This window comes from Amblyomma maculatum, chromosome 2, assembly GCF_055883805.1.
Source record: "Amblyomma maculatum isolate TAMU_Amacu chromosome 2, ASM5588380v1, whole genome shotgun sequence".
In the NCBI taxonomy this organism is placed as follows: domain Eukaryota; kingdom Metazoa; phylum Arthropoda; class Arachnida; order Ixodida; family Ixodidae; genus Amblyomma; species Amblyomma maculatum.
In genome coordinates, this window is record NC_139345.1 from 109,261,049 (window position 1) to 109,332,345 (window position 71,297).

The 71,297-nt window shown below is 46.3% G+C and overlaps 1 pseudogene; it reads left to right on the forward strand.

The window, feature by feature from the left end:
- Positions 1 to 32,251: 32,251 nt before the first annotated feature.
- LOC146199541 (cuticle protein 10.9-like) lies at positions 32,252 to 53,939 on the forward strand (annotated as a pseudogene).
- Positions 53,940 to 71,297: the final 17,358 nt, after the last annotated feature.

A 71,297-nucleotide genomic window follows, 5' to 3' on the forward strand; every position in this document is an offset into this window, starting at 1 on the left:
CTCTTACTTAAACATTTTGAATTATATGCTCGCCATCATCAAATTTGCATTGATGATTCTGTGAACAAGGCCAGAGGAGCTCGCGCTGCGGCTTCTCGCATTCCTTCTTTTATGTACTCTTCGCTGAAGCGGTGTCCTTCGCAGCACCCTACAGTGTTGCCATTGAGGTGTGTGTATGCAAGCTAGGATCTTGTATGACCCTTCCTGCTGTCATCATGACGGATTCCAAACTGAATTTTAAAATTTATATTGCACCAGTTCCCTACGAATGCGTTGTTTCTTAGGTCTCTCAGCCTGATGAAAAATTGCAATATAGAGGCTTTTCTAGGCTTTTATAGTGGGTGCTTTTGCACATAGATGTCATGGGCAACGAGGTGGAGGACAGCCTCGCCCTTACATCAAATCCCTCAGGGTGCCAAGATACTGTTCAGATACCATTCTCAGCCATTTCAGTGCCCTGTGGAGGTCGTCTAATAAGCCACGTATAATAGAAGAACGAAAAACATCTAAAGGAGTCAGTTTATTACACTTAACACGGGCTTTGCTAGTACCACCGCACAGACTTATAAGCCGGGTCTCCCACCGTATCCGCTATGTTCCTCCTGCGGTGTACGCGATGATATAGAACGTTCTCTTGCTTAATGTCCAGTATACAATGCGGAAAGTTGTGCAATGTTCGCTTCGCTCAAGAAAGCAGGAGCGACACGAACGTCATTTCTAGGCATTTTCACATACGAGCAAGCCAGTCGTGTAGAAAGGACGCTTCAAGCCTTCTAATGTCTCTTTCCGATTTGACGATTGACATCTGTGGGTGATTGTGTGCATGGCAAAGATGAGCCAGGTCAAAAATATGTGTCTGATTTATAAACTTTATTATTATTTTAGTTCCATACGGGTGGATAAATTGGTGTCAGAATTCATAACGCTAGTCCACAAGTAGCTTGCAAAAAACTCAGCCTCAACAGTTTTTTAGCTGGCATCGACAGGTCTCTTCTGTGTAACCAGCAGTCATTTTGCAATTGACTTCGGAAATATTGACTGAGTTTCATAATTTCAGCAACGTCGCATCATAAAGAGCAAAAGGCAGCGAACTTCAGAATCACGAAGCATGTCCACAAAACAAAAGGGCAAAAAGTGCATTCGCACTCCTTATATCCGGCTATTGGGTAACGAACTGGCAAATAACTAATATTCGAGATATATACATGTTTCAAATTTCCGCTTACTGCTAAACTCGATCTCAAGTTTTTGTAGCTTCACCAAAGGCACGAAATACGATTGAAAGTACACGCATGCCTATGTCTGTTTGTCTCTGCGTAACTTTATGCTGGTTCAGACTTTCCGCCTCTGAAGGTGTTTTGATGAGTGGTAGGGAGCAATTAGGTGAAAAAAGCTTTTTTTTTTTAAATGCAAGTATCAGTATTTTTGCTTAATAACCTTAATGATTTGAATTATCTGAGCATACTAACGATATTACAAATTAACTTTCACGATGCACGGTACATGCTTCCTGTGCACACTGTGATTCAAAGAAAAAACAGAACAAACGGGTTTCAAGTCGTAAGTCAAATTCTTCCTCCTTGCTTTCTTTTTTTTTTTATAAAGCGATCGTGCCTCAGGCAAGAAGAATTCTGCTCGGCACCCTGGGACAAAGTCTCGTTTTTGTGCCTTTGTTTTGCCGCCCTGCGAAGATAATCCTCTTTGCACAAACACAGCGCTGCTTATGTATTCCCGCGCCACGCCTGCATAGTGACAAGCTGTTCGAAGTGTTACAGCTGTGCGTGTCAAGTGTGCGATTATCTCCGTGCGCTTAAGCTGTCGTTTACCGAAACAAAAGCTTTCCCGGTGGCACGTGGTCCAAAATCAACGTTGTCACAAATGCAGCACCTAACACAGCCTCGCAAACTTAGGGAGATTTTGCTTATGACATTATTTTTGAGGAACTTCCTTACCCAATTAATGTTAGCCATTTTCTTCCCGTGATGGAAGTTTCCGGGTCTCAGGGTGCACGGATGCGTGCCCTGTCGACGTTGTTTTCCGGCATGAGTGAAATATGTTTTTTTTTCTCTTTATTGTTTCTCTTCACCAGATGTTGGATCAATGTATATGGACTTTCAAAATTAGCAGCTGGTTAGTCCTTTTACTACCATACTCTTCCCGACAGAAAAAGCAACGTTGAAATTTTGATATCTGATGTGCGTCGATCATAGCAAGCCATTCAAGTGCACTTATGAGAACGTAACGTTGCGTTCTCTTTGCAAGTTTCCCGGTATTCGGGAAGAGGTTTTCACGCAGACGCCATCTATACAAGAATAATAATGAAAAAAACATTATTTATTATTTTTATTACACCTAACTTATTACACGATGCAATAACTTTTCTGCCTATTCCCAAGGATGGAGGTGGTAGGGTGTAGAATGACAGTATTCGGAGCCATAGAGCCGCAGAGCCTCTTCCACGATATCTGCAGTGAACTGTCCACTGCGATCAGTGATGATCACTCGGGGCGCGCCGTGGCTAAGGACGGTTTGGTGTAATAAAAAATTCGACACGTCGGCTGCTTTGGCAGAAAAAAGTGGAAATGTTTCCACATACCGGGTCAATAGTCAATAGATACGATAATTCAGCGACGGTCGATAGACGATTTGGGCAAAGGACCAATCAGATCGATCCCAATTTCCTCTAAAGGTGGTCCAGGGGGCTTGGCAGGTTGAAGAAGGCCAGCCGGTGGCGTGGTGCTTCGCTTCAGACGTTAGCAACAGACACAACTTGCTACATAGCGCTTCGTTGTCGTGTACAACCTTGGCCAATAAAATCGTTGTCGGACCCTCGCGAGAGTGCTGGCAAAACCAAGATGACCTGAAGTGATGTCGTCATGCATCGCATGTAGAGCGGCATTGCGAAGAACAGCCGGGACAACAAGCAGCAGACGGGCACCACCAGTCGAGCAGCTCTTTTTGAGGAATGGACCATTTCGAATAACAAAAGGTGGAGATACTGACTTGCGCGCCTTATCAAACAGAGTACGTTCATGGTGTTGACATCGCTCTTGCCGGAGCTTTACGTGTTCTGGTATTGTTTTGGTTACACGCGCCAGGCAGTCATCTAGATATCTTACCCGACTGCCGTGTATGCAAGAGGAAATCCGAACAAACACTCAGCGTCGGCGTAGCGGCAACCATTCTTATTGGACACAGAAAAGTCGTATTCCTGTAGACGTTCATGACCAGCGAGCTAGTCGACCGGAGAGGTTGCGCAGGTCAACAAGGCAACATAGAGAGTGATGGTCAGTAATTACGTTAATGTGGCTGCCGTACATATAGGGGCGGAACTTAGTAACAGCAAAGGGAACGGCGAGATGTTCTCTTTCTGTCATTGTGTAGATGCGCACTAATTTACTAATTTCGTTGAAATGAGTCTTACGTATGAGATGACATGGTGGCCGCCGTTCTGGAGCTGGATCAGAACCGCGCCGAAGCCCACGCCGCTCTCATCGGTGTGAACCTCGGTGGTAGCAGCCGGATCGAAATGGCCTAAAACGGGACCAGATGTGAGCAGAAACTTCAGCTGTCAGAACGATTACTCACATTCCGTGGACCCAAAAAAACTTAGCGTCTTTTCGCAGGAGGAAAGTGAGCGAATGAGCAATTTGGGCGAATCCGTGAATGAAAAGGCAGAAATATGAACCTAGCCCAAGAACGCTTTTCAAATTTTTACGTTTTGAAGTTTTGCGAAGTCTAACACAGCAGCAATGTTTTGGGGGTCGGGCCGAATACCTTCCTGATCCACTAAAATTCCATGGACCAAGATCTGCCGTTTACTAAAATGACACTTTTTAGAGTTCAAAAGTAGTCCGACGTTTTGAATACAGTCCCGACTGTGCAATGCACCAGCGACATTCGAACCATTTATGGACACAGTTCTGCGTGGTTTAAAATGGAAGGTATGCACGTGCTACATAGATGACGGCATCATCAATGGAAGGACATTTAAGGAGCATAATCATCGGCGTAGTCTTGTACAGTCCTAAGGGCATCACGTTAAATTCACAAGTGCCATCAGATGTCACAAAGACTGTCTTTTCTCGTTCCGATGGATGCATCGGTACCTGCCAATAGCCAAACCGCAGGTCTACTGACGAGTAATAAGAAGCGGATTGAAGACAATCTAAGGTATCGTCGATATGTGGAAGAGGGTAAACGTCCTTCGTTGTAAATGCGTTTAACCGACGATAGTCAACACAAAATCTCCACGAGTTGTCCTTCTTCATCCCCAAGATGACGGGAGCAGGCCAAGGACTGGAGGGCTCCCGTATAACTCCTTTATTCATGATGTCCTGGACCTGTTCGTTAATTTCTGGGCGCTCGACTGGCGACACTCGGTAGGGCTTTCGTCTGATAGGTATCGCATAATTAGTGTTGACGTTATGTGACATACGTGAATGTGGAGGAACAGAAAAATCGTCTTCTTGAGTAAAGTCAAACACAAGAGGCGTAAGGTTCCAGAAGTTCACATAACTCTTTCTGGTCGGATCACGAACGGGATTAGTGTATCATCAGGGCTATATTCGTGCTGTAGTCAGGATCCACCCGCTGGTGCGGATGAGGAGACACAGACCAAATAGTAAGAACCTCGTAGCCCTCAAATGTAGCCAACTTGAGGCCGGATGGCAAACAAGCCGGTTCTGATGACATGTTCACTGTCCACAAGTGGGCACAACGATCTGCGACCTCTAAGACAGCATGGGGCACTAGTGAATGTTTCTTCGCGGCATTTTTCATGTCAGCTTCAACAAACACAGAGTGGGTGCCAACTCGCTCGGCAGAGCTGTGAATCGGCCCAGACATGGCAGCCATAGAAGGCAACACTATATCTTTGAAGACATAAAAAATGCGCAGTTACTAGTGTTAGGTGTGTCATCTACAAAAGCACGCATAAAATGTGCGGCGCAGAGAGATGTCTCCTGCTGCGCAATTGACCGTTGCACCACAATCGCGCAGAAAATACTGAGAATAATGCCATGTGTGGCTCGTGCTCAAACTGCAAATTCAACTCGAAACTTTTTCGCAGCAATGACGACTGGCACTTCAGTCCCGAGCGAACATTACTGTCGGCCCAAGGCGGTTTTGAAAACTGAGACTCATTACGAAAATTGTGGCACCAGTATCCACTAAAGTAAACGTATTTACACCATATACAGAAATATGCGCTTGTTCTTCAACATCACAGCAGTCAGAGGCAGATGCAGCAGGCCGCAGACTGTTCCTCGACCTCATTTCCACCGTCCGCAACTGCTAATTTCCCGACGGTGGCGTAGACGAGCGTCGACGTGGGGCCGGGGAACGTTCTCGGCGCGGGGGCGGTGGAGTGAAGCTGCGGTCAGACGCGAGAGAGTTACCGCGAAAGGCGTCTGGGCGAGGCAGCGGTAGGTAAGCTTGAGAGTATCCAATGTTGTCGTGGGTCCAGAAACCTGCCCAAGGGCGGGTCCAAGAACGTGACGCCTGCTGACAAAGCCGCGCGATGTGCCCGCGGCGGCCGCAGTTGTAACAAACGGGTGGCTCACGAACAGCGTAGGCGCTGCGCCGCGAGGCGTTGCGTAATTGGCTTAAAAATGTCTTCATTTATTTGCGAGACAAAGTGATATACAGTAGGCAGTTCTATAAGTAGCCCGTTTACTGCAGTGCTGCTCAACCCCCAAGCTTCGTCTGCTGTTGCGCCGATGCGAAATTCTATGATATATATATATATATATATATATATATATATATATATATATATATATATATATATATATATATATATATATATATATATATATATATATATATATATATATATATATATATATATATATATGCAAAGTGATCAGTTGTAAAAAAAAAAACGTTTTCAGGAGGACAAAAATAATAGAATAAGCAGGGACAGAAGAACCTTGTTAATCTGAGCTCATATTAAATACAAGGTGTTCTGACCACTGAATGCTTTGGAAATCGAATTAAGACGGATATGCAAAGAAGCAGACGAAAATAAAACAGCTCGAAGCAGAGGCGTCGTATATGCATCGTCGTAAGAGCTATACATGCTTACAAATCCTGGACGCGATATTTGCGTTACCTTCTCCTCTTCCTCCTTCGCATGGCAGTGGTTTCGCTTAAGGTTTTCGTCACTCTTGATAAATTGTGACTCGAAAACGGCTCAACTCTGCAAATAAACGAGTGGAGGGGGGGGGGGGGGGGGAAGGCGCTATCCTTCTAGCGCTCTTGTCTAGTCGCCACGCAACGCCCCCTCACAGCTTTGTGTTTATCCTCTGATTTGTTATTGTTTTAGATTCCGTGGCTAGCTGTTCGCTCCTTCCCTGACTGTGAGTGTGGGCCGATAAACATATCCATCATCGCGGGCGGCCCATGACGGTGCTGGCTGTTAAGCGAGCAGTAGTTGCGGAATAAAGCGTCGAAGGGGCGGACTGATGTGCTAGAGTGCGGAGGAGGCGTCGACGATTGCGGCCCATCCATCTTAATCCTAATTCAGATTCGGTGCAGGAACGCACACATGGAGACGTGGTTTCACTCCTTCCCGCCTCTGTGCAATTAGAGAACAAAGGCACAAGAATCTCGCGTGGAGTTTGTAGTGGGAGCGGCCAGGAGTGTGGAAATAACCGCCGGAGGAACGCTTGTATCCATGCCACCCCAGCAACGTGGACAACAACCGTTTTGCGTTGGAGAATGTTCAAGCTTGGTCCTTGTCTTTCCGTTGTGGATGCAAGAAAAGGATTAAATTTTCAAATACCGGAATGCATACAGGCAGCAGATAGTTTTATACTTTTCCACAGGAACAAGAGCGGGTGAGTTATATTTGTTTTGTTTTTGTTTGAAAACCAATCATATTTTGATGCTCGGAAAGCTTTTTCCGCTCTTCCAAAAAAAAACATGGTTGCCTGTTTGCAAAGTTTGGAGATGATTTTAGGGTATCCTAGACATCACGGGCTATGTCTGAGGATTAGGGAAAGATGGAATGAATGGTAAAAGGAAGAAATCACGCTCACGCTAAAAACAATTGTTTGCAAAAGTCGCACAACACGTTTTCGTTGATTTTTAATTTCCTTGCACACAGGTTATCAAAACTTGCTATTTCGGTCTGCAGATAAAATAAAATGTAAGACTTTTAGATTCGCTTTACGAATAACAGAGCTGCAAAAAAAAGAACATCTCTTTTCCTGCTTTTAAACATACACATGGACATGATGAACCACGCAGCAGAATAGGGACAACGGATAGGAAAGGCGAGCGTGCGCACGCACGCACGCAACTATCTCTTGGATGCATTCAGAATATCTTGTTTGGTGAGCTGTTTTACTACTTGGCCTACTGTTGAGATTTACACGCGAACACTTTATTTTAGCTTTGTTGGGAGCCGTATGAGTAATACGAACGCCGTGTTTCTTACCAATCTTCATCATGTTGTGGATAAAGCCGTGGATATAGGGCACCAAAGATCTTTTCTTCCTCTGTATCAGATGTCCATTCCTTATGCTTTGTCGCCTATTCTGCTTCAACAAGGTTTCAGCTATGTTGCATATACCATCGACAGGAGTTGGACAGGTAAGCCAATGTTTCCGGTCTGCTATGCTTGTTTACAATTAAGCCGCACAATGCTCCCTTCGAGAGAGAGAGATAGAGAGAGAGCGAATGAGAGAGAGAGTAGAATATTTTATTTACGCCAGCGGATGAAGAAGATCTTGCCCTCCGCCTTTTGGGATGGATGACGGGGATGGATGGCTTCAGACGCAGGCCGGCAGACGTTGGTGGCCGGCGGCGTCCCAGGCCAGCTGGATGGCGGCTAGCTGGAGCCCAGGGTCCGAGCAGTGCATTGTGATTTCGCAGAGCTGCGGCATAAAATTTAGGCCCCTCCCAGGAGAAAAGGAGCAGTTCCAGATGAGTTGCTCGCGGGTCCTTCTCGAGGCCCAGTTTATACAGAATTCGGATCTTTCTCCTGGGAGCATATGACTCACCAGGCGACGGCCTGCCTGCAATTTAGGGTAGGGGCTGGCTCAGCAGTCACCTGCCTACTCAGTCGATAGTGCTGTAGAATTTCGATGTAAGATTTGGCACACTCTACGCTCCCCGCTCCAAGCCTCCCCTCTCTGCTGCCGGCTCAGTCTTAGAGCTGTCGAGATAATATGCCTGCAGGAAACACACTCTTTCCTACCAATTTATAGTAATGCCATCTCATAAAGAAAGCGCAAACGCAGACAAACCGGACAAGAGCGACGAACGCAGCTCTAACTAGAAACTAATTGTTCCTTTTTTCTTAATCAGAAGAAAAATAATAATAAACACATGCAGAAAAAAAGAAAGAAAAATTAGGAGAGGAACAGAAGGGAAGACAGAGAAGGAAGTAATGAAGGAAAGCAAAGGAAAACCAATACAAGATCCTGACAACGACAGGTGAACTCGGTAAAATCAGCAGGGAACTCTGTAAAATCAGCAGTGCAGCAAAAGTAAGAACTAATATTGTAGGAGTACTAACGAAGGGTTCATTTCTCACGGCCGGGTGAGCTATTGCTCAGTTTCGGGTAGTCGCAGCTTTCCCATTAGGATTCGTTTATTGTTACTTATATTTTCAATGCTTAAATGCGCAGCCAGGAAGCTTGAACTGGCAGTTGTTTTAGCGACGTCACAAAAAATAAATCAGGATTCGGCGCGCATACTTCGTATATTTTAACCAGATTATGTATCCCGCAGAGCCCTTAATCAATATAGTTGACATATCTTCATTCAAACGAGTAAGAGAAATCACTCCTCTAGAGTGAAAAAGTAAACAAATATATGAATTTAGACGTTTACGTACAGTCAGAACTATAAAGGTTAGCAAGTGCTGTGAAACGTGTCTTCCAAATATTCTTAATTCATCTAGGCCATTTGGAGTGATTACCATGCTGACGCTGTTGTTTTTTTAGCTTAGTGCCGTGTTTTTTATTTTACAACGCAACTCTCCAAGAGTGCATTTGCACGTTTAATTCTTATTGTAGTACTGTGGCCAGCTACTTGTTTATATGCTTTCACTGCCCCGGTCTCCGCACATCACTGCACCACATGTGTTACTCTCAAGGCAGCAGTAGGTTTTTATTACTTCCATCCGATAGGGTTTACATTGCCTGCCGGACGTAGGTACTGAAAAGCCAAGTAGCTCAAATAAATCTTTGTTTTCTAGTAAAGACTTTCTTGTGCGTCTCGATCTGCTTCAACGAGCTGCTCAGAGAGGCACGAGGAAAACAATAGCGCTGGCCTGCGAGCACGCAGCCTCTTAACTCTTGTGCTCTCGTGCTCGCGGCGGCGAAGATCCCGCGTGCACGCCCCTCGCTCGGCCCAATGCCTCTGCGTGCTCAGCAACCCGGGCGGCAGGCTTTCGTTATTTCCGCTATTCCATCACAAGCCACTGACAGGCGTCGCTGCCGGCGACAGGCGATGTCGCCGAATGGTGGTGGCCTTTTTTCACGAACACAGCAACTGCTTTACTCACTGCAGCCAGATTGGGCGTTCACGATTGCAGGAGGAGGAGGCGAGTAAGTATGTGCGTGCGTGCATAAGCGTTAATAATAATACGGATGACGGGTCGGTCAAACCCGTACGTGATCCGGCGACAGACAGATTTTGAGAGAAAGTGTAGAGAAAGTGTGAGTCATTTTCCGCGCCGAATTCGACGCACTTTAATGCTGCGCCTGTCTGCAATCTGGTTTCGTCTAGACTTGGACACGCGCCCTACAGCTCCATGACACCAACGAGTGCTACTGAAGGACACAGAGACACTGAGGTAAACAATGCTAAGACAAAGACAGTAGAACTATGTCGAATGGATTTTAGTAAGACTCTTTTCTTAAGATCCTTCCTGGGGCCTTATTTCGAACTGCAGTCGCACTGACTGATTGGTCGAACCGAGGAATGAAATGAATGAAAGTGTATTGAATGGAACAAACGTTGACGGGCGGGCGTAGAACGAATAGATCGCAAAAAATATATTCGTTGGCGCTGGCGTCAGCGGAGTTGACGGCACTGACCTTTTGAAGCCTCGCAGCTTGGAAAAATCAGTAACGTGCTCTAGGCTGGTGGTAGTTGGCACGTGACAAAAACCAAGATGTATGCACTTCCCGTCCCGTGTTTGAAGTTAGCAGCTTCTAGAGATCACCACCATGCCTCTGGCATGCGAAATAATGCCAGGTGACAAGGCGGGTGTGCAGGTCGCCGGGCAGAGCCAACCGGGTTCACATTTTGAAGAGTAGCCGAAACAGCATTGGCGGCAGCATCCAGCCGAAGAAATGTCCCAGAGCCTTCTGAAGCGTTTCTACCGGTGCTGCCTCGTTCTCTTCGGCACGCTACTGGGGATAGCTATGCTCGTCGCTACTGAGCTCATCCTGGGCTCCTCCCAAACATTAAATGGAGCGTGATGCGGACGAAGGGAGCAGGGCGGGGACCAGGTGTCAACTGATTTTGATTCTACTCAGCGCGGGACTACGCGCATTCTTGCGTCAACGCGTCACGAGCCGAGTGCGGCGCAGCACTGAAAATGGCGAGAGCTCTGCTACAAGGGTCCCCCCCATCCCCCTCGCATAGGGGAAGAAGAAGAATGACAGTCAAGTAGTAGTAAAATAAGGGAGGGCTCATCTCATTGGTAGCTAAGAGCAATTTAAATCTTTCTGTCAGGAAAAACTGCACGATTGATACGCATCATAAGAACGTAATGTATAAAAAAAAATATCGACCATACATGAATTTGTTGTGATGGACTGAGCAGTGCCAACAGTGGTCGAGGTTGGAGTGTTTCATTTCCATGTACTTTCGCAGTGTCGTATGCATAATGCATCTAGAGTATGCAGTGAATAGGACCGAGCATAGGATAAAGAGCTGGGTAGGGAGAGGGAACCTCGTTCCTACAAAGAAGGCGGTGAAAATTTAACAGATCGAGTGGGCGCCTGGGGAGTGCAAATTTCGCGTTTCTTAGAAAGCGGGGTAAGGGTGAGCACGTCGCGTTCATAAAAACTGAGAGAATAACATGACATTGAATCCACGCCGGATATTCAGGCAAGTCACTATGCCGCACGTTCGGATTGTTAATAAACTAAACAACACTCAGATGTCGTTCGTGCTGTTGACTATGGCGCCACTCGGCAGCAATAATCTGGATTTCAAGAGAAAGTGCCCTCAATTTGACCGAATCATTATTAGTTTTCATGCCCTTTTAATTGATAACGCTCGACTACTGTTCCCAAGGACGCGGGATCGAATCTCTGCCTCGGCGGCAGCTTTTCGATGGAGGCGAAAAGCAAAGCGCCCGTGTACTGTGCGATGTCAGTGCACGTTAAAGAACCCCAAGTGGTCGAAATTTCCTGAGTCCTCCACTACGGCGTCTGTCATAGCCTGAGTTGCTTTGGGACGTTAAACCCCACAAACCAAACCAAACCAAATCAATTGATAACGCTTATGTAGGAATTAAAATTGAGCATTTCGGCTTATAAGAGCCTCTAAAACTCCCTAAGTTTCCTCGCCGCCAAACTTTACCTTCCAATCCTTCGAACAAGGAAACATTTCTTGATTAAAACACTGCCCGCTGCACTTGATGGAAAATTTACGAATCACGAAAATAAATAACTTGATGAATTTGAGCATGACGGTGCTCATGAATTTAGTTAAAGTCGCTAAGCGTTGGGGATAGTTTAAAGTTGCTTGATTTGATATGATTTATGGGGTTTAAACTTTCAAAGAGATGCACGGTATGAGAGATGCCGTATGGGAGGACTCCGGAAATTTTGACGACACGAGGTTCTTTAAGGTGCACTGACATCGCACAGCATGCGGGCGCTTTGCTTGGCGCCTCCATTGAAAAGGTGCCGTCGCCGACCGGATTAGATGCCGCATTATTCAGTACAGCAGTCCTAGCGCCCTAACCCCGAAAGTACTTGGAAATGGGTTCGAAGATCGCTTGTGAATGTCTTCAGTGTATAGAATTCGTTTTGCACATTAGATGCATTTACCGGTAATCTTCGAGACGACAGATATAAGTTCATCAGATAGAGCCAAAAGTTTATTAATAATTTTTCAAAACGATGCTTTTTGAAATCCGCTTCGTGGCTTATCAGTGCATAGTAGTGGCGTCTGGAACTATTTTGCTAAACAGCCTGCGTTTTGGCTATGGTGGCCTCATGATGAGTGCCAGGGAGCCCAGTGCTGCCATTTTTTGCAAGCATGACGTCACGACTACACGTCCTTCGGGGTTCACTCACCTGCTCCACTGCACTCGTTCACGCGGCTAGCCGGGTGCCAGCGTCTCATGAGGTATGAATGCAAGATGCCGAAAACTGTGTTTTTCGAATAAAAAAAAAGCGCAAAGAGCGAATAGAGTACATAAAATGCGCTTGTTTAAATGGGTTATGTGCTCTGGGGGGGGGGGGGGGCGCAAAATCAGAAAAAAGAAAAAAAAAAAAACTGGTCACCGTAAACACAGTAAAGTGAAATTCGTTTAAGAACATTGGAATCACTACATTCAGCATGAAAGTTTATATTGTCACCGTCAAAGAGTCAACACTGCTAAGATAGCATTACTGAGGCTTTCTGGAATACATGCAAGGCAGCAGTGAGCTCGCAAGAGCAGGCGAAGAGTCACTGGCCACCAACGTAAAATAAGGCGAGGCCAAATGTCAAACAGCGCCGACTGGCCGCTTGTCGGCGCCACAAGAAAGCTAGGAATGTGGCAAAACTATAAACTTATCAATAGTAACATTTGAAAACTATTCGTTTCTGTAAATTTTTAAGAGCGCCCGTGTTTTGAGGTAGGTCAGTCTACATTTTCAATAAAACCCGTGTAATTATTCAAGCCAGGTCGCGACATTTGCCAAGAAACTCCTACCTGGCATGACACAGTATACGATTGGTCACTTCACATGACAAGAATCTGAAATTATTGCAGACGGTGGTAACTTTGTGCAATTTCCCAGGTAACCAATCACTTGAAGAGATAGCCTTCTCCCCACACTGTCCGCCCAGTGATTCTTGTGCTTTGCTGGAGAGGACGAAATTGCAACCAAGATAGAGAGGTTTTCAGCATCTCGTGTCACTCCACCTATACTTGTCAAGCGCAGCGTTATACGATACAGCTGTCCGTGTGCTGTGCGATGTCAGCGCACGTTCAAGCGCTGACATCGTGCGATGTCAGCGTTCAAGATCCCCAGGTGATCGAAATTCCTCCGTAGCCCTCCACTACGGCTCGTCTTTCTCTCTTTCCACTTTCACTCCCATCTTCCTCCCTTCCCTTACGGCGCGTTTGCGGTGTCCACAGAAAACAAGCGAGAAAGTTACCGCGCCTTTCCCTTCCTATAAATAAATCAGAATGTTGTTGTTGTTGAAAACTTTTATTGTCCAACAGAGAAGGACCACACCGCCTGGGCCGCTCTGTCTCACCCCCCTGTAAGGGGGCGGGGACTTAGCGGCCCAGCCGCACAGAATGGTCGCATTAGATGCTGGCCGGTTTGGTTTCGCCGGCGGCCTCTGCTGCCAGTTGGACGGCGGTGAGTTGGAGCTCAGGGTCCGAGCTTCGCAATAAGGTTTCCCAGGCTTCCCTACTGCTAACGTTTTGCGCCCTGCCTGGGGAGTAAGCGCACTCCCAAATTATATGGTCAAGGGTTCCTCTCGCCCCACACTTTTTACATTTATCGTCCTCGCAGTCCGGTCGGATATGTTTATTTAGTACTGGGTTTGGGTATACTCCAGTCTGCAGGCGTCTCCACGCCATTGCCTGACCTCTATTTGACGCCGTGTTTGGTGGGGGGAAACGCCTCCGGCATTGCCTGTAGTGTTCTGTAATGTCTTGATACGAGATTAATCGCCCTTCTCTATTATGTTCTGCCTGAGCTGAGCCATCCTGTACAGCTCGGAGGTAGAGATCTCGAGCTGCACTGTGGGCCGCCTCGTTACCGCTGACAGATTCGTGCGCCGGGGTCCAGATGATGTTGATCGTCCTATCAATCACTCCTTGTGTTAAAATTTTGGTGGTGAGGGGGTTTACCCTCCCCCTACTGAAATTTTGGATTGCAGTTTTACTGTCGCTAATAATATATCTAGCTTTGGTCGCTATCGCAGCTTCCTCCGCTATCTCGGTTTCTTTCCCTAGTATGGTAGCCACCGTGATGAGGGCGCCTCCCCCATCTACCGCCGCTATGGTCATGTATCGACTGTGTCTGTTTCCTGCCGCATCTACGTAGGCAACTTCATTTGGGGGTTTGCTCCGATATATTGTTTCTATCGCTTCCGCCCTTTTCTGTCACCTTTCCCTATTTAACTCAGGGTGCATGTTTTTGGGTAGGGGAGGGATTTTTAGGTGCGCCCTGATTTTCCTGTCAATGTCAACCCTTTCCTTTTGCCCCCTGTCTGTGGCTATTCCAAGGTTACTTAGCGTAGCTCTTCCCACTCGCGTCGTGCTCAGTCTTTCAAGTTGCGAGGTTTTAACCGCTTCCGTGATTTCTGAAATCGTATTGTGCAGTCCTAGGGCCAGTAGCTGCTCCGTCGATGTACATGTTGGGAGGCCTAGGGCCTTTTTAACGCATTTTCTGATGAGCGCGTCTATCTTTCTCCTCTCATCTGCCTTTAGGTTCAGATATGGCGTTGCCTAGCCCACTCTGCTAATGATGAAGGCTTGTACCAATCTCAGGAGGTTTTTTCCTTAAGGCCGCCTCAGTTACGTGAGACCCTCCTGATGAGGTTTAATGTCTGGGTCGCGTGGTTTTCTAACTTTTTAATGGTGATCGTGTTCCTTCCGTGTGTTTGTAAGTGGAGTCCCAATATTCGTATTGTCTCTACTTTTGGTATCTCCCTTCGTTCCACGTACACCTGCGGGTCAGAGGGAAGTTTGTTCCTGAGTGCCTTGTCATTATACACGAAGATTTCTGATTTTTCAGGCGAACATTTAAGTCCTCTGTCCGCCGCGTACTTAGAGATGACATCTTCTGCCGCCTGCAGCGTTTCATTGATCTCTGCGTCGCTCCTTCTGTTGATCCAGAGATTGATGTCGTCCGCGTACAGGCTGTAATTTAAGTTGTAATTCCCAGTTTTCCGCAATTCCTTCGGGAGCCCTCTAATGGCCATGTTGAAAAGGGTGGGTGACAGTACCGATCCCTGAGGTGTCCCCCTGTTACCTAGCCTGATCACCCCAGATTGTATTTCCTGGAAAGTTATAACCGCAGTGCGGTCCGTTAAGAAATTTCTGACATAGCGGTAAGTTTTTAGCCCTATTCCTGCCTGCTGGAGCCCTTCCAAGATGGCTTCATGCTTGACGTTGTCGAAGGCCCCTTTTAGGTCCAGTCCCATAATGACTTTCGCATCTTTGGTTCTGGAATTAATTATGTCATGCTGCAGCCGCAGCATGACGTCCTGTCTGTGTGCTCAGATGGACGCGTCCGATCATGCCAACGATTGAACTTTTCCGCCGCCGCACTACCTCCTCGCCTCCTCCTCGCCCCTTGCGCGCCCCTTCGCTGAAGGCCGGCTCTCCGCCTGATTTCCTGAGCGACGATTGGTCTCCCTGCCGTTGCCCTTGGAAACCAACGCGCGTCCGGCGTTTTCCTTGTGTTTTCTTTTTCCATCGCGCCATTTTATCCTATTCTCGGCGAGCGAATATTGCGCGCTGTGCTTTTATTGCAGCGTGCAAGGTCTATGCCGTGCTGTTGCGTGTACAACTGCAGCAAGCGGCCTGAAGATGGTTATGCGGTATTCATGATACCTCAAGGCAAGCGTGACGGTTTGCGTAAGAGTCAATGGATTTACAAGATTAGTCGAAAGAAGTTTATTCCTAGAAAGAACAGGGCTGTTTGCGACGAGATGCGCCTTTCTCACTCCCCGTAATAACGTGTTACCTGACGCTGCGTTTTCTATTCCTGCATGCTCCTCAATATTTTTGCGGCGGCAACATGTTCATTGTATAAAAATAAGGTTGTCCTCTGCAGCATGCTGAATATTCTGCGAGGCTCCAAGGCTCCATCCTTTAACACGCTGTCGACTTCTGTACAGTCAGAAATAGGGCACTATAATCTGCTTTTTGCTGTCAGAGATAACTGGAAAATTACAGTCTCACGATTGCATTTGTCGCGATTATGCTAGGATCCCTGGCCACCTTCACTAAAATCAAAATTCGGGCTTGTAAAGGAGCTAGTCTTTCCAGCTTGTACTTGTAGTGTGCGTCGGTTACTCGGGAGCAATGAATGCTGGCCCTGAAAAACTCTTTGGCAAGTAAACCCGAGGTATTGCGGGTAATCTGCACTAGTTAGGTCGTACGGCATATTTCTTTTTTTTCAATTCTTGAATGTGTCTTGCCATGCTTCGACGCACGCGTGGGTTAAAAAGTATGCGTTCGTTTTATCAGGGATACGGCCAATGTGCAGGAGGTGTTCATATGATCACACACACTTCACTTTAACCATGACTACTAGGCGTTGGCAGGTTACCTTCGCTTTGAAAGCTGGAGCTCTAAAACCGCGATTCCGCGTATTCATTTACTGCGAGAAAAGTTTTCCCATCGATGTCAAATCAGCCGTAATCATTGCAGCAATTTTCTGTATTTACGAAATTTAAACAATCAATAATGATTATAGTTATGATGTAAAAAATAGGGGAACATTTTGCGAGCAACAATTCTTAGCACTGTAACATATTACTCATTTCAATTGTATGCAAGAAGATTTTTTTTTTCACCTTGCCTGAGTGATTAACTCATCGCTCTCTATGTTCTAGCTGCATTTCACTGAAGACCAGTTTGAGTCGCCAATATTACACGAACTCGAAAAAAAAACTGAGGCCCAACGCAGTTCCATCAATTTTCTCTCACCGACCTGTCCTGAAGTAAAGGAAGCCTCCTCGACAGAGACATGAACCTCGCGCTGATAGTCAGTTATTTCAGTGGCTTGCTCTTTTCCCACCTCAATTTATGAGAAAACAAGAAAGTATAAGAATTAAAAGTCAATGTATAGTTGTCTCGTCAGATATGAGATAATAGAGATATGACTGACAACGTAAGTCAATGAAAATTGAAGTATATCAATGGGTCATGGGACGGCATCAGATTAAATAGTGATGGTTAAGAATAGTGATAATTAATGATGGTGGCTGTTACGGATAATAATAGTAAATGATAGTAAGAGGCCCGGATAGTGAGGTGATAGTGTTCGTTGCGGATAGTGACAGTTACGATAGGTCACTGGCATTAGTAGATGTAGTGATAGATAGGATAGCGATAGTTAATGAATTGGCAGTTATATGCTTTCTCATTTCCGCACGTTGAAGACCTATGTGCACCCTGTCATTTTTTATTTGATTGTTGCGTTCAATGAAATCACGCTCTTTTACATAGCGCATGAGACCGCAGCATGCTTGCCCCAGAACTTCAGTGTGTCGGCAATAGGGCCCACCACTTCTCCCAGTGTACCCTGTTGTCTTTTAACCACACGCGAAGTCAGTGAGTGGCCGCGTACTCAAAAAAATATTTAATTCCTACATCAGCATCATATCAAGACTGCCGTGGCAAACCTGTTCCTTACCTCGAAGCGGCAAGGAACAGCTCAAAATTTGGTTTTATACAAAATTAACTAATTAACGCAGATTATCGCGGATCGCTAACTAGCACAGTGCCATTACACTTGGCCTAAGCTTACCAACGGTATACGGTTTGATGTTGCAGCTAAAAGTTAGATTTTAATTGCAATTTACAAAATATCAATTAATTTGGCCCAGTAATTGATCAAAATACATGTACAATTAACCAATAATCAAATCTCATGGTTAATCACGTGACATATACTATGCTTAGAGAGATAGCTTGACAGTAGCGAAATAGACTAAGTCCTGCTTTGACCTTCTCTGATCTTGAAGTTCAAAGCACCAGCCTGGATCGTTTTCCAAAGTTTTACCGCGGTGAAAGATTTCACGCTCTAAAAAAAAACACAAAGTCAGAGGCAGTACTAGATTAGGTGCCCAAAGTAAAACCTTATCATGTGATTTAAAAAGTGTCTGCAGCACAGACCTCGCCCGAAAGCTTTGTTTATCAGTATATCCCCATTCGAACAGTTCAAAGAAGAAACCAATCAATTCATGAACTTTACTTTCGGCATTCTCAATGCTTTTCTCGCAATTTTTCAAAAATTTTGTGCGCTCCTGGAGCACAGACCTGGCCCAAAAGCTCGCGCTTCACTCACTGCTGCGGCCGGCCGGCGGGCGACAAGGAGAAAAAGCGTGTCGTGCGCAACGCTTGCCGCCGCCGCGCGAGGAGAATCGAGGAGGAATGCACGGCGCACCACTTATCGTCTGGGTTAGGCTTAGCTCGCTTCGCCCCAAAAATCCTTGATGATTAGAGAAATCGGACTCACTTGGATGAGAACTTGTTATCCACGTATTCGCGGCGGGTTCCGACATCCGATTCTTCACTCGTTTTCAGTCGATGGGCAGGATTTCTCCCGATAACAGCATATCAAAGCACTGAGCTGTGCGGAGACGCGTCCGATCATGCCGGCACCGCAGCGCCCTCCAAAATCAGAATAAATCAGATACAGCTGCGTCAAACCACGGAACAGCTTAATGCTGAATGCCATGGCTTTGCATGCGTAATCAGTCGGATTTCAACTAAGGTTTATGCGTGCATATCTCAAAATACAAGCGCGTTCTTAAGTTTTACTGAATAGAATAGTCGTTGATGTACGCTTGCTACAAGGTTTCCGTATTAACTTCCATGGTATATGCATTGAGTAGAAATTAAATAATGAAGCTTAGCTAGTTTTCTGCGTTTTCGATGAAAGTTTTCTTACAATTTGTGTACTTTTGAACGCATGAGCAATTTATACATACGACTTTGGCACTGCACTTCGTGCCATCTAGAAAAATCAGGAAACTAATTTTGAACACCCCGCATACTAGATCGGACTAAATGGTGCACCTTCACTACCAGTGCGCCGGGCGAGTCCAATGAGTTCGTCGACCAGTCTTAATGCCATTACCGACGTCCAGCAGTCGGACTTTTTTTTTTTAGAAGACGGTGGAGACCTGGCATTGCGCTTCACAACGTAACTTGCTGAATTGGGTCGGGAGAGCGGAGAGGTGGTACGTACGGCGTGTCAAACGGGGATTGACGAACATGGTATACCTACACATTTTTCGCATTTTACCGCCATCGAAATGGGGTCGCCACTGCCTAAATTCCATGCTATGTTTCTGCGCTCAGGTGGTTACGCTGTCAAGGCAGGTGCGACATTAAGTATGACATAGCTATCATCAAAGTAAGGTGCAGTTAACAGGTGACGAGGATCAGGCTTCGACGACATCACTTAAACAAATAACGCTCTCGTACCAATAGGTTTTAATGCCTATTGGTACGAGAGCGTTATTTGTGTTGGCATTTTTTCTTCTCTAGAAGTCGACTAGAGCTCGAGCAAACAAAGCCGGTTGGATCACTAAATAACTCTTTTTAGCGGCAGTGGCCAGGCCTGCCTCAAATAAGGTTCACATAGGCCACCAGGTGAAATTCTGGAGCTTGAAGTTACGACACCGCAATGATGGTGCAGCGTTTGCGGTAACCGTAGATTACGGGGCAAAGATCACACACAGCCATCGTTAGCCACAAAGATGACCTTCTATTCCAGATAAAGAATATAACTGAAAAAGAGAGCATAAACCGATACAGCTCAGTCCTCTATCTATGATTGGTTAAAGTGAGAAGGAGCGATGAAAGAGGAAGCAAAGTGAAAGGGACTGTACGAAAGGGACTGTATAGGCTATAGACTAATGCCCTGGTTCACGGCGTCTGCAGGCAACGGTTTCCGACTCCTCCCAAGCGACTTGTGGCAGCTTTCTCACCCAGGCACCATCGCGCGCGTGGCTGTGGAAGGCGAAGCCTTCTGTCCTGGATGCTTCTACTTGCCGCGCTTGCCGGTCTCCTGTTGCGTTATCCTATCTCAAGGCGCGGGCTCAGTGGCATTCCGGAAAGCGCGTCTGAAGGGAGGCACCCGATTCCGACGGCTCTATCACCGAGCAGTGCACGCTAGCCTTTACACATGCATTTGGCGCCTCGTTTAGGTTGCCCTCAAATTACTTATTTTCATGAGATCCTTTTCGCAATACACTACTGCTCTTATTTTTGTGTCTGCTGATGCCCCACCGGCTGGGACCCTTCCTGCTTTTCCCGTTGCCTTACTGTTCCGCCAACAACGGTACAACAAACGCCACTAACTCGTGCATCGATCTCCTTTCGAGGTGACTGATTCGTTGCACGATCTTTCCCGCTTTTATTATTGAGGCTTCCTCTCTGTTCGGCGTCCGATAGAGCGGCTAACTGTAGGTGTAATACTACCGCTGACTTCTCGGAGCTAAGGGCTATTGAACTCGATCATGGGCTTCACGATGCTGCCATACGACTCAGGCGTGCGGCTTTCATTTGTATGCATTGCTATAAGTCCGAGCAGTAGAAATGAAGGGCACAAAAGCGCCAAGTACGGATATATAATACAAACGCCGATTTATTAAAAAGTGTTGCCGCAGTTATTGCTATGTTTGAAGATGCCCTGAGGGAACGAAAGGGGTGTATATGCTTTGGTTTTGTAGGGTTTTAGCATCTGAAAGCGAGTGAAACTGTGTAAGAGGATGTAGGCGTGGGTTTCGGATATTTGGACTTCCTGGAGTTCTTTAACTTGCACTGACACCGCACAGCACACGGACGCCACAGATGGAGCTGCTTCCTAAAATAACAAAAGTTCTATAGCGACTCGGAATGGCACTCGCTGATCAATATAGGAGCAGCGAACGCTTTGGTTTGTCGAATCGCTGATCTCAAATGCAGTAATCTGCTGGTCGTTCTAGCGGCCATGCTACATACAGGCTTTCGAACATTCCTCATACTGCTGAAACAAATTTATCATGCCGTGGCGAGAAATTTAGTAATATGGACTGTTTCTATTGCCACTCCGATAGCTACAAATCTTAAACTGAGGTTAGCACACGACATACAGTCCTGGAAACTGTAGGCGGGGTTACACTGTTCGAAGAATCTCAGCTTTGACTGCACCAGCTGAACTCATACCTGCACGCTGCCAGCGTAGTGCAGCAACGAAAAATGTGGAGGGCTCATTGCTCTGGCGACGCATGCCTCAAACGCCTGGACTCTAAACGATGCAACATGGTTGTTGTTAAAGATTTTCAAATCCCTGCCTCTTTTGCACGCTCACCTCAATTTTACCTAGATTGTCTGCTTTGCCGGCAAATAATACTCAGTAATTGGCTTGGAGGTCGCTAGCGCGCGTGTCGCCAGGTGTTACCATAGTTTTGAACGCCACATTTCGATTTTCCTTTTTCGCCGAACTCCTGAATCAACAGAAAGAGTGACGGGGAGGGGTCATGACTAAACGGTAGCTATGTGATGTTTTTTAGATTCTACTCCGACTCGAAGAGAGAGTAATAAATGTACTCGATTTTGCTGTGTTAAAAAATAAAATAAAAACAAACCAGCTGTGGCCACGTGTCATAGCGTACAAGGAAAATGAGCTTCTGTGCCTGCATCGGTGCCAAGTCTAATCCAGTAAAGTAATCAGTGCAATTCTGAGCGAAAAATTCGGAGTGGTTTCCAATTGTTTAGTTTCATGTTCGTCTTGAGGCTCGTTGTAGTTTCTTGTCGACGCTGATATAACTATGCGTAGAATGGGAGCAGATAGCTTATCATGATTAAAATGCTATGTGATTAATTGTTGTCTCTATATTGGATGACAACTGACATCAGTATCTCTGCAGCGGTTCCCACGAGAGTGCACATGCACGAATCGCATCAGCGACTGTATTGTTAACGATTCATTTCGTTTTCATTTCCTTTGAGCATCTGCAATTGGTCACTGCTACCGTTGGCTTGACTCGAGGATGTAGTTGCCATGCAGAGAGAGAAATCAACACTACATGATGCGGCTGCCTTGCATAATGCGCCTATACGACATTGGTCGAGCCACGCCGACGCTTATGAATGACGAAGATCGTTGACACGTTTGACACGTCTGACGTTCTGTACTAACCAAAGTAGGCCTCGCGATTCACACTTCAACCATCATCTGAAACGAGAGTTAGCAGCGCCTTTAAATGCAGCCATGCCATGTGTTGTCGTTATTTTCGCACAACTCGAAGGCTTCTTAGTGCATGTTAGCTGCCAGCTGCCACCTGCCAGAATAATGCGTATGATTTTTCGCTCATAACGCTTCAGCCGGCGCCGGATTTCGTGGGGAACGGGACCTTAAACGCTGCCTCGTTAACATGGCTCCGGCGGTGTCTACGTTTAAGTACAAAAATTGTGGGCGTTTCAAGATGGCTTCAACCTAGTAATATGAGCGAAAGTTGCACATGTGTTAAGCATGGTTATTCGTGATCTGACGCTTTAAATTAGCGGGACGTTGAAGCTTCACCTTGAGAGAAGCCGCGATAGCCCCTGTAACACCGCCTTTTCAATACATAATTCCTTTTTCTTCATATTGTCTCATTAATAATAATAAATGATTCACAGGAAGAGAAAGGAGCAGTATCTGTCACACTTGCTCTGTGGACACCTGAACCGTGCCGTAAGGGAAGGGAGGAAGGTGGAAGTGAAAGTGGAAAGAGAGAAAGAGGAGCCGTAGTGGAAGGCTGCGGAGTAATTTCGACCACCTGGGGATCTTTAACGTGCGCTGACATCGCACAATACACGGACGCCACTTCGTTTCACCCCCACAGAAACGCAGCCGCCGCGGTCGTGTTCGAACCCGGGAACTCCTGTACAGTAGTCGGGCGTCTTACCACTGCACCACCCCGGCGGGGCTACTGCCTCGCACCTTCACTTATTCAGATAAACGACACTACATCACTTCGAAGGTCAAACGGCCGGACAGGTTCATCTTGGCTGATACATAACGTAATGAAGCTTTTTCTTCAAAATAGAAGTTGCACCCATGACACGGGATGGTTGGTAGGTGGTATGACTGAATACTGATTGACAGCTTTGTTGTAGGATGTCACGAGACCACCTGACATGGCTGAACTGGCAGGAGCTACCAACTCGGGTAGCTCTCACGAGAAAAGATTTGCTGCCGCGTCCCTTGGATCCTGAACCAGACACGCAACACTTTGGCTATCCAGGCACCTTTGTGTGGCTTGTTTAAATCAGGCCTTTATATGCCTGTTGAGGGGTCTCACGTAATCTGGTAAGTAGTGCACTCTGGGATAATGAGCCTGTTAGAGAAAATAAAGGTACAAATTGAGCATAAAATGCGTGTAAGTACGTCAATGAAGGTCTCAAGAGATGCTACAGAAGGGAGCCATCAACGCTGTCGCGTCATCTCCTTAAAGGGCAAGCTCAAGTGTCCCCAAAACCTTTACCCTACGCTTGCGTCTTTCAAGCTGCCTCCAATCTGTTGGGGCCAATTTACAGCGGGCAGTTCCTGGCCCTTCGGCGCGGGGATGGTAGGTGAACGCCGCTTGTAGCGGGGGATTGCCAACCACCGAATTTTGTCTGTTGTTGGCCGTCATTGCACCCGCGACTGCTTCGGTGGTGGACGACGGCTGTTGTTGCGGCGCGCGTCTTTCTCTCCCTCTTCTGTGTCCTTTTTCCTCTATTTTCTCTTTTGTCCGCACAAGACAGCGGAGGTGGCTCAGCTATAGAGCCAGTATCAGGCCCGTGCATTTTCTTTTCCTTCTTCCTACAGCCGCAACACCAACAACAAACATTTTACACCCACGTCCGTCCACAGTTTCTTTGGTTTCGAGACAGAACGTGATTCAAGGTTTAAAGTAATCTTGCATAGGTGAAGGCATTAATGAGGGAAGGAAAGAAGAACGACAGAATGTGGAGCCGAGGGAGTATGGCTCCGTATTTAATCTTTTATATTTTGGTTTATCATATTTACATTTCCTTCTCTATCCCCTAGCATTTTTTTTTGTGATGTAGTTATACATCTCAAAATCTAATATCTCTGCACCCCAATTCTTGGCCGATCCCCCTGTGTGGGTATGTGCCATCACATTAGAGGAGAACAACAACAACAACAGTATGGCTCCGTAATTAACATCCGCCCAGTACATCGAGGTCTTGCATTTAGTTTTCACAGAGGGGCAGCATCGCCTACTCATCGTCCTTTTCATAATTTGGTCCCATTTTAAATAAACCTTTATGAGAGAACAGGATAGGAAAAGCTGAAGGGTAATTGGCAGAGAAGAAGATGGACACATAGCGCAAGTGCGACACTTCGCGAAAATAATAATAATAATTGGTTCACAGGAAGGGAAAAGCGCGGTATCTGTCACACTTTCTCTGTGGACACCTGAACCGCACCGTATAAGAAGGGAGGAAAGTGGGAGTTAAAGGAGAAAGAGAGAAGGAGACGCGTCGCTTGCGCACTTCCGGTAGAACAAAAATTTGGGCACACTCATGAGAGCGCTGTAATGGCCATCGCATTGGCATACTCGGAGCGATTTCGTCGCCCACAAATTGCATTGTCCACTAAAGGTTAGGAAGTAGCAGTTCGGAAAAGGTTCAGGAGGTTGCCTCAAATGCGCGGGACGAGACGGTTCGCTAGTTCATGCCAGCACATTTCTCAGAGCTTAAAATAGCCATGGTAACTAACCAGTGCCATATACCAGAGCATACATCTCGCAGTTGTACATGGCGTCATATCATGCCGATAAATTCGCTCTCCACCAGCAAAACCTCTTATCGTACCGCTGGGATAGACGGGGGCCTTTATTTCTTTATATTGTTTTCCTTTCACTATTTGCAGTCACACACTATGGGCACCACATATCTTTCTCCTTTAACGGGGCTAAGATGAATCCGCGGCGCCTTTTGCTTTCCCCAAGGATAACCTTAATCGCGCCCTTTTCTCATTTTTTTTTTCTGGTTACTGCAACTTTCATATATGCATTCCTTCAGACGAGAGCATGGCCCACCCTGCAAGTGACATTGTTTGCAGGTCTTTTGTATTCGCAACCAAAGATTTCAAAGCCTGGCGCTCTTCTGATGCCGTCAGACTCTCACGAGAGCCAGACATAATCCCCATAGGTTCCTATTCGGAAGTGGCACCGACACTATTGTCATGAAGTGGCACCAGCACTATTGTAACTTAGTGACGTAGAACTCTGTTGGAACTCCCCTGAAAATAACAAATTTGTTTAAACGATATATATTTCCAGCAGATGATCTTACCTGCCCATAAGCGCAACAGATAAACCATTTTAATATGAAAGCAGCCGTCGAACGCTGAAATCAAGGGAAGCGTACAGGAATAGGATTTTAATGTTGGCGGTGATTAATGAGAAATGAGTGTGCAGGGCATACTGAAGTTTCCATCGCAGTCATTTTCCACAAAGAGGATAGTTGAACAGATATCAGAAGCAGAAGAATATATAACCAGTTTCTACCTGTTGGCTTTGTCATAAGTTTTGATTAGGGATCGAAATGGCCTCAGTCCTCTAACCAGTGCTTCAACAATACGAACTCGTCCTTCCCCTTTACTGAGTTTTTATCGTGACTTCAGTCATTCTGCCTTTTCGCTGTCATGTCTTTATTTACATACATGTACAACGCCAAAGTACCCTTTACATTTCTCCACTTGCTGGCTCATATAACATTCCCCAGGAAGACTGCTGTACCTCTCATTCCAGTAAGCACGTTTTCAACCTCGCCTTTTTATTTTAGTTTTCATCAGTCTGTGTACTGCGGAGCGTCATCTGTTGCCCAACTCCTCTACCCTTCCCCAAAAGTTGCGGCAAGACGCGTGAGGGCCTTGCTGTAGCCAGAACAACCATCGATATTTGTTTAGGGTCGATATTTTGGGCACCAACAAAGCACTTCCAGTTGTACGGCACGTTGGGGTATGGTTGAAGAGGTATTACTTGGTACGAAGCATGACTACGAGGTTATGAAACAATACGGCTAATCTGAACTCGAGACCGGGGATTTCTTCTTTTGTTTCCTTAGCAGCGTACAGAAACGTGTTGGGGGGGGGGGGGGGCAGTGTTCGAGGCGCAGCTCGTAATCCCACGTTCTTTCCGAAGCAGACAATATACGCAACTCCGAGAAAATCCTTCGGTCTCGAATTAGAGCTCAGCACCGCTACCGCAATGCCTCTTCTTTTATTGAACTTCTAGCAATGAAACAGTCGGGGCCACCTGCGGTCCCGTTTTTCCTCTCTTCCCTTCAGCGTGGGCCAATTCGTTTAGGCCCCCGAAGAAACGGGATGATTGGCTCTTGCCCTCCTCTAACCGAACTGGTGAATGCGCAGCGGATGCTGCAATTATGGTTCAAGTTTCAGTCGACAGCCTTAAAGGCTGCTATTTGTGGACATTGCGTAGGTGTCACACCACTCATACCCTTTCTATGACGACACAGGATGACGACGCAGAATACTCCACGACACAGGATCCTTAACGGTATCAAGTTAAACTAGTCACACAGTGCATTATACTCCGCTCTGACTTTATCAAAGTTACCGTAGCACTTTGCAATTGTTGGGGGCGAACGTTCTGAGAAAATATGAGTCAATTCATGTGTGTACAGGCTATTTTCTTTTCAACGTCCAAAGTATTTTAAACAGTCCGTATTTTTTTTCACGTCAGATTAGTTTTATCCCTGGACATTTAGTGGGGGCTAGGGGTATTCTTCCCCTTACCTGATTGTGAGAGGCAGAATGCTTCTATTAGTTCGGTAATTAACATAATACGTTAAATACAATTTTAGTTTTTATTTTAGGGGGTCTGCTGTCCTTAAATGATTGAAGCTCCTCCTCCAAAGAGCGTAGACAAGTAAAATTTGCTTTAAGAATTTGTAGTGCTGAATGCGAGTGAAATAACTGCGCTCATTGGGCAACGATGCGGTGTCAATCAACGAGGACGTGGTCTAAAAAACATTGACAACGAACCGCCACGCGCCCGGCCCCCTCTCAGGTGATGCTAGGAGAGTGACGAAACCTCTTGGTGGAGCAATCTATTTCACACAGTATAGGGGCGGTTCTTTGTTACCGCGAGAAGCCGCCTATGACGGTGTCATGTTTTGGGCCTTGTAACGGGCTGAAATTTTATAAACATTTTTTTCCCGGCTGTACTACTTGGAGGACGAACGCCACTTAATAGACCATACTCCCTGTAATATAAATTAGAATGCTAATGAAATGATTTAGTTATTTAGAGAAGTAATTTAAGAAGTCTTCCACTTCCCGACTTTGTAGCCAATGCAGCACCGGGTATAAAATAAATGTAAAGCCAGTTACTTCTTCCTTTAATTCGAGACTTTCTAAAAAAACACTGGGTAAAATTGCACTCAATTACTCATTCGAACCGCCCACAAGCATATTCGATAGGGACAGGTACATGATAAAAAATTACGCGGGCGCTTAAGGTTTCCTCTAGGAGTAGACAGGATGGCGCCTCTAATACCACCTTTTAATTCCGCGTCCCCAAAAATAATGCGCTCGTTTGTGAGTCACACGGACCAGTAGCTCTAGCACAATTGATACGAATGACCTTTTATGGACTATGCGTTGCGTGCACACTTGGTATGCAGACGGCGTGGGCTGGAACCTCAATGGCGGCAAATTTATCTTAACGACTGCTATTTTCTAAAAAATTCCGTCATAGGTCAACCTCTTCGCCAATTTTGACATCATTTGGACCCTCCCTCAATTCGTGCGCTTCAATTTGCATGTGGGGCGTTTAAAATTGCCGCCTGAGGTCATGTATTTGTGACGTCACGAGCCTGTCCACCCCATGTTATTTTGATGAGACTGTTTACAAAGTAAACGGTTCTGGTCCGATGGGCGATTCAACAGCAACGGCGGCAGCCTTTCGACGGAACAGGCTGTCGTGTTATAAACAAGCATGAATGAAACTAATGACAGTCCATCATTTATGTTGAGCTCACAGCCAGTTACGAAACATGGACTAGATATCAGATGAGCGAAATCACACATACGTGGCTTTTACCACATAGTTGCGCTATTTTCTCGAGATTTCGTTCTCGCGTTGGTCTTTTTTTTTTAGAATAACAATTAACGATAGAATGGGGAACTGGAAAAAGGCTGCGTTATTGTAGCTCGCAGTAGCACCGCTTTATCCTTTTCCGCAGTGTCGAGGTACAACGTACAGCATCCTGGGCGCCGTACGTTACGCCTGCATTTTTATTTTTATTCTCCTGTATGCTTCTATAGCAGTGACACGGCCGCTCAATAGAAGCGCACTGGATGCGGCCTGCTGCGTCGCGCTGCCGTCAATGGGCAAGCGCGTTGGGGAGTTTGTAGTTGCGCCCGCTATTTCTGCTGAGGGCGCCACTGTTCGGGGACACGTCGCCGTGGGGTCGCCGGCGCTGAGCGCGCGGTTTGCTTCCTTTGTGGACGCGTTCGCCCGTGTCTGCGTGGTAAACGCAAACTTTTTTGTGTGCGCGTGTAAGATATAAGACACGAAACAAAAATAACGTTTTTGTGTTTCCAGGGTCTCATTGTTGAATGCTACTGGTACATGCAGACGTCACTTCAATAGCGTCGGGTTATTGACAAGATGAGATAGTTTTATCACTCTGCTTTTTCAGCTTGCCCAAGCTCCTGAAAAATTTACATATACTAAGAAAAAACGGTATTTTTTCGTGTCGGATGCATTATTTTTGATCAGAAAATCTCCGCTGGCTTAATGCAGGCGAAGCTTATGAAAATAATGCTAATTAAGTATAGTATTCCATAGTATGCATTTGAAATAGAAATGTAGAGGCCAATATAAAATGTTATTTCTTAAATAAAAGTCGTTATGAAAACTGCAAAAAAATAATTATGACATTATATTTATGCAGCAAAAAACGCAGACATTGAGACCCGTATAAAACTTGGATTTTTATTGCGTAAAACATTTGAACATTTCAACGCTCTGAGCGACAATTATCCCAACGTACAAAATATTATTTGCTGCCTCATAGAAAGGAATTTGTTTCGAGTGCTAGAAAACCTTATTTTTCTCAAGATGTTTTATATGGTAAAAGCGCGTGGATACGAGAGCATAGACTGACATTTATGTTCTGATAAAAATGCGAAGTAGAAGCGGAAATGTAGAAATAACAAAATATTGTAATATTAAAAATTTAGTGAAAACGGCAGTTAAACTTTAGAAGGAATACGCCTGTCACATAATAAAATATTGGTTATTACACATTTTCTGCAAATGAATGCTCGAAAAAACTGAGAATAAAGTTTACGTGAAAAAAAAAATTGGTTCATAATATTTTCAGTTTCATAAAGAATCCACTTATGACACGAAGCAGTTCCTCATCGTTGAATGATGAGACTATTGTCAGGCATGCAAAGAGTAACAAAATTCTTTTCAATATTAGGTTGAGGAAAAAAAGAAAACACCAGAAAGTAAGTCCTAATTACTCTAGAAGAGGTACAGTTATAAAAGCTCAGTGACATTCTTAAGAATGGGCAAGGTGTTGCTAGGCGCACCTCTGCCTTTGGAGGCTTTTTGAAGGGTTTTCGAACCATTTTTTTTTTCGAGGTTGTTCACCCGAGACCAACATGGAGACATACTTATATTGTATGGAATGAATCTTACTGAGTAGCTGAAAAAAAAAAAACCGAAAACATCGTCACATGTCGTGAACTCTTTGGTTCACAACACAGATATTAAGCGCGAATGATTTCTCTGCCCGGTACTCTGCAGAAAAAAAAAAGTGTGTGTGTGTGGGTAGGCGGGGGGGGGGGGGGGGGGGGGGTGAAAGACGGCAGGTTCTCCTTTCTCGGGCAGAATGGCCGTATCTATAGTAGCGGTGATAGCAAACCTTCACCAGATGAATTAGGGAGATGGCAAATAGCATCCAGTGTCCAGTGTACGGCGAGCAGACAAAGAAACGATAGATCCTGCGAGGCTTGAAGGACTGTATTGGTTTTGCTTGCTTGCTAAGGAAATGTGGTCATGCCAGTCTTCATCCTCACCCTAAAATTTACTGCATTGAAACTGAGTTGTAAAGGACTTTGAAGCTGAAAGTGGACTTCATATGCCCCTGTCACACGGGCATTTTGAAGGCCCTCGAGCCAATAGTCTATCGATTCAAAGTCATTTTAGCGCTACTAAACGGGCGGTTGCAATGGCCATTGAATCAGTAGTCGATATATCGAGTCAACGGAGCAGCTCAGAACTGTATCGAGATTTTGGAGAACTTCGAGCGGTGGCAACATACACTCTCGAACGCGGAGCGCTTTTAACAACACGCTGGGGTTTGAAATCAGAGCAGCATAACAGCTTAAAAATATGAAACTTCAGAATATTCAACTCGTTTTCCCAGATTCGAAGCGAGTGGAAAGTGAAATACCATTTTTCTTAGCAATACAAAAACAACCAACAGAGCCTTGCAAAGTACATAAATGCCATTCAGCTTCTCAAAAATAACAGCATTCATTCCAGCAGTCGATAATAGTGTAAGGATTATTAATTTTGTTTTTAACCTTCTTGCGGTGAAAATTGTAGACCGATAACTTTCATGCATACAAAATTGTTCTAGACGGTGGCGCCATAACCAATCAGTGTGAGGTGATAGAATATCCTCGACGGCGATTGAGTCTGCCGTGTAGCAGTGACACAACCCCTTTGAGTTCGATCGCGATTGAGAATCTCGATGACTTTCGACTCAACGGCATTTGATAGTGGCCGTGGGACAGGGGTATTAGACTATAATGTGGCATCGCTACCTGCGGGAAGATTAATAAGTAGCATTAAAATGTATACCCAGAAATGTACTGCATTGCAACGGGGTTGTAAAGGACTTTGAAGCTGATAGTGGACTTCTTAGACTATAATATTGTTACGTGGTAGGCAGCTGATAGAAACAGGAGAAATAGAACTGAGAGGTGATGTTCGATGGTAGTGAGATGACGTTTAATTAAATGTTAGCGGGCCTAGCGCGAGCGCTCCTGCTCGCGCCACTGCACGTTCCTTCCTTGCTCGTCCGTAACATGACCAGGGGCAACCGAGCGATCGTCCCGATGGTGGACGAGGAAGTTTACCGATTCATTCCATGGCAATCTCCCATGAGTGTTACCACTATTCATTTTATATTTCACTTATTTCCGGTTTTGTTTCCTTTCCTCTACTCCTCAAATCATTTTTTTATGCAAGTATAATTAAAAAAAAATTCTTTGCTACCCAATTCTTAGCCGATCCCCCCCTGTGGGTATGTGCCATGTTATTTGGACAACAACAACAACAACAACAACAACAACGACGACGACAACAACAACAACAACAACAACAACAACAACAACAACAACAACAACAACAACAACAACAACAACAACAACAACAACAACAACAACAACAACAACAACAACAACAACAACAACAACAACAACAACAACAACAACAACAGCGTGAAGATGGGCGTCTCTAGATGTTTGGAGAAGAAGAGGAAGAAGTAAGAATAGAACGGCTCGCCGGCACGATTCTTCCCGATGAACCTTGGCTAGGACACTCTCGGACACTCAGGACACATAACAGTAGCACGATTTCGGCGGCGTGCCTTATTAAGCACGCAGTCTGGATCTGTTTTATCATCGGATGACTACCTGCATCTCAAGTTTTCCTGGAATAAGAAATCATGTCAATCAAGGCAGACTGAGGTCTCTCTAACCAGGCTACGCTGTCGTATTCCGCCCCTAAATATCTATATGCACAGGTCTGGTTTGGTGCTTTCTCCTGTCTGCGCATTCTGCGGGGAACCGGAAACAATAGATCATTTCTTGATATTTTGCCGCCGTTTTACCATGATGAGAAAACGGTATTTAGAGAAGCCGTTACAACAGCTGGGTCTTAATTTGAGCAGCCAAATTTTATTATCGTTCGGTGCCACCATGCTTGGGTACAGCTACAGGCCTGTTTTTAACGCCATTCAAAACTTCTTAATAGAAACAAAACGTCTACCTTGCTAATATGCTTTGAAATTTTAATCTGTACATATAAATCTTACTATTCTCCTACTGCGTGCGTTAGTATTTACTCTTTTTTGTTTTGATTTTTCATATTTACATTTCCTTCTCTATTCCCTAGCATGTATTTATATTTATTTTTGCGATGTAGTTATACATCTCAAAATCTAATATCTCTACATCCCAACTCTTGGCACATACCCTGTGTGGGTATGTGCCATCAAATTAGAGGAGAACAACAACAACACTCTCGGGCCACACGTTGCCACGACTCGATGGTGGAGGCCAAGGTACGTATCACATGGCATATGTAGGGGAGGATGTCTTCAAGTGTTGCGATGTCTTAGGTCGTGGGGTCCTTGGTCGGCACATCTGGTCAGTGGGGTCACATATGGTTTTTCGAGTCTCTCCTTGTGTCTTATGGTCATGTGTGGTCATATTATACATGGCTACAAAAAGTTTGGGCTTATTGATGCGTAGGATAAATGTTTATTCCCAGTGGGGTTTGCCTCAGTTAATGACCAAAAAGAGCTCTTACGAAAGGCTGTTTCTTATAAATGTGACTTCTATTTTAATTTACGTGTTATCAATAAAACTACCTTCTGCGTAAGTTGGTGCATATTGTACACTAAAAATTTATAGCGCAAAAAGAGCACACGCCGACAGGGTGAGTACACAAAATTCTAAGACTCACTACCTACTCTGTTGTTGCCGGAAGATGGCACCTTATATACCGCAAAAAAGGGTGTGAAAGGATGGGGGGGGGGGGGGGGGGTGAAATATAACAAACATTGATGACACAGCCGACGTGCTTGCTCCAGCGTGCTTGTGTGTGCGTCCTATAATATCTCGGTTGTGCATCACTATTTCTTATGTTTCTCTCCCCATCTTTTGCCTATGTTTTCGCGGTATATAAGGTGTCACCTTCCGACAGAAACACATTTGGCGGCAATAAAACAGTGAGCGCGTGGATTGCGTGCCGTCACCCTCTATTTGTTTGGTTGTGTTTTTATTGAGCTATATCTTTTTAGTATAAGATTAATGCATTATCGTGAAGGTAAGACATCTTATTTTCTAACTGCGGTTACTAGTTCAGATCCTAAGGTATAAGGAAGAGATACGCGACTTAATGTTTTTAGTCATCTTGATTTGTTTTGTTTTGTTAGCATTCACTTTCATGTTGCAACGATTGCACAAGAAAGAAGATTTTGAAGATGACTGTTCAGGGTTATTGGACCACCGCGAGCGGTCACTTTACTGAACAACACACAATCATTAGCGAAGAAGCTTAATTTAAAGGGTTCAGTGAATTCACTTGGAATGCGAATAATGTATACTAATATCAACAAAAGCGCCAAACTGCGTTCCTAAATGAAACCTGAGATTACTGCGATTTAATGGAAGCGATAAGTAGCGACACTAAAAAGCTGTTTCTGGTTAGCGAGGTATGCTGAAACCAATTTATTACTGAAACAACGCAGGTTAATTAATCGAAGTTCAACAACCAGTTTGGAGTGTGCTTTCCTGAAATCTAAAACTATTACGCATACATCCCCAGTAATATTCGCATTGAAATGGAGGCTCAAAGTTATTTGGGTGACAGAGAAAACCCTTTACGGAAACTATGTTTCCCAGATTATCATCACTGCTATCAGTTAAAAATTAGCAATAAATTTAGTAATGATGATTTCTAGCATCTTACAGCACGATGACGTTAGTGATATTGGGCGATAGTAATTATCAGCGTTAGGTCGTTCTTCTTGAGCACAGGTACTACGCGTGCCAATCAGTAGAAATGACTACCACTGATAACGATACATGAAACATTATCACAAGAAATTTGGACAGCATTTCTGCGTATGGACGCAGAAAAACGTGCGGTATGGTGTCAGGACAATGAGTGGATTTTGTTTTAAATTTAGAAGTATGGAAACTACGTCCGGTACATATACAAGCTCCGACACCCCACGGTGGTGCAGTGGTTAGGGTGCTCCATCCTTGTGCCCAAGGATGCGGGATCGAATGCTGGCCGTTGCCACCGGTTTTCTATGAAGGCGAAAAGCAAGGCGCTCATGTGCTGTGCGATCTCAGTGCATGTTGAAGAATACAAGGTGGTCGAAATTTCCGGAGAACTTCACCACGGCGTCTCTCATAGCCTGAGTTGTTTTGGGATGTTAAACCTCACAAACCAAACCAAGCCAGATACCAGCTCCGAGTTTTCGCTGGACAAAGGAAAAATGGGATGGGAAGTTTAAATTTGTACTTGCAAAAACATTGTGGAAGTATACCAACAACTATTTGTTTCGCATGTTTGTTTGCTCAAATATCTCCAGTATGTTTGTTGCGCGGCGCAAACAAAAGTCGGCAAAACGTGAATAATATATCGCCTTTCAGCATGCCTAATCCTTGCTCTTAATTTTTCTCGCGCATTTTCGATAACAGATTTCTTTCGTATCGCGTGTTTTATTTTTATTTTCTACTGAATTCCTTCTCGCGTGACCGAAGAATTCACTATCGCTGTTTTCTTTGTTTTGCTTGGTGCAAAATTTGAAAACAGTAAGTGCAAACCTCCTTGAACTTGTCCTAATAACATCCCCTCCTTTAAAGCTGCTGAGGTGAAGTCACAGGTAATCTAGCATGGTTTCCCCTCTGCCATGGGAAAGTTCTTAACCTAACACACGTTTTTGTTTTATTCGGATTGCAGTTTTCTGAGTGGCATAAAAAGCACAAGGTCTCAAGATCAGATGTGCCGCGATCAACGGACCCTACTAATTTTCTACACTTCTACTCACCAACCAAGTTCAAGTACTGATGACAGCGATCCATGCGCGCGCGTTAGTAAGCTTACAACTTGAAGCGAATTGTGGCAGGTGCTCAGCATCTTGAGCAAACTGCTCGGCGTCAGTAGAAAGCTCGCTATCTGTTTTGCAAGGGGGCATTGCGTCCAGCATCGTCCGAACCTCCCTGCTGTAAACGAGGCGAAACGGCGTGAAACGTGTCGTCTCTTGGACTGCCGTATTGTACGCGAATGTCACATATGGTAGGATAGCCTCCCAAGTCTTGTGCTGGGCGTCGACATACATCGCCAGCATGTCCGCGATGGTCTTAAGTCTTTCCGTCAGCCCGTTGGTCTGCGGATGGTAAGCAGTAGCTTTTCGATGCGCCGTATCGCTGAGATGAAAAACGTCGGCCATCATTTGTGAAGTAAAGACAGTCCCTCTGTCAGTAATAATACAGGTCGGAGCACCGTACCGCAGTATGATCTGGTGTAGAAAGAAATGGGCACCTTCAGATGCTGTACCACTAGGTAACGCTATGGTCTCGGCATAGCGAGTCAGATAGTCTGTGGCGATGATTATTCAACGGTTGCCGCCGGAGGACCGAGAGAAAGGACCGAGAAGGTCCATGCCTACTTGATCGAACGGTGTGCGTGGTGGTATTATGGGCACGAGGAGGCCTGCAGGCTTTCATAGCAGAACCTTCTGACGCTGACATTGCCGTCAGCTCTTGATATAGCGCTTAACAACAGTGGCAAGGTTCGGCTAGTAGAATGTCTGTCGTATTTTAGCAAGTGTGTGAGAATAGCCCAAGTGGCCAGAAGTTGGTTCATCGCGGCACGCGGAAAGGAGTTCCTTTCGCAGAGCTGCGGGTACCACGAAGAGGTAAGTTCTCGACTTAGATGTAGAGTTGTGCTTATAGAGCGCACCACTTCTCAGACAGAAAGTTGAGAGGCTCCGAGAGAAGCACTTAAGTATGGTGGTTGGCTGACCTTCTAAATAATCGATCAGGGCTCGTCTGGATCAGCACGCTGCTGATGAGACATATTTGAAGCATCAACAACTCGGAGAAAACTGCCAGCGTCACCCGTGTCTGGTGAAGCGAGCTCGACAGGCGCACGAGAGAGCACGTCAGCATCTTCATGCTTATGTCTGGACCTATAGACTATTGTGAGGTCAAACTCCTGTAGGCGAAGGCTCCAGCGCTAGGCGGCCGCATGGGTCACGCAGGTTGGCCAGCCAACACAAGGAATGGTGGTCAGTGACCACTTTAAATGGGCGACCATAAAGGTAGGGGCGAAATGTTGCAGCAACCCAAATAATGGCGAGGCATTCCTTCTCAGTAGTTGAATAGTTCATCTCGGCGCGTGATAAAGTACGGCTGGCATTGGCGACAACTCGTTCAACACCCTCTTGACCTTGCACAAGAACCGCCCTAAGGCCAATGTTACTGGCGTCGGTGTGGATTTCTGTCTCACCGTGCTCATCGAAATGGGCTAGAACAGGCGGCGATTGGAGACAGAGACGCAGCTCGGCAAAAGCAGCTTCTTGCTCGTGACTCCAAACAAAAGGGGTGTCTCCCCGGGTGAGCCGAGTCAGCGGTTCAGCGAGATCAGAGAAGTTATCGATAAAACGCTGATAGATTTCTGTGGCTTAAGTGTCAAGTTAGCGGATCGAAGGGCTTCGAGTACTGACCGCAGGTGGTTAAGATGTGCAAACAATTCAGCGAAGACCACCACGTCATCTAGGTAGACTAGGCAATACTGCCTTTTAAGGCCGGCGAGAACAGTGTCCATCATCCGCTGAAATGTGGCCGGTGCGGAACAAAGTTCGAAAGGTAGAACTTTAAATTCGTAAAGGCCGTCGACTGTGACAAAGGCCGTCTTCTCACGATCTCGCTCATCTACCTCAATCCGCCAGTATCCACTTTTTAAATCGATGGACGAAAAATACTTCGCACGCCGAAGGCGTTCGAGAGAGTCGTCATGCCACGGCAAGGGGTAAACATCCTTCTTGGTTAAGGCGTTTAGCTTGCGGTAATCGAAGCAAAAACGTAACATGCCGTTTTTTTTTTAACTACAATGACCAAAGAGGACTACGGGCTACTTGAAGGGTGGATAACATCATCTTCAAGCCTTTCCTTACCTTGTGACATTAACTTCGCGCTCGGTCGAAGAGATGCGGTAGGGGTGCTGGCGGATTGGGCGGACATCATCGAACGTCACGATTTGGTGCTTGGTGACAGGAGTTTAATGCACTTTTGACGGCGATGCAAAACACTCTCTGAATTCGAGTAACAATGAAAACAGCTGTTCACGTTGGCTGACCGATAGCTTTGAGCTAATACCGAGATTGTCGAGGGATGTGGGCGGTGGCACAGTTTTTGTGGACAAGCACTCAGGGACTTCAGAGATGCGTTCGGCGAAAGCTATGGAAGTGTTACGAAAAAGGTGCCGATACTCATGCGAAAAATTGATAACAAGTACCTTTAACTGACTACAGTGAAGATGGATCAAACTGCGAGCCACGCAGACTCCCTGCGTCAACAGCAACGAGACGTTAGTTTCGGCTATTGCGTCACCATCGTGAAGTGCATTGCATTTTACATTATTGAAGGTGCTGGTTTGGGGTGGCAGCGTGACACTGCCCGCATAAACTCTAAGAACATTGAGTGGTCGCTTTGTACTGCTGAGGGCCACTGCTTTCTCAGTAGGAAACGAGACCTTAAAAATCCCGGAGGTCAATAATTGCGCCATATTCATGCAGAAAATCTACGCCCAGAATGAGGTCACGTGAGCAGCTTTTCAGAACGAGGCAGCTTACCACAAATGTCGACTCTTGAATTTGAACCCTGGCCGTGCACATGCCTAGAGGAGTAACCAGATGACAACCCCGCAGTGCGAACATGTGTGCCAGCCCACGGAGTCAAAACCTTCTTGAGAACTGCGGCAAACTGACTGCTCAAAACAGAATAATCAGTGCCAGTATCCAACAGAGCTAGAACATGGTGACCATCCAGTACTACGGCTATGTTCAACGAAAGCTGCTCACGGATGTCAGGCTTCTGAGTCTTTGAGTGCTCTGCGTCGGTGAACGCGGTATGCTTCACCTGCAATTCGTCGTCGTTGCAGGTGCGTTGTTGTGGCGTCCGTTCCACCAGCAATTCGTCGTCGTTGCGGGTGCGTTGTTGCGTCATTTGTCCCACCGGCAATTCGTCGTCGTTGCGGGTGCGCTGTTGCGTCGTCTGTTCCACCGGTAATTCGTCGCTGTTGCGGGTGCGTTGTTGCGTCGTCGGTTCCACCGGAAATTCGTCGTCGTTGCGGGTGCGTCGTGGTGGCGTCGAGGTAGCGTTATGATCGGTAACCGCGGACTTTTCCAGTGTCGATGCGTAGTCTTGCCGTGTCCGCGTCGATGGGGGGTCTCCCGCGCAGCGATGTCCAGCGAGCCTACCCCGAAGGTCGCTGGTTTCAGTTTTCCCGCCGGGGACTGGGCGATCGGCCCTGAAATGCCCATGAAGACCTCGCAGCAGATGGCGAAGGGTGAGCCCTGAGCGACGGTGATCGAGATTGCCGCAGACGAGACGGAACAGCACGGCGCTACCCATCGACAAAATCTTCAACGGCTCGGGGCCGTTCGCCGTAGCGAGGCCGCGGAGAATCGGCGGAAAAACCTTCTAGGCCCAGTCGATTGCAGGGCAGCGCCGATAAACATGACCCGGTTCGCCGCAGTGAAAGCATAACGGCCATCAGTCGGGCGTATGCCACTCATCTGCTTTCCGTGTAGACGGTCGGGAATCCGTCACGTACTGGATCACGGGGGCTGGTGTTGTCGGTACAGCTACGTTAGCAGGAATGAGGGTCGGCGACTGGGGCGGAGAGTATAGTAGCAGCTCGGCTTATGTGGGGCGGTGACACTCAGGTGGCGTAAGAGGAGGAGCAGGGCGAGGTTCACCGCTTGGAAACGGATGCCGGAGCGCTTGCTGTACTTCGTCGTGGACAACGCTCGCAATAGAGGTAGAAGCTGGTTGAGCTGCGCCATACAGCAGTCGGAGTTCGTCGCGCACAATCGAACGTACAAGCTCCCGTAGCGCCTATGTGTCCATGCCATGCGATGACAACTCGGCAGAGACGGAGGTGGCGTGGACGGTACGATCCTGTGCCGAAGCTCGCTTCGGAAGCACTTTATCTATCGTGGATGTTTCCGCAAAGAATTATGCGACAGTTTTTGCGGCGGGCTGCGCGCCAGACCAGCAAAAAGCTGCTCTTTGACGCCACGAATGAGGTAGCGCAGCTTGTTGTCCTCGACATTGTAGGGTCTGCACGCTTGAAGAGGCGAGTCATGTCTTCGATATACGCCACGATGGTTTCGTTAGGCATTTGGACCCGAGATTGGAGAGCGCGTTCGGCCCGTTCGCGGCGATCTAAGCTCCTGTAAGTAGCCGCAAGATGACGCTTGAACTCACTTCAGGAAGACAGCTGCTCTTCATGGTTCTTGAACCACATCCGAGCGCCATCCTCAAGGCTGAAGTAGACGTTGCGAAGCCGGGCGTTCTCATCCCAGAGGTTGAAGGTAGCTACCCTTTCGTAGTCCTGCAACCAGTCGTCGACGTCTTCATAGGTGTCCCCGTGAAAGATCTTTGGGACGCGGGGTTTCTGAAACGTCACGTAGATGGGGGTCGCTCCAGGCATTGCGACGACGTCGTGGCTGCCGGTATAGTCATGGCTGATAGGGAAAAATCAGGCGGTAGGCCTCGTTGCCTGCGGCTGGTGCGGTGAACAGGCGTTTCCTCGAATATATGGCCAGCACTCCTGCTTAGCGGAGGGGTACGGGACATCAGACCTCACCTCCATTAAATTTGTCATGATATTGGTGACTGGGGCTAGCTTAACTGAGCCGGTACAGGTGAAATTCTATGGTTACGGGTTTAGGTACGTCCTGCGAGTCCGGAGCCGATTCACTTCAACGTCTTTCGCTCCGAGCGCCACTTTAACGTTTTTCCACTGGCAATATCACACATATAAGTGAGATATGAAGTAAGTTGATTACAATAATATTAATTATTCTTATTAGGACAAGTATTATAAAGTATCCTATTTGTAAAAATATTGTGCGTTGAACGAAGTGATATGCGCAAATAAATAACTCAAGAGTTGGAGTAGCGAGCCGAGCGCTGGTAAACGACAACCAAAACGAAAGAATGCCCTCAGGAAGAAATCTTAGGGCTTGTAGTTTTTGTACCGTCAGCCGCAAAAGAGTGGGTGATACATTTCTTTCTACCTACTCCTCTGGTTGATCTATCGCGACGCAAAACACAATAGGAAAGTTGGAACACGTCATTATTTATACCGCTCTGTAGCCAGACCTCTGTTAAAATGGCAATATGTGGACTGTCACCTGTAGTCAAAATCCTCACGTTGGTCCCATTTGTTAAAAAACCATGTCAATTGATGTTTGTAATATGCAGTTTTTTATTACGTACGCATTGAACTCATTCTTGGTTAGTATTGGTGCGAGCCTTTCAAATATTTATTTGTTCTTTTTCTGCAGCTGCTGCATACGGCCTTATCATTCTGATTCTAACATACGATATCAATTCTGTGTTCTTAACTTGCTCACGCTTGTTCGCGGCGTTATCGCATTTCCTTTGTTGCATCTCGAAGGTTTCCAGCTACGCGCTTGTATTTCTACAACTTTCCAAGTTATGCTATAGTTACCGTTCGCACTTTTAGATGTTTCTTCGCCGCTTTTAAACTGAGCGCTTACAAGTGAAACGGGCATTCTTTGTTCGAGGAGCGCCGAGCACGATTTTTGCTATCGCCGCCTCAGATTGCTTAGGTTTTTGCGAGCGCAAGGCAACTCAACAAAGAGTTTATTCAAGTGAAGTAGCCTGATCATTTGTTGCCAGTGGTATTGTCATTACCACGCGACAGTATAGTGTTGTAGTTTTCAATTCTTACTCTACCATTGTTTTGTGTCATCCTAAACAAATTTCTTTTTTAGCGACAGTCTGACGTATATTTTGAATGAGCACGAAAGCCTTCACGAATGCAAAGTCTCGCTATGCCTGGAAACCTTAGACCACTTCTGCCCTTATGTTCAAAAAAGTGTCACGTTAAACATTTGCCTCATATTGATTTAAAAACGCCCCCTCCCACCTATTGAACGAAATACAAACTTCAGAATGCTACTTGTCAGAAGCTTATGCCATTTTGTTATGTACAACTTCATGAAAAATGTCTTGCAATATTGTACAGTTGGATCAGAATTCTTTTAAACAGCTCCGACCATTGGGTTTTTGTGGCAGTTTTACTAATCGCTGTGAGCTCAGGAAATTTTTTAGAAGCGCATTTTTGCTGCGCATCGGACGCTGAGGGAATTCCCATCAATGTGTGCAATAACTGTATCATTTAATACCCCGCTGTTGCCTTACACAATTAAAACATGTCGTGACTCCTTGATCTAAGGAACAATATACCGGGTTACCGGTAACCCATATCCAAAGGGAATGACGCGGAAAGGATTGAGGGCGCTTGATCTGAGAGAACATTATATATGGGCTACCGCTAACCCCTGATTGTTATACGAAGGGAAAGGTGCGGTAACTGTCTCACTTGTTTTCTGTGGACACCTGAACCGCGCTTTAAGGGAATGGAGGAAGGTGGGAGTGAAAGTGGAAAGAGAGAAAGAGGAGCCGAGTGGAGGGCTACGGAGTAATTTCGACCACCTGGGGATCTTTAACGTGCGCTGACATTGCACAGCACACGGACGCCTCTTCGTTTCGTCTCCATCAAAACGCAGCCGCCGAGGTCGGGCTCGAACCCGGGTACTCCGGCACAGTAGACCCTCCCTGTAACTCGTAGGAAGCGGAGGAAGTGGCTATAGCCTTTGCAATCGGCCAAACAAATGCGGCTTACATACTTAGCGACTCCAAAACAGCCATACTTAACTTTGCCCGCGGACGCGTCCATCCTCCCGCGTGGCAAATATTGAGAATGTGCGCCCTGAATTCTGACAGGCGTATTGAGCTTATATGGGTGCCGGCTCACTCTGGCAATCCCGGAAATGAGGCCAAGATGACGTTGCCCTAGGACTTATTAGCCGGGCAAATGGCGACCCATGCCGGGATTTCTCGAGGGAGCGGGCACATACATTCTCTGAGCTCACACAGCAAGCACGCCTTGCCCGTCGACTCTACCCCCCCCTCCCCACTCCCAGCTGTCGCACTCCCAACAAATCCTCTGGAGGCGTTTTCAAACCCGAACGCTTGTCACCCCTCAACGCCTATCCTACTACCGACCCGTTTTCCCTGAGTGCACTCTCTGTGGAGTTGCACGCCACCTTGGACCACATTCTTTTCGGCTGCCCTGCCGATCCTCCCCCGCAGGGACAGCCCGCCATCGGATCATGGGAGGAATGGGAGGTCTTCCTTACGTCGCAGGACCTGGACATCCAACTTCGCTGTGTGCACCGGGGTGCCAGTGCCATGGACCTACGTGACCTGGACGCATGCGCGTAATGTGAGGGCCGTGCGGTGGCCCTGGGCCCTTGAATGGTCCAAACTCGCTCGTGAAATAAAGTTATTTCCTCCTCCTCCTCCTCCTCCTCCTCCTCCTCCTCCTCCTCCTCCTCCTCCTCCTCCTCCTCCTCCTCCTCCTCCTCCTCCTCCTCCTCCTCCTCCTCCTCCTCCTCCTCCCGGGTACTCCGGCACAGTGGTCGGGCGTCTTACCACTGCACCACCCCGGCGGGGCAACCCTTAAATAGATTAAATGTGGCCGAACAACCCCCTTTTTTTAAAAAAAAGAAAAACAACCCCTATTCAATGTGCATGATGCGGAAAGAGTTGAGGGCGATACATAATACAGGCAACACGAAGAGACCATGAAGGCTCTAAAAGAAAACCTCTGTTTCGCTATGAAAAAGTCTGTCTACAGATAGGGTAGAAAAAGTAATAGAACCGCACTATCAGCCCCGCCGGGGTGGTGCAGTGGTAAGACGCCCGACTACTGTGCCGGAGTACCCGGTTTCGATCCCGACCTCGGCGGCTGCGTCTCGATGGAGGCGAAATGAAGAGGCGTCCGTGTGTTGTGCGATGTTATTGTTGTTGTGGCTGTAGGAAGAAGAAAAAGAAAATTCACCGGCCTGCTACTGGCTCTGTAGCTGAGCCACCTCATTGCTGATTTTTTTATAGGAAGGGAAAGGCGCGGTAACTGTCTCACTTGTTTTCTGTGGACACCTCAACCGCGCCGTGAGGGAAGGGAGGAAGGTGGGCGTGAAAGTGGAAAGAGAGAAAGAGGAGCCGTAGTGGAGGGCTACGGAGTAATTTCGACCACCCGGGGATCTTTAACGTGCGCTGACATCACACAGCACACGGACGCCTCTTCGTTTCGCCTCCATCGAAACGCAGCCGCCGAGGTCGGGTTCGAACCCGGGTACTCCGGCACAGTAGTCGGGCGTCTCACCACTGCACCACCCCGGCGGGGCCACCTCTTGTGCCTCGTGCAGACGGATTGATTTGTGGATTGATTTATAGAAAGGGAAAAGCGCGGTAACTGTCTCACTTGTTTTGTGGACACCTAAACCTCGCCGTAAGGGAAGGGAGGAAGGTGGGAGTGAAAGTTGAAAGAGAGAAAGAGGAGCCGTAGTGGAAGGCTACGGAGTAATTTAGATCACCTGGGGATCTTTAACGTGCGCTGACATCGCACGGCACACGGACGCCACTTAGTTTCGCCTCCATCGAAAGAGAAAATAGAGAAAAAGAAAGAGAAGAAAGAAAAGGAAGAGGGAGAGAAAGACGCGCGCCGCAACAGCAGCCATCATCCACCACCGAAACGGTGGCGGGTGCAAATGTCAGCGCACGTTAAAGATCCCCAGGTGGCCGAAATTACTCCGTAGCCCTCCACTATGGCTCCTCTTTCTATCCACGTTCACTTCCACCTTCCCTAACGGCATGGTTCAGTTGTCCATAGAAACAAGTGTGACATATAGTGTGCCTTTCCCGTCCTGTGAACCAATTATATTGTTACGAGGCATGTCGAGATATTAGGAGGCGATGGTACGTCGTAGCCGCAACAGTTCACCGTCAGGGACACACTCACAGGAGAACCAGACGTAGCTGCAGCGTCGTCTTTCTCTACTAGCCCAGCACTTCGTCATCGTCTCTTTCACTGCGTACCGTGACAATACCCCCCCCGCGGAAGAAGCACAGTCCCGGTGCGTAGACTACACAGGTGAGCGCGAGATATAAGGTTTGAGACGGGCGACATGCACGACTTCTGGATGATAGTTTGCCGGAGAGTGGCGGTTCACAGGGATAATCTCGTACGTCACGTCGGTAAGTTGCCGCAAGACCTGGTAAGGGCCCACGTAGCGGGACAGAAGTTTCTCGCACATGCCTACACGTCGAGCAGGGAGCCAGAGGAGTACGAGGGAGCCAGGAGGGTAGTAGGCATTACGGTGCTGGAGATCGTAACGGTGCTTTTGAGAACGCTGAGACGCACGAAGCCGGTCTCGAGCAATATGACGGGCGGCATCAGCGCGGGCGATGGCATCAGAAGCGTAACTGCAGGAGGAATCGTCAAGAGGCAGCAAGGTGTCGAAGGGAAGTAGAGGGTCGCGGCCGAAGAGTAGATAAAATGGAGAGTATCCGGCGGTATGATGTCGTGAGGAGTTATAAGCGAATGTTATGAAAGGTAAAGAGATGTCCCAGTCACAGTGATGGTCAGAAACATACATTGACATCATATCGGCCAGGGTACGATTAAGGCGCTCAGTAAGACCGTTCGTTTGTGGATGGTAGGCCGTTGTGAAGTTGTGGCGCGTAGCGCATGAGCGCAGAAGGTCATTAACAACTTTAGAAAGGAAGCAGCGACCGCGATCGGTGAGCAGTTGACGAGGAGCACCATGAAGCAAGATGACGTCATGAAAAAGAAAGTCTGCAACGTCGGAGGCACAGCTGGTGGGGATAGCTCTGGTTATGGCATACCGGGTGGCGTAATCGGTCGCTACGGCAATCCATTTGTTCCCTGAAGTCGATGCGGGGAATGGCCCGAGTAGGTCGAGACCAACTCGAGAAAAGGGCTCAGTTGGAACTGCGAGTGGTTGCAAGGGCCCACTAGGGTGAAGAGACGGGGTCTTCCTGCGCTGGCACAGCTCACAGGCGGCGACGTAGCGACCAACAGAGCGGTAGAGGCCAGGCCAGTAGAATCGCCGTCGAATATTGTCGTATGTGCGGGACACTCCTAGGTGCCCTGCTGTAGGAGCATCATGAAGGTGCGCAAGAACAGCAGAGCGTAGATGTGTCGGGACAACAAGCAAAAGGTCTACACCATCTGGGCGCATATTGTCGGTATAATGTGTTATTAAGCAGCACAAACATACTGATGGGCGGATCGGTGCTGTCGTTGCGCAGGTGATCAATAATGGGGCGCAGGGAAGGATCACGACTCTGTTCGACGCCGATGTGGAGAAAGTTCGAAATGGACAAAACGCAGTCGTCAGCAGTATTGTCAGGAAGTTCAGGAGGGTCAACGGGGTGGAGGGACAAGCAGTCGGCGTCTTGATGTAGGCGGCCTGACTTGTACACAACAGTAAACGTGTATTCTTGTAATCGCAAGGCCCAGCGACCTAAGCGGCCAGTAGGGTCCTTAAGTGATGACAACCAACACAAGGCATGATGGTCCGTCACTACGCTGAAGGGCCGCCCAAACAAATAAGGGCGGAATTTGGTCAACGCCCAAACAAGTGCAAGGCATTCGCGCTCCGTAATGGAATAATTGCGCTCGGACTGAGATAGAAGGCGGCTGGCATAGGCAATCACACGAGAGTGGCCGTGCTGGTACTGGGCAAGGATGGCGCCAATGCCATGTCCGCTAGCGTCGGTGCGCAGTTCTGTAGGCGCAGACGGGTCGAAGTGCGCCAGTACAGGAGAAGCGGTGAGCGCGGAAATGAGCGTTGTGAAGGCCTGAGCTTGTTCATGGCTCCACGAGAAATTCACGTTTTTCTGCAAAAGGGAGGTAAGGGGACGTGCTAGGTCAGCGAAGTTCCGAATGAAGCGACGGAAGTAGGAGCAGAGCCCGAGAAAACTTCGCACATCACTTGTATTACGTGGTGTAGGGAACTCGCGGACTGCACGAACTTTATCGGGGTCGGGCAGCACACCATTTTCGTCAACCAAATGTCCCAGGATTTTGATCTGGCGGCGGGCGAAGCTGCATTTTTTTGCGTTGAGTTGAAGACCGGCGCGGCGAAAGACTGCCAGTATCGTAGAAAGCCGTTCAAGGTGACTTGTGAACGTGGGAGAGAAAACGACAACGTCATCTAAGTAGCATAAGCACGTTGTCCACTTGAAGCCACGGAGAAGCGAGTCCATCATGCGCTCGAAGGTCGCAGGAGCGTTACAGAGGCCAAATGGCATGACCTTGAATTGGTATAGTTTGTCAGGGGTGACAAATGCGGTTTTCTCTCGATCCCGTTCGTCGACAGCTATTTGCCAGTAGCCGGAACGCATGTCGATCGAGGAAAAATAGCTGGCACCATGCAAGCAGTCGAGGGCGTCGTCAATTCTCGGGAGCGGATAAACGTCTTTTTTAGTGATCTGATTGAGGTGGCGGTAATCTACACAGAATCTCCAAGTTTGATCTTTCTTTTTGACTAAAACGACAGGAGACGCCCAGGGACTGCAGGAAGGCTCAATAATATTATTTGTCAACAACTTGTCGACCTCCTTCTGTATCACGTGGCGCTCAGCAAGAGAGACTCGATAAGGCCTTCTGTGAATAGGGCTGGCATCACCAGTATTGATGCGATGGGTAACGACAGATGTCTGGGCCAAAGGTCGGTCGGCAAAATCAAAAATGTCCTTGTACGAAAGCAAAAGGTCGGAGAGAGCACCGGCTTGCTGAGGTGTCAAATCCGGTGCTATCATGGGAGTAAAAAGGGTCGAACGAGAAGCTGATACGGGGGGTTCAGACAGAGGCGCAGGCTTGAAGGCAGAAACTTCGCAGTCAGCCAACGGAAGCAAGTCAGCGAGTGCAATGCCATGGGGCAAAAATTGGACAGAGCGGCTGAAGTTAAGGACGGAAAGATAGGTTCTGTTATCCGTGACGGTCAGGACAGTGTGAGGGAGTATGACGTTACGGTGGAGAACAACATCGGTGATAGGACAAGTGACGTATGTACCATCAGGAATAGCAGGAAACGGGGCCAAAGGAACATACATGGCAGCTTCGGGCGGTAGGCGAACAAACTCGGCGGAGCAGAGGCGTGGCTTGATATCTGTGCGGTCGGAGCAGAAAGGCAGGTCTAAGCGAAGGAGGCCACTTGAACAATCAATCAGGGCAGAGTGCGCCGTTAAAAAGTCGATGCCGAGGATCACATCGTGAGGGCAGCGGTCAGTTACAGTGAAGAGCACAGGGGTAGTTCGACCACAAATGCTCACGCGCGCAGTGCAAAGTCCCACGACGGCAGCGACGCCTGCGTCGGCGACACGAACGGCTGATGAAGAGGCGGGTGTGACAACTTTTCTGAGTCGGCGGCGAAACGAAGAGCTGAGGACGGAAATTTGGGCACCAGTGTCAATGAGGGCGATAACAGGCACACCATCTACACAGATATCTAGAAGATTGCGGCGATGAGCGAGGGTCAGCAGAGGATTTTCGGGCCGGGTCGTCAATGCAGCTTCACCTCCGGGAGCTGCATTGATCAGTTTTCCGGGAGCGGGCCAGGGAAGTGAGGGGACGAGGAACGGTGAGGTAGGGGCGAGCGGGAACGGCGGGTCTGGGGAGACGGCGATCGGCTGGACATGCGCGGGGATGGCGGGTTAAAGTCACGAGAGGGCATATCACGGAGAGAGGTTGGGTGTGGTCCGTAGGCGGTGCTGCGATCCTGATAGCGAGGTCGAGGTGGCGGAACCCAACGGCTGCGGCAATGGCGAGAAATGTGGCCGGCACGTGAGCAGTTGAAGCAGATGGGTCGGTTGTCGAAGGTCCGCCATTCTTCTGGGTTGCGGTAGCGTCGGGTAGATTCGGGGTATCGCGTCGGGAAGCGCGCAGTCGGAGCCGCAGCAGCTACCACCAGAACGGTGGGTTGGAGAGATGGCTGTGCGGACGGCTGACGAGAGCTGTGGCTTACGCTCGCATTAAGGCCCACGTTCGCGAATTCTTGCCGAACGACAGCTTGGATCAGTGCTATAGTAGCATCCGCCGGCTGAGGTATGAATGCGACGGGGGCTATTGCCTCCAGCTCTCTGCGAACGATCCTAGTCAAGTTTGGCTCATGGGACGGCTGCTGCAGTGTTGGCAGATCTTCGCACGAAGACGTAGCAACTGTGTTTGGCAAGCGGTCGAAGCGGGGAGCAATACGACGATGTTTAGCTTGCTCAAACCGCCGGCATACCTCGAGGACGGAGTCGACCGTCGTACAATCTTTGCAAAATAGAAGGTTAAAAGCGTCGTCAGCAATGCCCTTTAAGATGTGGCCCACCTTGTCACACTCGAGCATGGCGCTGTTCACTTTGCGGCATAGAGCTAGTACGTCCTGTATGTACGACAGATAGGATTCGGTCGACGACTGTGCTCGCGATGCCAGGTCCTTTTTAGCGCCGAGCTTGCGTCCGATTGGCTTGCCAAAGAGATCCCGAAGCTTCTCTTTGTACATGTCCCAGGATGTTAGATCTTCTTCGTGCGTCTCGAACCAGACGCGCGCCGTACCAGCCAGGTAGAAAATGACATTTGCAAGCATCAACTTTGCGTCCCATCGGTTGTGCTTACTGACTCGCTCGTACATAGCGAGCCAGTCTTCGACGTCGATGTCATCGGTGCCGCAAAAGGTTCCCGGATCACGAGGCTGCGCAACGACGACAGTGGGCGCTGGTTGTGCCGCTGCAGAGGTAGCTGCGTCGGACTGCATAGTGCTAGCACAAAGTTGGCGGCCACTACGGAGATCCAGCTTGTGGTATTGGTGTCTAACCCAGCAGCTCCACCAAGATGTTACGAGGCACGTCGAGATATTAGGAGGCGATGGTACGTCGTAGCCGCAACAGTTCACCGTCAGGGACACACTCACAGGAGAACCGAACCAGACGTAGCTGCAGCGTCGTCTTTCTCTACTAGCCCAGCACTTCGTCATCGTCTCTTTCACTGCGTACCGTGACAATATATAACCGTACTATCATGTGGACATTGCTTTTTTTACAAAGATATGTTTCATAAAAGGCTTGTATGCTGGCGCTACCACCAGCTATTCAAAGAAAATTGGACAGGGGCTATGAAAAATGCAAGGGTGCAAGGAATACATATGCGTCATGCATAGATACCTTATTCAAATACTTGCGACAGGTATGGGAACGTCAATACCATCATTATCCATTTTTATCATGGATGTAAAATGTGCAAACAAAAAGTAATACAAGATAGCATGAAACTGTACATTAGTCACTAGCGCCTGCAAAGTACAACGGATCTGCGCTAAACGCAGGGGAAATGTATAAGACAGCCAAGTGAAAGGAAAGAGAAAATAGATGCACAGAAGAATACTGTTCTACAGCGAGCGGCAAAAATAATGGATGTACGTCACTCATGGCGGACAGGTTGTACCTCCGCTATAAAGTGTCGTGGAAGCGCCAGCCCCCGCCACAAAGCGCATTTCTCACCAAGGAGAGCTGATGCTGGATAACGCTACGGAGTCCAGGTGGTCGAAATTACTCCGTAGCCCTCCACTACGGCTCCTCTTTCTCTCTTTCGACTTTCACTTCCACCTTCCTTTCTTCCCTTACGGCGCGGTTGAGGTGTCCACAGAAAAAACAAGTGAGACAGTTACCGCGCCTTTCCCTTCCTATAAATCAATCATTATGTTTAAAGGCGGACTCGTGTACACCTATCTGCAGTTGTATCAATTTACCAGACCGCTTTGATCAGGTAGGAAGTGTCCTGGTGACTTTCGTCACCGGAGGCCCATTAATTATGAAAACGCAAAGAATGCGCGGCAAATGTTGCTGAAAGTGCGAGGTGGCTTAGCCGCGATAGGAATTTTCGGCATAGTCGGTGATTATGACATAGGAGTGTAGCGTAGAAACACGGGACGAGGAAAATTAGAAGTTGAGCCATAGCCGATGACTAAGCGGTTTACCTGAATAACGTGCGGAAAAAGAGCTATGACAAATTGCTAGCCGCATCCGTAACGGTTAAACCAATACGACCTATATGAAACAGAAAATGCTTGCCACGGTATCGAAGCCCACAGCGATATAGCCGTAGAAAAGATGGTAAAACTTATTAGATTCCGATAGTTTTCTATTGCCACGATGCGCATTTCTCGGGATTGATGACAAGTCATATATCTTTACTGGGAAAAGGATGGGTGTTGTTACATGTAACCCGGTAAAAAATTCTACTGCTGGTTACGGCTTATTGCATTGCATCTTTCTGTTGAGCTCTTCGTGATTTTGCGCTATTCTCCTCTCTCTTCACCGCTGCAGTGGCGCAGTGGTTTAGACGCCGGAATACTCTTCCGGAATACCCGGGTTCGAACCCAACTACCGGCGGCTGTGTTTTAGTAGAGGCTAGTGTGGCTTCCGTGTGCTGTGCCATGTTAATGCACGTTAAAGAACCCCAGGTGGTTGGAATTTTTGGAGACTTCCACTACGGCGTCTCTGATAACCTAAGTCGCTTTGGGACGTTAAATCCTCTTTCTCTACTAAACCACAAGCCAACATCAAGAAAATTCCTATTCCGAGAGCACTGCAGAATCTGCAGTGGAGGAATGCGAAAGCCTGAACGTTGCTCCTGCACACGGTACATGGAGCGCCCCTTGCAGAATACAGCCAGCGTTCCGCTGAACGCATCATAGTTATCGGCGTTCTATAAATGGTTTACAGGAAAGGCAAGTCGCAGTATCTGTCACTCGCGGAATCCCCCTAATATTATCCTCACCGTAGACAAGGAGAATTAAAATGTGCGTTTCACGATCCCGGGCGTTAAGTTAAGTTAAATTGGTTCACAGGAAGGGAAAGGCGCAGTAACTGTCACACTTGCTCTGTGGACACCCGAACCGCGCCGTAAGGGGAGGGAGGAAGGTGGGAATGAAAGTGGAAAGAGAGAAAGAGGAGCCGTAGTGGAGGGCTACGGAGTAATTTCGACCACCTGGGGATCTTTAACGTGCGCTGACATCGCACAGCACACGGACGCCACTTCGTTTCGCCTCCATCGAAACGCAGCCGCCGCGGTCGGGTTCGAACCCGGGAACTCCGGCACAGTAGTCGGGCGTCTTACCACTGCACCACCCCGGCGGGGCCCGGGCGTGGCGCAGTTGGTTAAAGTGCTCGGGGGAGGGCACGAGAGATATAGACTCTGTTCCAGGTGGCGACAGGATTTTTATTTTTTTGATGACGTCATTGCGGTCGCACGGACGTGCACGCTGGCGAGTCATGAGCCACAGAAACACAGAGTTCAAGATAAATGCCTTACGTCGCAACACACATCACCCTGAAGATGCAAGCAGGACTTTCACTCAAAGTGTTGGGCGTTAAGTCGCTGTTTTGTTACGACCCTTACAGTCGAGGTCCAGCACCTACGTGGCACTTTTAAACACGACCGACTACACACGATTACACACGACCGGGCACACGGCCCAGCAAACGTGATTCTCCAGGCAAGCAATGCCCCACACACGGTGAAATGGACTGTACTTAAGAAGCCAACCTGCGCGCTTCTTTCGAGTGGCCCGAAAGTGCAGGGGGTGAAGTGCTTTCGTGCAGAAGTCAGGGGCGAGAAGGTAGGGGGGTGGAGGGGGAGAGTGGAAGGAGGTGACTTTCCGTCCTTCGGGGACGTGTGCTGGCGGTATCTGCGTAATTAGTAATAGTTAGTGTATATAGAATTGTAATTGATTTCAAGGTTTGAAAGAAGTTTTTGCTCTACATAGTGGGCATTCACTAGACGCCTTGTGGTTTGTCGCAACGCCTGCAGTTGAACAGCCTCAAGATAAAAAGTTGCCCGAGGGACTACACTGATTCGCGCCAAACAGCGAATGTTATTTGCCGTTATGTGTGAGTGACTCAAATTATTGGAGCAGAAGAGAAATCACGAAAAGATTAATGATAAAGTGTCCAGCACCTGTGGATGCTACTTTGTATTTTTTATGCCATTCGTAATGCTTTAAGTCTTCATAGTGGACAGAAGTAGCTCGTTCAATCAAAAACCTCATTGATGGTGTGTGACTGTGCAAAATTGCGCCTATTTTGTTTGAATTTTCAGGGAAGGTCAGCTACGACAAAAAAAATCATGTCAAATAACAAACCGTCTTGAATAAGCCGCATGCCCTTGCCATCGCGTGTACGCTACACTCACTGAGGCCTCTTTCGTGCTTTTTAGTTCTCAGTAGGGCTGGCATTAGCGGTACTCTTTGTCGCTGGAGGCTTCGGCGGTCACGGAAGCTTCAGCAAGACCTATAGAATGCAAGATGTTAGTGGTTTAGATTTCTCACGCATTCGTGCGAATGGCTATTGATATCATGCATGCTTTATTGTGCATACTCAGAAGTTTTGAACAAAAGCATTTTTTCACAAAGAAGCTCTTTATGAAATAATTTAATTTTCACCTATCTTTAAATTTCAGTCCAACAGCTAATATATCTGCGGAAGTCTCCTCGGAATATTGGCAATATTTTGCTATTAGCGTTCTCGCTGTAGTGCCAAAGAACTTTTCCCATTGGATTTTAATAAAAATCTTATTAATCGATCTGAGCTAAGGACGAACATTAAAAGATGATTTTTTCAACAAATCAAAAGACTGAACTATTGTTGTAAATCTTTCCATAACATTGCCTTACTATATATTTAGTCTTACCTCATAATCAGAATTAATCCGATGTTCCAGAGAGCTGGACACGTGTCAGCATTGCGGGGATCTTTCAATACAGCTAAAACTCGATTTAACGAAGTTCAAGGCTGCCGCGAAATATTTCGTAAAATCGGTAATTTCCTTAAATTGAGGGAGGCATTACTCGATTAATTAATCCGGTACAGTCGATTATTATAAGGTGTGGCGGAATCAGGGAAATACCGCTGCATCATATTTGTGAAGCGCAAATGGGCTGAAAATGAAATCGTTTTGAAAGAACGTAACAGCCAACTTCAACGAAGGCGCAGAGAAGCTATAATGTTACGTCATCTTTAAATGCAATACCAACTTGACCACTATGCTATGTTGCTACAATGAAATTGCGACTCATGCAACCATCGACACTGATAGCGCGTATGAAAAGTAGCAACGTAACTTTTATCTCGGCAAGAAGGGTCCCAAGGAATTAAATTTCTTTCCAAGCCGAGACGTCGCAGCTATTTGCTTGCTTGCAGTTTGCAAGCAACATCCGCCCGAATTTTTTGTGCTTTCTTCCATGATGTGTTTCGGCAAACTGTCGCAGCAGAATATGGGCAACCATAATTTGTCCCAGCGTTGACATGCAGTACCGCTGCCGACATCGGGTCGACGATCCGGCTTTCTACTGCTAGCAAAATCTCGTGAATTAAAATCAATATAACTCGCGTTTGGCACCGCGCACTTTGGTAAAATCGGGACGTAGTTGCTGCACAGTGTTACCGGTAGCTCGCAGTTGATACATTATTGGCCGTTTCATACATAATAGTAAAATAGTCTTTATAACTGTCATTTTCAGCAAAAGGTTCAATAAATTGGGACGGATAATGAAATTAGTTTCGTTATTTCGAGTTATTCGCTAAATCGACTTTTGACTGTATTTTCTTATCAAGCCAGACAGCTCTCAGGAGAGGGAAAACACTTTCTCTACCTTAATGTTTAGTCAATATCCCATTGAATCTTGATTTGTTTGCCATGTGGTTCCGCAGCGAACTATAATGAGCCCACTTTTTCCCTCCTACTCCAGGACTACGGCTACTACGGCCTCAGCTATGACATCGTGAACAGCTACGGCGCGGCCAACGGCCCCCATGAGAATGGCTGGGCCCGGAACCGTGCACGGCTCGTACTACCTGGCTGGCGTAGACGGGAGCCACCGGCGGGTGCTCTACGTGGCCGACAAGATGGGCTTCCGCGCCGTCATCAACACCAACGAGCCGGGCACCAAGAGCAGTCTGCCCGCCGCAGCGCCATACCACTCGGCGCACGGAAAAGCAGTGCCTGCCTGCGAACATAGCAAACACAGATACCATGGCTAGGGAGCCTTTAACTCCTTCGATGACATGTGTTATCAATAAAATACGTCTGCCCTTCTTCGATTGGCGGGAGTAAACTGTGCTTGCTATATAAGCTCATGTGAAATGTGACGCCCGGAATGTGCATGACAGGGCTTTACGGGGCAGCAGAGTACAGGACATTAAATTAATTTTACAACTACTTCCTCTTCTTTTTACACAAAACAGTGATATTGCGCATCAAGTCAATACTGTCACGTCTACACTGCACTAAAATGCAGTTTCCGATGCAAGCACTTTCGATCGCACGACTTCATGATCAAGAGCAGAACTTTGGACAGTGATACCGTGACATGCTCTGAAAATGTGCCTGCAGAATACAAACTTAATATTTTAGTTCATGTGTTCGACTTCTGGTTGTGGAGGCATCATGCCATGGATGGGACACGCGTTGTACTAAATTAGGTTTGATGCATTTTAGATAATTTACAAACCTAATTTATGTCTTAAAAAATAAAATAGTCTTTTCAAGTATTGCATCTAATAGAAAAATAAGCTACAAAAGCTTAGCCCTCTAAAAACAATTAAGTGGAAGCAAAGTTTTAATCACCCATCATTATTTGTCGCACTGTAGTAAAGTGTCTGCAATCTGCAGCACGGTGCTACAGTCATAACTGCAGAAACATAGTGACGAACCTGCTAAATTCTACCAGTGTTACTGTGTAGCAACGAAGCTATGAAGACCAAGTGAATTAATTCACAGCACAATGAATACCATTCATGCGAATAATAATGCAAGGGGAAAACAATTTAAGCGAAACTTAGACTTAACACACTAGTGAGCAGTGGAGATTGTTTCACCACTGCAAAGTAACGTTACTTGTATGAGTTCAGAGGCAGGCTTATTTGGCAGTGTTGCGTTGAGTCTGCTCCAGTAGCGGACCAACGGGTAGCGAAAAGCCGAGTCAGAGGTCGGACTGCATGCACTTGAACATTGGGCGGTGGTCACCCAAGCAGAGACTGGCCGAGAGTTAGAGAGAACTTAACGAAGGTTTATTTACATGGTGAATCTGAGAAGGTACACACCAGAGAGCACTCGTGCTCTCGTTTTTAACAATTTTTTTTGTCCCCAAGTACCTAGTTGGGGAACTTTCTATTTGGTCAAAGTCCAATCACATTTGAGTTCCTGATATGCTGACATTCGGGAACCGCCCACTAGAAACGTCCTCCCAGCGCACTCTTTCCACTTTAGCGGCACGATGGCGACTCCGCCGGGGGAAGTCAGGCATGGGGGTCCCAAGGAGGCTCGCTGGCTGTCCAAGGCCGGAACCGCGCGCCACCCACGCGGACCCCTCGCGCTGGAGCACTCTGCGGGAAAGGAATCAGGTGACCGCTCTTCTCCACGGGGGAGGGATGACCCGCTCTCTCTCCTCGGTGCTAACACGCAGGCGCCGCGGCTTTCTCTTTCCAAACACAGGCGCGCCCGCTCTTCGGCGAATTCGTTAGCGCCTCTGTGCACAGTCCTCCAGACACAAACTGGTGCAACTGCTGCCGTCGCTGCCGACATGCGACACCGCGTTGCTGCGTCCTGGGAGGTATTGGTCCGCGAACTCCGAGGTGGTCGCGTGCAGTCTTAGAAAAACGGACGCTCATTTCGGCACGTGCATCGTCTCGTTACTTGGGAAGTTCGAAACGTAACAGCAGTGACCTAGCTATGCTATATACTACAGTTGGCTCAAAATAGGGCTCAATGGACAGGGGGATTTGTTTCCATTTCTCACTTCGTTATACAACTTGTAACAAAACATGCTTGGGCTGTAGTTAAAATGGGTTTTTGTCTGCCATTGACCTGTACCGCCTCGTAGAGAGACCGTGGCCTGGTGTCAAACTGTCTTACAGATTGCACGTACGGCATCATTCATTGTTTTGATGGAAAAATAAATCTTGTTATTATAGTTATTAGTAATGTTATACGAATGTTAGAGAAAAGAAATGCGTCAGGTGCGATAGCCATGGCTCGGCTTATTACTGTGAGCTGAAAGTTTGCTTGCCACACGTGTCCCTTAGTTGTCCTCTTTCTTGCTGCCTTCCACGAACACACCCGCATGCACGTACTCACATGCAAAGAACCCGCTCATTAAGATTTGAACAATCAGGTTGCAACAGGCTGAAAGAAAGTGTTTAACTTTCCTGTTTCTTTTATTTCAGACTTCGCTCCGTGGTAGGTGCTGTTAACTTTTTGCCCAGACCTTACTATAAACTACTCCCAACAAAACTAAAAAAAAGCTCCAGTTGCATTTGAGCAAACAGACCGCATTTTATCAAGAACCGAGCGCAGTGTTTCCCAATAGGGGCGACGTCGTTAGCGTTGCTTCTTCCCAGCGATGGCGCTTTGTTTCTTATGGAAACAAACAAAACGCCTATGCTCACCCTTTTTGGCCAGGTCAGGCTGCTCAAGGAAGGAAGATACATTGTACGTATCAAGGTCCGAATGGCTTATTAGAATGAAGCGAAGAAGTAGCCATTTATTTCATATAAAACATGTAAGCTGGAACACGACCACTGATTCCTTGTGTGGATCCTGCTCAATTCTGCTAATATTAATCAATTTATGAAGCAGCGCATGAAAAGGAACCGTTTGGCTGGCCGCTGAGAGTGACCTAATGAAAAAAAAAAAAAAAGGCGGGGGCACGTACTTCATCTCTGCCTTGCCACAAAATAAATTTGTGGAGATGAACCACAGACACTCGTCATCGGGTCTCCACAAATATATTTTGGTAGGACCCGCTGTGCCAGGCAGCAAATAGGACAGCGAACCGCTGGCATTCAGTCCTGTAGCCACGTAGAACAAATTGTCCCTGTTTCCCAGGCGTGCTGAGGCTGTCGTCTTCTTCGCCGAGACGACGACGGCATGCCTCAGGTACGAAGAAATATCTTCAAGTGCTCTTGTCTGCCTTCTCCTCTTGCTATTCTTTGTCCGCGCGTATCCACTTTGCTACCAGCTTAAGCTCTAACTTTTTAACCTGTGCCATCTCGCACATATTCATTAGAATACAATCGTGAGGTACCGAGATAATGAGAAACCCAACCCGACATAGATATCTGTAACGTCCTGCTATAACCGTGCCGTACTGACGTGCCCACTCCTTGCCTAGGAGTAGCGTCTCTTAGTCACCACCCAAAGGTTTTGGAAGCTTCTATTTCCACCTCATTCACTGATGTGAAAGTATAAGCCCGAGTTGCCAGCTCTTGACCCTGCGATGTTATATGTTTACCTGACAACTCAATCAACCAACAATTAATGAGTACATACATGCCCATGACACCTTCCAACTTCCAAGTGCAAGACAAATGACCATGAGTTTTATTTCACAACCCAGACAACGACACTATTTCTGCACGACGATGCCTTTAACGCTATAACGGTAAAACGCAAGCTGTATTGCCCTTGGAATTATTTTGTAAATCAAAAAGTCAAAATCGCAATGCCAACCATAGTGATCTCATTCAGCGATATCCTCTTTCCTTGACAGTTACCGGTCTGCCTTTGCTGAGCGCAAGGGTGACCCCAGCCTCACTTGTGCATTGGCATTTCCAATTGCAGTTCGGAATTTGGGAGCGTGAAGCTTCACATTTCTTCAACGCTCACCCTGGTACGACGTCAGCGGTCATTTTAAAGGCCAAACGTGGCTACTGGCCGCCGCTACGCGAAAGGCCGTTCATGAACGTAGTATTGCTTTCGCAATAAAGAAATAAGGTTAAAAATCCTTTACCGAAATTGCCCAATATTTTTATGCATGCATCGCAAAACTGTGAAATAGCAGGATCTCGATCTGCCCGTTCTATGATGTTCCGGGCTGTTTCTGACTACGCACACGCGTGTCTCATAAAGTTGCGAGTCTTATTTCAGTAGTCCAAAATTCGCTTACAGGAACGAGTCTGTTTCTAATGGCTATCTTTGTGTGCCTTGCTATCGATAATGGTGTGTTCCCAATTCAGTTCTCTTTTAGTACGTTGTTCTACCAGCGAATGCTACGACGTGCCAATGATTTATTTGTAGGGTTAATACATGCGCAATGGTAGCCAACCAAATCCTTTCGACAAAAGTGCGGACGGAAAATGTCCAGGAGTGGAAATGAAGCTCCGCGGGTTTATTTATTCCGCATAGCAGGAGAGGAAGGCACAAACAGCTTCTTCACGCCAGCGTGCTCATCAGTCTGTGGGTGCACTGAAGTGACGACAGGGTGCAGGGTAGATCATACATTTCGGAATGCAGAAACTCGACTGAGGCGACGATGACACGTTCACTTTCAATGGGGCCAAAACTACCACACAATAGAGGTGATGAAAAAAAAAAAAAAACAACAACACAAGGAACAACGGATGACGCGGCCGTCAAGTGAGCTCTGAACTTAATTTCGCCGAGCGGTATTGCGTCTTTTTTCTTTTTTTGGGGAGTGTCTTGAAAGAATGACAAAACACACGAATTAGACGGGTGGCAGCACGGATTCAAGTCGAGGCCTCTGTCTACAACCTTGATCTGCGCTCTTTCGTTTCACGCGTTGAGACTTGCGTAAGGAGCGTGACAGGAACAGCCTTGGCAAGTTTGTTGACGCAACAAAGCTCACTCTCATCATTCGCTGTGCGTGAGGATGGGAGAGCAAAAAAAAAAAAGGAGAACCGGGAGGAAGACGGAAAAGTCACCTTATATATATATATATATAGCCTCCATCAGTGCACTTAACGTGTCGTCGACTCTACTGTGAAGCAAGTTCTACACAATTAATAGGCGAAAGGCAGGCAGGTAGGTATCTGTTGGTGTGCGGTTGCTTTCACAGCCCAACTTAGGCTACGGAAGTTAAAGGAAGGAAAGAAGGCGAGAGAGAAAGAAAAAGAAAGAAAAAAGAAAAAAAAGAAAGAAAGAAAGAAAGAAAGAAAGAAAGAAAGAAAGAAAGAAAGAAAGAAAGAAAGGAAGAAAGGAAGGAAGGAAGAAAGAAAGAAAGAAAGAAAGGAAAAGCGAGAGAACTGCGGTAGTACAAAGGAGAACGGTTGCTTCTTTTCAGGTTAAACGCTGTGAGTGTTCGTGAAATCCTTCATGTAACAACCAGAAAAGTGTGAATGATGAAGATAGAGTTACTTGTGAGGCACATGCTATGTCACCTTGAGAGAAATGGGATGTGTCGTGCGTCTACCGTACAGGCACTGTAGAGCCACAGGCTTCCACCCGACTGGTTTCACCGCTGTCACAGATAGATGCAGACCACTCAATAACGCTTTCTAGAATTTTGTTGCATATATATATATAGCGAGCAGAATGTGCATACGCGCCTGGACTGTATTTATCACCAATTTTCTTAGCCGATTTATATTTTTCTCTTTTGTTGTAGCTACACCCTATGAAGTCATGAGTGATAGCGTGGTGTGTGGATTGAGCAGGCGAGGAAACCGGCTGAGGAAGCTATCGCAATCCATTATTCCGTGATCCGGTGGTGGCGCTACCGCCAAATCCCGGTACTTTCTCGTGTTGTTGGACCATTTCGCATCTAATATTAAATCTATTCACTTCGATTATTTCGAGTGCACATGGAAGAAAAGAGCAACGACATTATAGCTGCAGGGACGCTTACTTCGCGATATATTTGGCGTTCAGTTCGGCAGTCATAAGTTAGCGAATTATCATGTTTTACTTGAGTGCGTCCAGTGTCACAGGGCGATCGTATCTAGGCTTCTTTTCGACATGACTGCATTATCAAGTTATCATAGAACGCGTATTTTAACGCTATGCATTTGCACTAGCTCTACACCATGAACAGATTTCTCGCAAAGAAGAAAATACTAATCGATAGGACTAATGAGCTCATTAAAGCATTATACTCTAGGGAGGCGAATGAGTAATGCAGGCAAATAAAATAAATTCGGCGCGAAGTGTTTTTGGAGGGTGATGGCGAAAGATGTCGGAAATATTCATTCCTGAATTTAAGGAGCCAACTCATCAAGATGCGTTTTCATTTTGCATCTTTCTTTTTAGGGGACTGAGATGATTTCAGTAAATTTAAAAGCTGTAGATAGACACATAAAAAACCGAGCGCTGAACATTGATTTATTAATTATTGTGGTTTATGTGGGTATGCTTTGTTGCTCCCCATTCAATTTTTGCTTGAGCTACGGGGCAATATCAGCCAGACTCGCTCGTGCTTTGTGGCTTCGAACGAGCAAGATCACGCTGTCGTAAGCAAGTTATCGTGAAGCTGTGTAAACTATCAGGTGTGAACAAAATTTGTCTTATGTTCGCGCAGGCCTATAGCGACCTGTAACAGAGGTGAAGCGGAGCTTCGGGCGGTAACAGAAAAGCACTAGAACTTAGCCCACTGAGTCTCGGTGACTGAAGTTTAAGCTGTATATTTTACTGACGAGGAAATAATTCGAATAGGGGGTGAGCGTTTCATCCAGTGACAAAGGCGCAGTTCAGTTGTGCGTGTCAATATCAGACATCACTTGGCTACCACACCGTTAAATTCTTGACATCCTTTTGCATTTTTTGCTTTGCGAAATGGTTCTTTCTTAGCGGACGCGAGTTGACCCTGCTTTCTGTCCCGCAAGGACTTAAAATCAAACCAGCATCGCTAATTTCCTGACAACTGCACTAGACGCTTAAAATAAATTAAAAAAAAAACAGCGTGGATAATTGTACCCACCTTGAGTAAATCGTTATACGTATCGAACACCTTTACGTACTTGCCTTTAGCCAATATAATTGTTATTTGGTCACATATAGCCAAGCAGGACATTTATGACTGTCTACAATTAATTTCTTCGCGATGCAAAAACAACATAGAAACATTAAGTGTGTGCGGGTTGTCAAAAACTCGGTGTGCCAATTATGCTCTCAAAGTACGATGAGTAAACGCAAAGAAACCTTGCAACAAATATGCCCGTTTATGGTTGGTTTACGGGGTTTATGGCAAAAAGCATCTGAGACTATGACTGAGGCCGTAGTAGGAGGGGATTCAGAAAGTTCGACTACCTGATGTCCTTTAAGGTCAACTGAAGCACAATTTACGCGCGCCTTTTTTCCTCTTCTATCGGAATGTTGCCGCTGCGGCCGGATCCGATACACGTGTTTGGGATCGCCAATCTCGAGCGCTCTGATCACTGAGTAGCTGCGGTGGCGCTTGAAGAAAATAACAAGAAACAAGTGCAACTTAGCGAACAACAACAACAACAACAAAAGAAAGCAACAAAAGCAACACTAAACATCCTCGTCATACACGAACAATAAGAACAAAAAGGTTCACCAAATGACCTGCGGTGTTACCCCTGCTGGGTAACGGCGCAGCGTATTTCAGCCAAAAGGAGCCCGTCAGCTATGTTGTTCTACCTACTGGAAAGAAAGTATTGAGAATGAAGTCAGCAGCCCTCGGTCACTCGCAGGTGCTTGTTTACCTAGGGCTCTTCGTCTCGCGGCACTAACGAACCACTTTACGCAGTACCAGCACCGCCTTTATTGCCACTTGGACGTTTATACTTCTGAAGATTGGTTCCTAGAGGCCAGACAGGAGCTTCCCTCTTTTCCATCGTCTTCACGCTAGGGAATAACAGTTGTACATTCGTTAGTATCCGCAACGACCCCGCTTCATCGGATATTCTTGAGCAGCTCTTTTATCAGTCACTCATGACCAAGAGGAACCTCCATGGGGCCATGCATGACTTCTCTTTTGACGCAGCTTGCTGTGGCGTTTGTGTGATCGTAACTTAGTTTTCGTGTTGACGGAGAAAATAAAATCGAAACCTGGAAGGAACGATAGAAGTATTGTTTGCCTATTGGAAACTAAAAAAAGCAGCCACGCTTTTAGTGCCTCACTTCCTAAAGTGGACGACTTAGAAACTCGCCATATGTAGGAGGGAATGTTTGTAACCAAAGTTATTTCAGGCGCCGTGCAATATCACAATTTGTTTTTGGCAAGCTGCGGGTTTCAGACTTGCATGTCATTAAAAAATACTCTAGAATTATTATGCGAGAGCTTATACAGCTCATTGCTGTGTCGTAGCAGAAGTAGTAATCATAGTTGTCGGCACCGCGTATCGAAAAAAGTCGAGGGCTGTGTATAAAACAATTGTTTCATGCTATCTTCCGGTTCACACGATTGATGATTTATTGGTGTGAAATACGTGATGACGAGTTAATAAAATTATTTTAATTCGTGAATTAAATCCTTATTGTAGGTAGCGAATGAATTCCATGCATCAGTAGTGGAACAGCTGCTTTTTTGTTCTTGTTCTGTAGCGAAACGTCACAGGATTTGACAGTTGCTATACAACATAGTACGAAACAAATTAACATCCTATCGAGCCTTTCCACGCCGCTCGCTCTAAAAAGGGGCCTGCACAACTTACCTGGGCGCTTTTTGTAGCGTGGCATTGATCCTTGTGGGGATGGTGGGGAGAGAGAGAGAGAGAGAGAGAGAGAGAGAGAGAGAGAGAGAGAGAGAGAGAGAGAGAGAGAGAGAGAGAGAGAGAGAAACTTTTATTGCACGTAGGAATTCAGGGCGCGCAGGCCTCTGGGTCCCCGCAAGACCCCACTGAAATTCAAGTGTTTTTGTCCCTCAGGAAAAGCTCAAAGTGTTTCAGAATGAGAGCGAACAAATGCTTTTTAATTCGTCCAGGAAAGTTCGTAGAGGCGCTCTAGAGCAGAAGGTATTTGCCGGTCGAACAGCGAACGACGCCGCTTTTGAAGTACGCCGTCATGATATTTAGCTGGACAGGCCCGGTATTTCGAACTAGGCTGACGGGGCTGACAATGCCTAAGGGGCCTTTTTTAATTTGAGCGACCCGAAGAACGCGGTGGTATAGAAAGTTCTTGTTGCCAGCTTTGGCTTCTGGTTTCCGAAGCCGTCTACGTAATGGATATAAAACTAAAAGCGCCCACAAAAATTGCTACGGGAAAGTGTATTTCATTAAATATGTTTTATATCCTTTATAAGCAAGAAAAAAAAAACCGTGAATCGTCGGATCAAAAAAATGTATGTGCTACATATTTCTTTTCCTAATCAACGCATCAACTTCGTACACAAATTAAAAGTATATGGAGCCTATGGCGTAAGAAAGAGTATTTTACATGATGCTTCTTCTGCTATCGAGTTATTGTTCCTTGAGGATTCCTAAGCACGTGGGTAAATTTTGTTTTTGTTGTGAACGCGATGGCAGGAAGCCAATTTCAGCGATTTCACCTGGCATCGGTATTAAAAGTGGTTGACAGATGAGACGGCGATGATGTCAGAATGCCACATGAAATGTTCGTGTGGGAAGGTACTCAGGTGAGTGGAGGTGAAATGGCTGGGCGATTGATTGGTCACTGAGGCGTGTCACGTCATAGACCACGTGACGCATCGAGTTGGCAAGTACACTGGTGGGTGGAAAATCTGCTTGTCATATAACATGCACGAACGTATCAGTGGGCTGGGTGGCAGTTTGCATTTGTGCTTAATTTAGTGCACTGATGTTCTTGTATTAGGGTGGAATGGAGCTGAAAGCAATGCCGCAAGTGGAAAAGCAACTTTAAACCCTTGGGTTACCCCCAAAACGTTTTGTAAGGGCTAAGAAAAAATGATAATGAGTGCATCAGGCTACAACAACAAAGCGTGGAGTAGGAATGTCACAAGGTCACGCGACTAAGGCGCTAAGTTCCAAACCTGAAATACAAGAAGTGTATGGCTAGGATCTACAACCTATTATACTGTGCAGCTGAAGAAAACGGCGTCGTTTGCATCTTAAGCCCCCCCCCCCCCCCCCCTTCCTCTCCCCCTCCCCCTCCCCTACAGGCAATGGCTTTGGTCTATTCCTGTGAATAATCCTCTTAGATCTGCTAGCAGGAGAGCTCAGGGTATGGCAGAGGTTGACAGGCGATTCAGGACGCCTTAATTGGATTAACCGTGGCGACGCCTCAGGATCTGTGGACGCCATGGGTTTAAGGGCATGCTTTTGGAACGCCTGCTGAAATTGTTTTAGCTGCGTCCGATAAAAGTATCGCTAAAACCATGTTTAATAGAGTCGTTCGCAGGTAATTCTGTTGTGTAACGGTGTCTCTCCAGTACCGACTAGCAAGGAAAAACATGTACGACGCCAACAAAATAGTGATAGTAACATATAGCACCTAGTTTTTTTTCGAATGCATCCCCATCACCCTCTGAAGGTGACCTCGGCCTAATCGACTTCTTAAATTTAAGTAAGGAACATCCTATTGTTGTAAAGCTAGCCGAGATGATCATTGCAACACTGCCGACTGCAAAATGCCCGTTGTCTAGAACCAAAAACTTGAAAGCAGCTCTACATTGCATGGCACATTTTGGCCGTGAATTCAAATATGGCGCCATGAAATGTTTGAAAGCAGTATAGACGATTTTATATATCTAAGGTGGGCTGAGTGTCTGTAGAATGTCAGTTGCCACGATCGAATTTTCACAACTCATATAGAAACGATAAAAAGATGTAAATAACCAGCAGATTTTGCCATTATGAATAATAAATAGGATTTATTTGCTCAGAAAATTTCAAAATGAAGAACCTTAATTTTCCACCCCGTTCAGTAGCCCATGTACCGTGGGGAATTCTGCGCTGTTTGTACAAAGTAACGTAACTAATATACTTATAGTGTAGCGCTGATAGATGAGATAGTGAGACAAAAAAAAAAAAACTACGCGAACGGTGGGTCATCTTCGTCTTTAGCTGAGTATAACCTTTTTTTTTCTGTATTTGCCGAATACAGCTTATACTGTTATAAAATTCCTTTTACGATGTTCGAAGCAGAGGTGTCTGATTTGGAGAAATGAAAACTCGACCGGACACACGGACAGCAGAGAAGAACCGAAACTTTAAAAAGTCTCAATAGCCCAATTTGTAGAGTAATGCCCCTCTCGAAGGCGTACCCACAGACGTAAGCCATATTTCTGTTGCAAACAGCGAAATCTTGAGTAAACTTTGAATGATTAAAGAAGCTGAACAAGAGTTGAAGATAAGGCTTTGTTAGTTATCCGACGTTTCGATAAGAGGACGCGGTTTCGTGCAGTGAAACGTGCATCATTGGCGGAGTTTTATATACGAACTCAAACTTTTATCCGCGGAGGAAGCCCTTGGAAACGGTGTAAGGGGGTCGAAAGAAGGGTATGATGTGGGAAGGATGGTGGAATGAGAAATTATGTCTACGACAGCTACGCCGGCTACGCTAACTGCGCCCACTGCGCCAGGGACGACGACACGCAATCCAGGAACGAATACCTTAAGCTCCCCTCAATATATGATATCGTGTCACCTACTCTACGGCTTCGAACTCCCTTAATCACACAGCTGCAGGTACTTAAAAAAATACACATTCAGTCTTAGTTTATGCCCTACAGAACTAGGAAAGTTTAGTTGTTACTTCTGCCATGGCTGATAGTTAGTCGCTTAAAATTATGTTCGTGCTATTTGTAATTCTTTACTATCAGTGAATGTTTCGGGGCTCACTCAAAAACACCTTATACAAACCAGAATAGTGTTCCGCGAAACAAGATAGATTTGCTCCGAATAAATGACTTATACTGTATTCTAATGGAGCAACTATGATGGATTCTTTTTAGGTAGCTTATATGGATACGATGAGAGACTCTTCGCGTAGTGTTTTGTGAATACTTATCACATTGATGAATTTCTCACATTCTTGGTTTTCCAGCTCAGCACAATCTGCACTTCTCATTTATCCGATCAGCCTGATGAGCCGTTTACAAATGATAGCGACGCAATTAAAGTACAATTACGAAGGAATTAGCGTACGTGGATCAATATGAATGTCGCGCGCCATCTGCTGTAATTATGAAAAGGTAAGGTCTCTGTGTAGAGCTACGTATAAAAAGCGAGAAAAAATTAATGAGACAAATCCTGCTTGAGAAAAAGGAGCAGGCTATATAGCAGAGCGTCAGCAAAAAAACGAACAAAAGGGTAAATCCGTTTCATGGATGGAGATATTAGAACTGCATGGTGCAAGCGCCGAAAGGAGAGAAAGAGAGAGAGAAAGGAGAAAGTTTAACATTTCGCGCTTTTCCAGAGGAGAGAAAGGGACAAATACAGCTGCTCTGACCGGAGGCGCTGTGTAGCGTTGGCGTTGGATATAGCTGAAATAAGGCCGTCCTCAAAATGAGAGGTCGCCATAACAAAGCAGTGATCCTATCGTGATCCAGTACGATTGAGTCAATGAAGCATGTGACGCAATGTCGCCTAGGCGCTGAAACTCTTGATTACTGCTGAGGACCTACAGCCCAGTGACAATTTGTGAAATGTTATGCTTTATGTGCATGTGTCATAGCAAATGTTATATTATTAAATGCGCTCATTAGTGGTTTGTGAACCTTGTTATCCCCGGGTGAACACTGTTAGTAACAGTAGTACGAGCTGAACTGTGACAAAAAATATGGATGGGAAGTCAGGGGAAAATTAATCCCGGTAGCCTAATGCACATAAAGGAGTCTGTGACTGCGTTAACAAAATTTGGGTACCTGGCCATGGAGTATCTAGCAAATGGTTCAGCACCATAACACATGAGCATCATTATAACATATGGGCGAGTTGAACATATGGAGACAACTTTGGTGTACTCAGTTTTGTACATGCCATTATATATATGAGAACTAGAGGTGAAGGACTTCAATGCAAGGTAGGCAGAAAGCAGGCTGGAGGCTACGCAGTCGGATAGCACAGCATAGACTCAAAAATTCCTCAGAGAAGTAATGAGTGCATTTCGCACAATGAAAGATTTTATGAATCCCGAATATCTCCATCAGTAAACGCAAAAAACTAGCACAGGAGAAGAAAGAGCATGAAAAGCTAGACTGAAATGAAATTGATTTTGTATTTTCTGTATCAGCGGAGTTGTGCACGATGTGCAGGTAATAACAGAGGTGCGGTGTAGTGGCCTTAGAGTGGTAAGATTTCCAATTATATAGACTGGAAGATGAAACGGATGAAACAAAAGTGAGCAAGAAGGCCATTAAAGACTCAGCGCTAAGACGGAAAATGCAGCAGTCCAGGACCTCACTGCATTAAATATATGTTTCACATAAATTCTGGAAGCCCACCTTACAATAGAAGTGAACTGCAATTTCAGAGTTATCGTTATTCAGTTACTTAATAGCCAGCAAAAGCAGACAGCAAGATGCTTAGATAAGTTGCCAGTAAAATATTTAAGGTGGCTGAAGATGTTGAATAAGGCGAGCATGAGAATGCGACCCTCCAATCTAACGAGAGGGCATAGCTGGCACAGCTACCAAAGCTAATCACTAAGCGTAAGGTGACCGACATAAAACAGTATAATATAGAGAAGCAGAATTACTCTCTAAAGAAAGAAGAAATGTTGAAAGCCGTCAAGAGGGACTAAACTAAGTAAAACTCAGACGCTAGAGCTTAGAGACTACTGGAGCAGTCATTAAGAGGGGACAAGTTAGTGAAAGCAACAGCAGAGTTTTACTGTCGTATATGGTTTGGTTTGCAGAGTTTAACGTTCCAAAGCGAATCAAGCTACGAGCGATGCCGTTGTGGAGGGCTCCAGAAATTTCGATTGTCTGGAGTTCTTTAACGTGCACTGACATCGCACAGCGCACGGGTGCTTTGCTTTTCGCCTCTGTCTAAAAGCGGCCGGAGCGGCCGGGATTCAATCCAGAACCATGGGTACAGAAGCCGAGCGCCCTAACCATTGCACCACAGTTGCGTAGCTTACTGTCATATATTAAGTAGCCGAAGCAATTGCAGTATGATGAAAGTGGTAGTAGGGCAGAACAACCAGTCATTCCACTGGGGACCAGAGGAACTAATAAAACTATTACCAGTAATGTAACAGATGAAAGCTGCTGGCTATTATCAGGCTGCTGCAGGTCTTTTGGAAGGCGATTGGCGTATTGAGCTAGTAATTATAGTTCACCGTATATGCCTGATGCCTTGTGACCTAAACAGTGCCGATATACTCAAACAACGCTTATATTGTCTTCATCCGTAAGAAAATGAATGTCAAGTAGTTGTACAATCGCATACTGATCAATTATGTTGTTACCGGCAATATATTTGCCAAGGCGTCCAGTAATATAATAAGGAAAACGTTAGATTGCAACAAACACAAGGACCCGGCAGGCTTTCGCGAAGACTACTTGATGATAGATTACATCTAAACCATTAACCAAGTGATGGAGAAGTGCGCAGAATACAACTAGCCAGTACATATGGCCCTCTTAAATGACGAGATATACAGAAAGGAATACAATCCTCATATAGGAGAGAGTTAGGAAGTAATTTATGATATCTACAGAGTTAGTGACCTCTGTTTGGAATAAAAAAGGGATAAATCGTAATAAAGAATACCTCTGTAATCTTACATGCGTTAATAATATTGAGTCGCTAAGTTACACAGAGCAAGGAGGATATGCAAACGTAATTAATTATAGACCTAGGCAGTAAAGCAGAACGGTTAGCTTAAAAGTTTCAACAGCCTCGCAAGCAAACGGAAGTTTGCGATAGATTGGGAGCCGCTGGAAGTGCATAGTAAGATGCAGACTAGGAGTGAGAAGTGTAACTGTAGGAATAAATTCAGTTGAAATACATTCCAAAAAAGCTCTCAGATCCCAAAATCGAGTTTACGGGTATCCCTTTAGAGGAAAGTATGTACCGGCGGTGTCTTATTGGTACTCACCTACGGGGCTGATACGTGGAGAAAATGCTCTGCTCAAATTGAAGGGGGCGGAAATAGCTGCAGGAAGGAAAATGATAAGAGTAAGGCTAAACCACAAAAGTGTGTATAGTGAGAGAATAGGTGCTTTGCAGACATTCTATTCGGAATGAAGAAAAAGATACGGGAATGGGAAGGGCATATATATCGAATGCAAGATAACCGATGGTCGCTAAGGGTAACGGAAGAATTCCGAGGAGAGGTGAGCGTAGCAGCGCGCAGCATAAAGTTACGTGAGCGGATTATACTCGGAAGTTTACAGGGATTAGTTAATTACAGCTGGCTCACGTCCGGATTAATTGGAGGGATATAAATTATGTGTTTGCCCTAATTCTATCCACTGGTGATAGCTAGAAATATGTGAGCCCTTGTTAATATAAAGCGGTATGTGCAAATTGCCTCCAAGCCAAGAAATTGATTTGAGCAAAACATTTGGAAATCATAAACATTTTGTATCGTTAGGGCTGTATCTGCTCCAAGCAATATAAGCTTTGTATGTATGCGTGGCGTCACTGATATTCGACTGCGATCATTGTGCTCCCCGCATAAGCTGCGCCATTTGCTCACGCCTTGGTCTGAGAACTAAACTCTCTTGCATCTAGCGAGTAAATTACCGAGGCAGCGCAGTTGTTTATACAGAGTCATCGAATAAGGAATTCAAAGTTTCATAATTTCAGCTTTCAGTAGCCCCTAAGATGACGGGTTTCATTTGCAGATATTCTTTTTCAGATATATTTTTTCGCTTACTGAGCGGCAGGGCTTTGATGCGAACCAGTGAAGGGCCAGGTTTTAGTGTCAATCTAAGCAATTATCGGTGAAAAAACCACCTGAAGATTATACACAATAGTGAACTTGAGTAAGCTTGTGAGGATACCGCACCATTTAAGTAGGAATATGATATAAGAAGAAACGTTTTATTTTTTTGCTCTACCAGCCCTAATTACGTTGTTGAACAACAAGAAAATTTTATCCATACTGCTACTCAGGACGCGTTCTAGAATACACAACGTGAGGAACACTCAAGTGCGTCAAGCACATTGATTTCTGGACTAGTCCCTAGCATAAAACAATCTCGTTCTCTCAAGGTGTAAGTTCATGGTAAGGAGTATTTTCTCCCGTACGCAAGTCGCTGAGGAAAGTCGGTCATTATATAGCCAACTACTCCTCGCGCCGAGATTCAGGCGGACGCACCAGCGAACCCGCCAAGCCTCCTTTTGGGCGCTGGCTGTAAGAAGCACTCCTTGCAGCGAGTGGTCGGTAAACGGCTCTCCGCCTTAATCTGTGTTAATGACAGCCGGTGTTAAAACGCTTCGATCTTCCTCATCAAGCCGTTTATTACAGCCAACGCATGGCGAGTTAGGAACAAACGTACTTCCACATCATGTTCGAAGGGCTGTAGTCATTTGTTTGGTGCACATATTTCAAACAACTTCGGCGCTTTCTTTTTCACCGAAGCCACCCGCCCAATGGTGCCGAAGTTGGGCGTACTTCAAGTTAAAGATGACCTCATAATATTCCACTAAAATAAAAGCGAAGTGATTCTGAATATTAAGGAAGTACTCATCCTCTCCGCGCATTAGGCCGGTAATAATTGGAGGTTAATGCGTGCACGATATTTTACAAAGAGAAGCTTATCTAAAGTGCCCGGACGTATATAAAATTTCAGAGTAGTATTACTGGACCACTGCCCAAACATAAAACACGCTCTGAAGCATAGATGCCGAGTATAACAGGAGACTGCAAAGATTCTGCGTACGGCAAAAGGAGGCGCGGAAACAATTCTTGCAGATGAATCTATCTGATATATCTTCGCTAACACATAAGCGTAGGAGGACTACTTTTTTTAACTTGAGACGAATTATTTCCGCGTGTATGCGTTGCCTGCTGCTCTGTAATGTGCGCGCTAAAGAGAGCGTCACGCCACTATTTCTGCTTTTTTTTTCCTTAATCCTCTCCACGTGTACATGGCAAATAAAAATTGAATTGAATTGCATCGCAGAAATTTTGTACTTGTCTTTGGGAGTTGACGATGCAGAAAAATACTTTTCATAGATTAGGTCGCACGTAAGAGCCACGTGACGTCGCGTGGGACTTCCAAACACACCCCAATGCTTTCAGTACACGAGAAGTCGGAGTGATTAAATATGACATCTGAGATGAAATGAAGAGACCCACATCACTCAAACAATTCATCGTTATTGAAAAAATTGATTGGAACCTACGACAAGGGGTGACAAGCTAGATATGCTACTCAAAGCAAGTTCTTTTAGCTTGCGAACAACAGCGAAGAAAGGAAGGCTGTAAGGGGGCTTTGTGTGTTGCCATGTGATCATTCGTATACAGTGGTGCCTTGCTTCAGTACTGTGGTTAGCATGTGTGTAATTGGAGATAGGACACGCGGTATTTTCGCATGGCGGAGCCTTTAAAAGGAGTATGACACATTTATACTTTTGTAAACTGTGCTTCATTCGTAGCTTTCTGTTCATCGAATGCCCTGTTGTAAAATATACTTTGAGAAAAGCGACTTGTGTACCATGGTTTCTTTGGTATAGTTCTGGGAAAAGGGAAGAAAGAGCGCCTCAAATTGCAGGTAACTTCTGATTTTAGAGGTGATGGTACAAGCTCGAGCACAGGTTTGTACA